Genomic DNA, 72089 nt, shown 5'->3' with positions numbered 1-72089 from the left:
GCTGGGTAAAGATGATTATGAATGAAGAAAGATCATTTAAAGAAAAATGAGTTAACAGTTGAATGGATTGATTAGTAGTGTAGCAGCATGGGCTGGTGAATAGTGTAGCTGAATTGTAGAGGCATGGTTGAAGAGCATGGCGTGTTGTACTTGGCTGTGGTGGCAAAGGAGGTTGGTTTGGGCTCTTAGGCTTTGGTATTTATAGAATATCATTTCAATTAAAATTAAGGCCCAAATAAATATTTGTCAAAGCCCAACACATTCAATTAATTAAAGGGTAATTCTATTCATAGCCCCCATTTTACTCTTTATAGCCCCTTATTTAATAAAAGGGTTAAGTACCAAATCCCCCCCCCAACGTTGGGGCCCCTATCGCGTATAGGACCCTATAGTCAGGGTAAGCGCTGTTTACTACCTCAACGTGGCTAAACCTAAGCAAATACCCCCCTCCCCCTCGTTTTAACGGCCCCAAACGCCGTTAGAATCAATCTATCCTCACTTTCTCTTTTTCCCCCTCGTTTCATCTCATCTGCCGTTCTCCCCCCTCCTTCTCTATCTCTCCAAATCTCCGGTGATTACTTGGCCATCGTCCTCCACCGCGCCTCATCCACCAACTGTTCAACCAGCACGACTACCTGGCTTCCCTCTTCTACCGCCGAAGAACCCACCTAACTTCTCACCAGCACCAGCACCACCTCTCCCTCTCTCGCTCCCGCCGCCATCCGCCTCAGCCTCCACCACGGCTATCACTGCTGTCGGATCTTCGTCTGCTGCAAAACCCCTATCTACCCCTCCTTGAAACCCACTCCACCGCCTCTCTCTCTCTTCTGCACCCACTCATCCGCAAGCTCCTCGTTGTAGCCACCACCGACAAGGAGATCTGAAGCTAATTTCGAAGGATCTGAAGCCCTTTTTCTTCGAATTAAATCTGAATTTTGTGTAGATCTGGAGCTAATTTTGGAGGATGAGTAGATTCTATAGTTAATTTGGCTGTGGATTTTCTGAATCTCGCTCAGATTTCGTGTTTTTCCAGTTGTCTAGCTCATTTATTTTTTGCTGAAAATGGTGAATTTTTAATTTTTTTAGCTTAGATCTTTTGTTTATTTTTGGCTGAAAATGGTGAAAACCTTCTCTGCAATTTCTGGAATTTCTAGAAAAATCTTCTCGTTCATTTCTGAATTTTTGGAAAATCTTCTCTGCAATTTATGAATTTATGCGGCGACCTTTAGGCTGGCGGTGGTCGCCTGTTGCCGGAGAAGAAAGGGAAAGACGAGGCGGATGGTGGTGACCCTCGCCTGACTATAGGGCTTAACAGACGGCGTTTGGCGCCGTTAAAACGCGGAAAGAGGGGGGATTTGCTTAGATTTAGCCACATTGAGGTAGTAAACAGCGCTTACCCTGACTATAGGGTCGTATACGCGATAGGGGCCCCAACGTTGGGGGGGTGGGGGGGGGAATTTGGTACTTAACCCTTAATACCAAATTCCCCCCCAACGTTGGGGCCCCTATCGCGTATAGGACCCTATAGTCAGGGTAAGCGCTGTTTACTACCTCAACGTGGCTAAACCTAAGCAAATCCCCCCGCGTTTTAACGGTGTTAAAACACCGTTAAAACGCCGTTAGAAAAATGATTTTTTTTTTTATTTTTAATTCAGATGGGTGCGGTCCAGCTCTCTCTCCCCTTCGTCCACTGTTTCTGCCGCCGCCTTCTCTGTACCACCGCCGGTGTGGCTTCCACCATCCCCAACTGCTTCTCTTCCCTCAGCCGACTTCTTCTCCGTCCGTCCGAACGGCCAAAGCTACGACTCGATCTCCACCTCTCGGCCTCTTGCTCGGAACAGGGCGGCCGAGGCTGTCCCCATCATCGCGTGCTTCTTCTCTGGCCCACGGCCTGTTGGAAATCCTTGACATCATCTAATGATACGCAGCGGAAATAACAGTCAAGGATTAGATCTAGATTTACAATTGATTCATGTGTAGAGATTACAAACACACAACAACAATTAGAATGACTTACTTGTTGTGTAGCAAACAATCCTGTAGCAATTCTTCTAGCAATCCTGCAGTTGAATCCACTACTATGGTATCCACGCATATTGCAGATTCGATGCAGGAACAATTCCCAATGCACAATTCAATCATCAAAAGCTAGGAAATCTCCGATTGAATTCTATAGTGCTCTAAGTGTTTTCTCCCTTGTGATTTTACGTATCTCACGTGTGTTCATCTCTTACAGACAAAAGAAATATATTCCTATTCTTATAGGAATAATACACGCCTGTAAACCCTAAGTTAAACAGGCCGGGCTTTTCTTTTGTCTCCAATTAATTAATCCAATAGTCAAATTATTTACTAATTAATTAAAGCTAATTAGAATATATCAAATATATCCTAATCTAGTCCATATATCTTTCAATCTCCCACTTGGACTAGCATTAGATTAAACACCAAGCACTATCTTTGCACCCTTGAGCGAATCAACAATACACATAAAGTGTGACCCAATAGGCCTCCATTATCGTCGATAATCAAATTAAAGTCTACACAAAACTCCTAGACTGCGTTGTGTAGCGAACTCGATATATGAAGAACGTTTACGTGGATTCTGTAAACAAAACCTTTATGCGAAGATATAGTAACATCCTTTCATTCACGAACCACTCGATAGAGCCTAGAATTTGCCATTGTGTCTTTCTAATAGCTCTATCAATTTATCTCATCTTTATTAAATGACCTCCATCGATCATGTTCAACTTTTAAAGTTCAAACATATCAATTGCACTGGCCAGTGACTTAACGGTCAAGTAATATAGAGAAACTGAGTGTTCTTCTCGAAATGTTAATCGAGGAATGAATCCTATCTTGGCACAACTACCACCTTCCCTTATATCCCGATATACCCAACACAAGCCGTATCTACCCCTTTGGTTGGAGTGCAAGCATTGTACTTGGTCAAAGTATACCATTCAATAAGTAAGATAAGTATTGCCCTCAAGTCAAAGGACTGTCACAATCTCCACACACCAATAATCATAGACACCAAAACAAATGATATATTGGTAGGGTATGCCAATACTCTCTAAAGTATCCATGCATCTATCACGAGTATCTAATATCTCATAGTCGTGAGAACAACTACATTCTCTAAGAATGTGATACAGATCGCATGCCAACTTATAACATATCATCAATATCCCAATCTTGATGATCCTTAGTTGGGGTGCTTTAAGAGTTATACTCTATTGCTAACCTCCCACTAAATTAGCAACAATATTAACTCATGAGAACATTTAATTGAATGAAAACAAATAATCAAAGTAATCAATCAAATAAATGCATAATGCCATTAGTGACATCAAATGTCATAAATGTGATCAAGTAATAAGTCTCAACACAGATTATTTCTAGACATATTACTTTTACTCCCACTGACTAAAGCCAGTCTCGAAGATATCCAATGCCCAAACACTCAAAGTGTTTGTTATGATTCACAATGCATAACAATTGGTCAAAATGATTAGCTATGTCCTCTTATGTGGGAACATGGTCTAACATAATCTCCTGTTTCTAATATCTCTTAAAAATCTGCCAACGATGCTAAGCACACAAACTACACCTTGTGTAGTGAAAATCATGACATTCATGACCATCCTATTGCCCTAGCGTTAGGATCATCCTTTGTGCATTAAATCTCATTGTCATTAGAGGGACAATCCTTCCTTGACAAAAGGATGCCATATTCCATTGCTAGATGTCCTTTCGGACTTCTTCATGGAGTATCGCCTTAACATCTTGTCTATGTAAGTGGATTTTGATAGCCTAACAGTCTATTAGCTCAAACTCAATAGATATGGATCCCAAGGATAGAATAGGCTTTACTCAAATCCTTCACCATGAAGGGAATTTACAACTAGTCTTTCATGGATTGCATCATGAGTACAATAATTTTCATTTTCAATATGTCATACATAAATGATGATGAAAATTGTGTTCTCATTCTTGTGTTTCCTATAAACACAATACTTTCTTTACTTTTGACCAAAATCAAACGATTTGATTTCTTTGTCAAAATATTTGTTCCATATTCTAGAAGCTTGTTTTAGTTCATAACAACAAGTAAAATCTCAATGGACTTGACTTTTGCAATTGGCGAAAAGATTTCATCATAATCAATGCTCTCGCACTGACTATAATCTTTTGCTACTAACCTAGCCTTGCAGGTTTGCACATTTTCATTAGCATCAATTAGGTGTTACCCCAAATGATATCTTATTTATGGTCTAACCGGTCCATTAAGATTTTATGGCTTCTTGCCACTTCTAAGAATCTATGACTATCATAGTTTCGCATAAATTCTAAGATCATTACCAGTTTCAAATTCTTTCTCGTATTGATCTTAGACCAATAGATTAATTCTTTGACTGGTTTACGTTCTCTAGAACTTATACGACGTTGCATTTGTGCAGGCTCTTCGTTATTCTGAACTTGAGGAAGTTGATCCGCTATATCATGATGAAGAATCTTCGACATCCAATGTCATATCTCCCCCCGTATTGAAGAATCTTGCATTTCTGCAAAATCTTCAATACTGGTCTTATTGGATGTAGATGATGCTCTAAGTAGTGCATCAATACCAATGAGATCATGAACAGCTCCCACTAAATCCTTGTTTAGACCATCTAACAAGTTTTCTTCCTCCATGTTGACTTTGTGGCTCTCAAATCTTATTAAGATCTAAGTCATAACGATCTTGTTCCCTATAGACCAAGTCTTTTCAAGAAACATCGCAATCCTAAAACTGAGAACTTATATTTTCCAAGAAAATAATAGTATTCTCGTGTTTTCTTCGGATGTCCCACAAAGTAACACTTCTCACTTTTGATTCCAACTAATCAGTGAGCATTTTCTATACATATGTAGTGTAACCCAAGGTTCACACATGTGTAAAACTATGCTTCTTTCAATACCACATTCATATGATATTTACTCAACTAATTCAAGTGGAACTTGGTTCAGAATATAAGCAATAATAAACAAGGCATGGTCCCAAAGATACACCAGAAGTTTTGAAAAGCTCATTATGGATCGAACTATATCTAATGAAGTTCGATTTCTCCTTTTGGATGTTAAACTCAAATGAGGTATCCCTAGAGGAGTCCATTGTGGATGGATTCCATATGACTTCAAGCAATCGGCGAACACATGGCTTAAGTATTTATTTCTCGATCTAATCGTAGAGATTAAATGCTTTTCCAAGTTGTTTCTTGACTTCTAACTTAAACTCCATAGATTTCTCAAAGTTTCTGATTTGTGTTTCATAAGATACACATTTCCACACCTTAAGAAATTGTCTGTGAAAGTTGTGAAGTACGAATATCCACTTTGTGCTTGATTTAGAAACGATCCACACACCACTATGTGAATCAACTCAAGTACTTCTTTAGCTTGTATTCTTTTCCTAGAAAGTGGCTCGCTGGTCATTTGAACCTTGAGATGTGATTTCACAAGCACTTTAAGACTTTACGTCAAAAGTGTGAGACAGTCTAACTTTCTCGATCTTGTTAATCATTTCTCATTAAGTGACCAAGCCTACATGCCAAAGTTAAGTCGGACTATTCGCATTGCTTGTGATGGTTTATTTTACACACTGAGGATATTTTGTTCGCATTGAGCAAATATAAAGTATTCTCAAGTGAAATATTTTCATCTCCATTAAGCAAAGTAGAATAAATTCTATAAGCAAAATGGATAGAAAAACTTCAATGTCTAACACGAGAATGGAAATTATATTCCTCGTAATTCCAAGAACAAAATAATAATCTAACATGTCCACAATCCCAAAGATAGATCAAATCTATAAGACCTTGTGCATTTAGCAGCAACTATTGCTCAAAACAAATGCGCAAGTCAGATTTCTTTGGTCTCACTCTCTTGTTTTTAGTTAGACAATACACATTTTAACAAATGTGTGAACTATAACTCGTATCTAATACCCAGGAGTATGAGTTGTTACATGTTCATCTCAATGAAAAATATACCAAATTCTGCTATCAAAACATCCAATGTTTTGAACATCAAGCAGTATCCCTTCCAGTGTCCTTTTCTTGACAAAAGGTATTTCATCTTTGGGTAACTTCTGCTTCTTTTGGTTTCCACCTTAGGATGCAAAATTTAGTTTTTTGATCCTTCTTCTACCTTTCTTTCTTTTTGGGTTAGAATTGGCAGAAGCATTAATCATAAGAACTTATTTGTCCTTAGTGGAAGACGATTCAAAATCGTTCTTAACATGTCATGAAACTCATGGCAGTGTCACTGTCCTATTGTTCATTTTGAATTCACTATGAAGTTCACAAATGAGACAGATCATTACTGCAAGATTAAGTTGATTGATACAAAAAACCGAATAGTCCCGTTCCAATCGTGTCCATCCTTTCAATTAACTCAATCTTTTTCAAGACATCCATAGAGACCTTGTCTACTCCATGTAGATTAATCCTGAAGAGATCCATGAGTATCTTATACTTTATGGTCTTAACTTTTAAAGCATTAACACTCTTCAGGTGTATCAACATCTCAATCGTAACATGTGATCATGTTGTTTATGTAGTTCTAAACTCATTGACACAAACATGACACATTTAGCAGAAGTTACATCATCCATATGTTTCTTATAACTTTCAATGTCAAACATTTTGAAAGTTTCTAAAGTCACATTCAAGATGATGTGGATTGATTTCTCTAAGACATAATCAATCCTATCTAGCCTTAGCACCAAACGCAACTTGCGCGGTCAATCCAGAAAGTTTGACCTAGTCAGTTTACCGTATCCAACAAACATAACAAAACAGTTGCAGATAAAACAGAGATAAAAGAAAGCAGTAAAAGAATCAAATCAAATAAGATCACATTTATTTTACTAATCAAACAAGGCATTCTGTTTTGATTAGCTCCCACTAATTTTAACATATCTTATGCCCCCAACATAAAATACGGATTTATAATCAATATAAATCTTAGTGGTCCAAGATCCAAGTTAATATTATGCAGCCTCTGCTTTGCTGATGACTACAATAATATCACTTAGTAGGCCTCTAAGCCAATTGCAACAACAATTTTGCAATTCTTGGTTGATTAATCCAATTAATCTGCGTCCTTAAATCATTCTTGGTCGCTTTGCGTTCCAAAATAATTTAAGTAAGTCAACCCCATCACACGGTGCCAACCTATGAATGAGCCTTGGCCTTGTAGATTAGAGCATACAATTTTATGTAAATACTCTTGATCGAAAAGGATGGGTTGCTCAGACAATTATGATGGACGACGCGTTTTGTGCTCACACAAAGACTTATATTTAATGGGGATTTAGCATGTGATACTAATTGCTTATATTTAATATCTAATATTAAATAGCAAAACAATTACTGGGTGCCGCCTACCAGGCATACAAAATGCGGACCACACGTATTGGGTGCCGCCTACCCATACATAGTAACGCGGACTACATATACAGGGTGCCGCCTACCCAAGCATTAAAGCGGTCTCTAACTACTATAGTTAAATAATAAGCATAAAATCAAATAGCATGCTTATCACAAAACAACATAGAATCTCTACGAATAAAATTCTTTAATCCAATTAAAATTTTATTCTCCAATTAAAATATGGGTTAATCAGTTTGTATTAATTCCAAATTAATACACAATTATTATTTCAAAAATAATAATTTCATATATTAATTCAAAATTAATATAAAATCTCATCAAATATTATTATTTCAAAAAATAATAATAATTCATGATTTAAATCCAATTAATGAATTAGTCAATTTATATCAATTCCAAATTAATATAAATATACATTCAATATTATTATTTCAAAATAATAATACTAAATAAAATTCATTAATCTAATTAATTTATATTAATTCCAAATTAATATAAACACACAATGATTATTATTATTTCTAAAATAATAGTAATCAAGATTTATTAATCTAATTAATAAACTTAATTTTGAAATTAGGATTAATATTATTAATTCTAAATTAATAACAGATTTTTATTTATTTTTAATAAAACTGTTACAACCCTTGATGGGCTGTAATTAAATAAATTTCGCAGACCCAGCTTAAGCCATTCAGTAGCAGCCCAACTAATAGAGGCTGACAAGCCTAGCCCAAGGCCCAAACATCTGCAGCCCAGCCCAAGACCCCAGTTAGGGTTTGCTGTCTTCCACAGATTGCAGCTGCCGCTGCTATCGCTTCTCTCGCCGGTGGCCGGAACCACGTCGGAGGAGGTTCGCGACGTCTCCAGACGTCACGCCGTGCGAAGTGGCCACGTCAAACGTGGCGTCGCACGCCCCTCACCGGTCGTTGCCGCGAATCGCGAAGGAGTATAAACTCCTCGCCGCCGCACCGAGGCGGTGTCGTCGCCGGCCCTCTGCAGATCCGACCGTGCGAGTTCTCCACCCTTTGCTGGCGGGGAGACATGGTTACGAAGGGACACAAGCGCCCAGGCTCGAAGCCTTGACGCGACGCTAAAGGCGGCAGACGGTCGGGCGCAGCACACCGGCGAGCCCCGAGCCGTCTGTCGTCGCCTCTCGCCGCCCCCAGCGGTGGTCAATAATCCGGCAAAGGGTTCCAATATTGCGCAGCAATGTTCATCCAAACTCAAAATCGAATTTTCAGTTTCCAATCCAGAACAAGTCTTTCGGCAAAAGATGAACATATTGCCCAACAATAGTTGTGAAATATAATCCCAATTCAATAATCGAATTCTAAATTCAATTTTCAATATCAGATTTCTAAAATCAAATTTAATTAACCCATAAAATAGTTAGAACATGAAAGCAATTATAAATCGAGCCCCGGGCTCTGATACCACTGTTGGAAATCCTTGACATCATCTAATGATACGCAGCGGAAATAACAGTCAAGGATTAGATCTAGATTTACAATTGATTCATGTGTAGAGATTACAAACACACAACAACAATTAGAATGACTTACTTGTTGTGTAGCAAACAATCCTGTAGCAATTCTTCTAGCAATCCTGCAGTTGAATCCACTACTATGGTATCCACGCATATTGCAGATTCGATGCAGGAACAATTCCCAATGCACAATTCAATCATCGAAAGCTAGGAAATCTCCGATTGAATTCTATAGTGCTCTAAGTGTTTTCTCCCTTGTGATTTTACGTATCTCACGTGTGTTCATCTCTTACAGACAAAAGAAATATATTCATATTCTTATAGGAATAATACACGCCTGTAAACCCTAAGTTAAACAGGCCGGGCTTTTCTTTTGTCTCCAATTAATTAATCCAATAGTCAAACTATTTACTAATTAATTAAAGCTAATTAGAATATATCAAATATATCCTAATCTAGTCCATATATCTTTCACGGCCGTCGTCTCCCTCTTCCTTGAGTTCTGACAAAGCAGCTACCGATCTCACCAAATTCCTCCATCACCATCTTCGTTCTTCTTCAAGTCATACAAATTCCTTCCCAAAAACCTCCAATTTCAGAAAAACTCCATCACCATTGCTGGTTTTTTTAATGCAACACATTGACGCCGCTCGACTCCGGCGAACGCGCCCTCGCACCGCTTGACCTCCCTCGGCCCCTGTCCTCTCAGATCTGGGAAGACGGCACCGCCACCGCTCTGCCTCACCTCCAAATACCACACTCGGTCAGAAAACTCATGGACGCCAGGTCCGCCGCCTCTCCTTCCCCAACGATGAACCGTTCTCGCTGGGATTTGGAGAAAGGCTGGCTGGAATTGGGGGTAAGGTAGCAAAGACGGCGCGTTCGCCGGAGTAGTGTCTGGGGGTTGGGGATTAGGGCGCTTAAGAGGGAGGTTGCAGCGCCTTTGCCGTCGCCAAGGGAGGAGGCGGCGATGCGGTTGCCGGAGTTTCAGAGGCGGTGATGCGGTTGGGGCTACCGCCATCATTAAAATAATAATAAAAAAATATTTTTCTAACGGAGTTTTAACACCGTTAAAACGCGGGGGGGATTTGCTTAGGTTTAGCCACGTTGAGGTAGTAAACAACGCTTACCCTGACTATAGGGTCCTATACGCGATAGGGGCCCCAACGTTGGGGGGGGGATTTGGTACTTAACCCTTAATAAAATAATAAAAATATTAACCAATATACTATTTTACCCTTAACATACCATCTAATCTAAATCAAATAATAAATTCATTATTAATCTCAAATATTTAAATACTAAGGAGGTGATTGGTATGGTGGAATGGAGGTGGGAATGGAATGGTGATTCCTACCTCCATTCCATTCCTATGCTTGGTATAGTTTTATTTTAGGAATCACCATTCTTAAGGGAATCACCATTCCTTTACATATAGGAATCATCATTCCTTCCCTCCAACATGGTATTACCCATTCCATTCCATTTTTAATTCCACCTAAATTTAAGTTTTGACAAAATTACTCTTATATATTTTGCACCCTCATCTCCAACCCCACCCCAACCCCCTCTCCCCCCCCCCCAAAAAAAAATATTTTTTTTATTTTTTTTTATTTTTCTCGCCACCCCACCCCCCACCCCCAATTTTTTTTTATTTTTTTATTTTTCTCGCCACCACCACACCCCACCCACCCCTCCCTCCCCTCCAATTTTTTTTTCTCCCCACCCCACCTGCCACCCCCCACCCCCAACATTTCATTTTTTTTTCTGGCCACCCCTCCCAACCCACCCAAAAAAAATTTTAACCTTTTTTTTAGTTTTTCTCGCCACACCCCACCCCCAAAAATTTTATTTTATTTTTTTAAAATTTTTCTCCCCCCCCCCCCCCCAATTTTTTATTTATTTATTTTACTCGCCACCCCCACCCCACCCATCCTTCATGATGCAGAAATGCGACAAAGATACATGCCCCATTGGTATTGCAACTCAAGAAGATCCAATTCTTAGGAAATTTGGTATAAAATCATAATAAATTTCTAAATTTTAGTTTTTCCCACAATCTTTCATTCTTGTTTCAAAATTCATGATAAATCATTTTTTTTTTTGGAATTTCCCACGATGACATATTTCGATAAAAAATTTAAATAACGTGGCAATACAATATAATTACATGAAAATTATGCGACATGACAATCGAATTGCCCCCTGCGTTTTAACGGTGATTGATCCCATTAGAGCAGCGCTTGGGGCGGCCTTTAAAACGTGGAGGCATTTTGTTTTAGTTTTGAAACGTTGAGGTAGGTAAACAACGTCAACCCTGACGTTAGGGTGTTAAAGGTGACAGGGGTGTCAACGTTGAGGGGGAAAGTGGTACTTAACCCTTAAATATGCCACATCATTCAAGTTCGGCGCCACGTCATTTAAAAAATTCGCCGAAAAATCACACTATGGAAAATTTCAAAAAAAGTGATTTATTATGTATTTTGAAACAAGAATGAAAGTTTGTGGGAAAAACCAAAATTTGAAAATTTATTAATGTTCTAAACCAAATTTACCCTAAAAAAATTGGGAGGTACGGGGGGAGGGGGAGGGGGGTTAGTGGGAGGTGGGTGGGGGTGGCGAGTTTTTTTTTAGAAAATAAAAAAATAAATTGAGGGGGGGGGGGAGGGGAGGGGAGGTGTGGGGGTGGTGAGTAAAATAAACAAAAAATTGGGGGACGGGGGTTGGGGGTGGGTGGGGGTGACGAGAAAAATTAAAAAAAAAAAAGATAGGGGGTGGGGTGGGGGGTGGGGTTGTGGGTGGCAAGAAAAATTTAATTTTTTTTTCGGGTGCATGTTTCTGTGTAGTAGTAATATGCATGGAAAATAAGTCAGTTTTAAAAAAAAAAATTTGATTAATATTCTTTATTTTTTCTTTTCGATTTTACCCCAGTGCATATTTTGGATTGTCCCTACAAATATAACACAAAATAGAGGTGGAAGAGAGATGCAAAATAATGCCAATTTGATAAATTATGATGTAAATGTTAATTTAGTAAAACAAAATAATTTCATTCCATTACTAAAATTTATTTTTAGATACCAATCATAGGAATGGAATCAAACAAGGAATTACAATTCCATTCCTTTTGTATTCCTTGTGCATACCAAGCAAAGGAATTGTCATTCCTTTCCTCCCTTCATTCCATTCCTACCTCCATTCCATTCCACCCTCATTCCATTCCATCATACCAATCACCTCCTAAAGAGTTATACGGTGTTTGGGGCTATAAGTTTTCATCGATCGTCTTCTTCGTTCCAAAAATACTCATCACCATTGCTATCTAAGATTGACACATCTCAAGGCCAACACAATTGTCAGATTAATCTAGCATTGAAATTTCGATTGCGGTAGATTAAAGGCGATGATACGTGAGCCAATTTGAGTCTTCTCTCATCCAGTTTCATAGACCATGCTATACTGAGGAGAAACGAATTTTTAAGATGCCAATGTTTTGAAGCTCTAATTATGCTTTGAAATATTTTGATCCTGCAATTTGATTTAGTCTGCAGTGGCTGATCCCTATTTTTCACAGCATTTTTTTTAATGCTGCTTTTGTCCAATCTAACTTCCATCATTTGTTGTAGAAGTTCAATCAGACCTCAACATCAGCTCAATGATTTGAAGAAATTGTCAAAGTAAATGATTCCCTAATATTTCCGCATGTCAATTGCTGAAGCAGTAAGGAAGCTCAATGTAGAGTTAACCCCCGCTTGAAGAAAAGGTGTAGGGAGTTAGGAAATCCAGAGATGGGCCACAAAGAAAGCTCAGCCTTCGAACCCAAAATAAGCATGTTTGGGCGAAGCCGCACTCATTTGTGGATGATAAATTTGAAGGGGCTATCTGGGGACCTAATGGTAAAAATAGGACCGTAACTTTCAGGATTTTTAGAAAAAGGACTATAAGTTACGGATTTTGAAAATAAGGACTATAATTTTTTTTTTTAACATTTACACTCCTGTTTCGAGCCCAAAATTAATTATTCGGACTTTTGATGCCACGTAGAGCCCGTTGCTGACGTGGACTGCCATGTCAACTTTTTTGCAAAAAATTTTTTTGTTTCTTTTTTGTGAAGATATCTAAAGATATTTAAAGATATTTTTTTGTGAAGAAGATATAATACATGTCTTTTAACATTATAATGAACGTATATATGTAGTTTTCTTTTAGGATATTAAATTAATTAAGATAAAACAAATATAATTGTTAATTTTCCTAAAAAAAATATAATTGTTAATTGTTAAAATGAGAATACAAAAAAGAAACAAATTCTTTTTTGCAAAAAAGTTGACATGGCAGTCCACGTCAGCAACGGGCTCTAGGTGGCATCAAAAGCCCAAACAATTAATTTTGAACCCGAAACAGGAGTGTAAATGTTAAAAAAAAAATTATAGTCCTTATTTTCAAAATCCGTAACTTATAGTCATTTTTCTAAAAATCCTAAAAGTTACGGTCCTATTTTTACCATTAGGTCGCTATCTGGGTCTCTTTCATTATTCAGAATTTTGAAAGATACGATAAAATTGTTAGCTATGGTGATGAGTTTTTTCTGGAATGAAGAAGACGATGAAAACGTGTAGCCCCCAAAAACCGTATAACTCTTTGGTGTTTAAATGTTTGAGATTAATAATGAATTTATTATTTAATTTAGATTAGATGCGATATTAAGGATAAAATAGTACATAAATTTAAGAGTGGATTTTGAAAATGGCCACTTTCATATTGTAAAATTAAAATCTAGCCTATGAAATAAAAACATAAAAAAATGGCCACTGTTACCAAAATACCCTTCCACATTAAAAATTAAAAAAATGGCCACTTTACACCACCCCTTTAAAAAATCCCGCAATTCACAACCAAAAATTTTTGGTTGTGAATTCACACTGGTTGTGAATTGAGAATTCACAACCAGTCGAATTCACAACCAGAATTTTTTGTTTGTGAATTCACAACTAGTCGAATTCACAGCCAAATTTTAATTCACAACCAGTCGAATTCACAACAAAAAATTAATTCACAACTAGAATTTTTTGGTTGTGAATTCACAACAAACGAATTCACAACCAAAATTTAATTCACAACCAGATTTATGTTGGTTGTGAATTCACAATCAGTCGAATTCACAACCTGAATTTAATTCACAACTATAATTTATTTTGATTGTTAATTAAAGTAGTTGTGAATTTGAGTTTTTAAAGTTTGAATTCACAATTAAAACTGTAATTTATTTTGATTGTGAATTTATAGATTTGGTTGTAAATTCAAGAATATTAAGTTGTGAATTCATCAAGCTAGTTGTGAATTCAAGAACATTAAGTTGTGAATTCATCGACCTGGTTGTGAATTCTTAAACCAAGTTATGAATTCATAAATGTGGTCGTGAATTCAAGAACATTAAATTGTGAATTCATAAATTTGGTTGTGAATTTAAGAACATTAAAAAAATTGTTGTACAACACCAAAATACAACAACTCAATCTACTATCAAAATACATCAATTTCTCTAAATCAACAATCAAAATACAACAAAATATTATCCGAATCAATTCAATCTACAATCAAAATACAACAATTCCCCAAAATTATTTAGATATGGAACTAGGATTGAATTGAAATTTTATCCGTTTACAGACAGGAGAATGTGAAGAAAGAGGAATAGACAACGCTGTATATGCCCTAATCTCAAGATATGCCTATGGCTTCTGACTTATGTAAATCGCAAACAGCAATCAACATATACGCCAACAAAATTACAACCAACAGCAGCAATGAGAGAGAGAGAGACACAGAATTATTAAACAATTTGGTGTTAAATCTAAGCGGCAGTGTTGCTACTACTGCTAGTCATCATCTTCCTGAACTCCTGAAAGTTGACGAAGCCGTCCCCATCGGAATCGACGGACTTGATCATCCCAGCGCAGTCGTGCTCGGAGGATCGGTCGCCGAGGCGCGAGAGGATCTGGTGGAGCTCCGCCACCGAGATCTCCGCCACCGAGAACCACCAGATACTCACCAGCCTCCGCGCCACCACGCAGCACCACGTCGCCGTCAAATCCGAGAACACCGCTTCAGATCTAGGGTTTCCGCAGCAAAACCCCTTAGCTTCGCCGCCGGAACCACCAGATCCTCACCAACCTCCGCGCCACCCACCGCCGTCCGACCCCATCCTCTGTTGCCAGCGCCAGATCTGCCGTTCAGTGGGCAGATCACGGCCGTGACCGTCTTGCGGCAGGCGATGAAGCATCAAAGCAGCTCCAGACTATCAATTTCTTCAGTTTGTGGAATGCGAATTTTCAGATCTAGCGCCACAGCCGAGCTTATTCCGGTGGAGCTCCTCGGCGGACCGCTCGCGGGGTCCTGGTTCTCTCTGCGGTGGCGTAGCCGGTGGAGATGCGGAGTGAGCTCTGGAGAGTGCGCGACGAAGATGAACCTTACGTGGCGGCGACAGTGAGTGACGACGATTTGCAACCGGAGGGGCGGCGCGATGGGACGATGACGAAGAAGATGGTGGAGAGAGAGAGAGAGAGTCGAAATCGAAATTGTGAGATTGTGAAGCTTGAGAGAGATAGAGGAAAGTGGCTATTTTTTAAAATTTTAATGTAAGGGGCAATTTTGTACTTTTACACAAAAATTGGCCAAATTTTAATGTTTTTATTTCATAGGCCAAATTTTAATTTTACTATATGAAAGTGGCTATATTTATATATTACCTCTAAATTTAATATTTTTATTATTTTATTAAATAAGGGGCTATAATGAGTAAAATGAGGGCTATGAATAGAATCACCCTTAATTAAAGCATATCATAAACTTTAATTTAAATCATATATAAATCAATGCTAACATATAAAATAATCCCATATTCATATAATTTGTTTTATGCAATGCACAAAATTCAAAAGACTAAATTTTATAAGAAGCTTTTGAAAAATAGATTTTGTTGGAATTAAAAATAAATCATTTTTCATTTTTCCGGCGTAAATCATCCTAATCTAAATTAAAAATAAATTATAAACTAAATAGAAATGAGCGGGGTATTACAATTATCCTAAGCTTGTGTCTCTCAAATGTTGTAAGGGGAAAAGGAAGCTCATAGGGCTCCATTTTCCTGTTCTCTATGTTTGCTTTTGGTTGCAATATTGTAATATGACACACCATTGTGTGTTGGTTCTTAATCCTGCTCCATATTGTTAAATTGCAGAGCATGAGTTTCAAAGAAAGGTGTTGGTCTGAATATTTTCTTAACTTTTGAATTGCTGAATTAAACATAGTGTGAGGTGGGAAATCTACCATCTTGGAAATCTACCATTCTCATGCAGACATAGAATTATTTGTGTTCTGCTTTTTTATTTTGATCCTTGTACTAATGAGCATATATAACTTTTCTCTGTACAAATGTTACAATTACTATGTATGCACCTCTTTCAGGATTTCTTTCTCATATTTAGATCGAGTCTGAAATCTTTATCTGCTTCTATGAGTCGTGGAAATCGGGTATTGCCAGCCATGGGGGACTGACTGCCAATGCAAACTGGAGAAAAGATGGTAATAAAGAAACATTTGTTTCCTTGAGCATATTAATGATCCAGATTCTTCACTTAATTAACAGAGGCTATTCTTCTTTGATCGACTCTACGCAAAAGGGGAAACTGGCACTTAAAAGAATTCATTGTAAATTGTGATCACATTGATTTTATTTTTTTATGTTTTGAATTTTATGTTTGTTGGAAGTAGTCATTCTATTAGACGAGACAACACCTTTTAATTGAATTTGAAATTCATATGAGTACATAAATTATAAATGAGTACAAATTTATAAATTTGTAAAAACTTTTATTTATAAAACTAAACAGGTTTGTGTAACTAATCAAATTAGGACTGGTATGAATATATATAATATTTTAGATGGGTAAGAAACATTTATCGACATGTCTTCATGGAACTATCTCTAATTTTAAGTGTTTTGTTATTTAAATTATTTCAGTATGAGTAACATAACATTTATAAATTTAAAATGTGAGATAGTTAATACATACTATATATTTTAGTGATAAACATGGGTAGTAAAATTATTACTATTTACATATTAAATTTAAATATATTGTTGCTATGGCATAAAATTATTTCATTTATATTCTTTAAAAAATTGATCATTTATTATAATTATATATATAAATAATATAGTTACCCGTCGAATTTCCACGAATTGATATAAATATGAGTAAATTAAATAATGAATGATTAATTAGTGAAAATTCTTTATAATTTATAATCATAGTATAGATTAATTTTTGCGCTTTTTTTTTATAAATTATAACATCAAATAATTCCCGTCGAATTTCGACGGGTTACACGCTAGGAATTCCAAATCAAACGAACATTGTAACGAGAATTTTCGGCAACATCAACATTGTCTCTTCCTTTACCGTTGATCCTATCTTACACTCGCTCAAATACTTTAATTAGTTACATATATAGGTATTTTACCGATGGGTGGTTGGTTGCAGGATGTCGACGCCGAAAAGTAGCAGCGCCCCTACCTCTCAAGCCTCGGCGAGTATCCGACGAGTAGCGGGTGGCGAATACCCGATGGGTGGTGGGTATCCGCTGGTCGGTGGTATGGGTGGCAAATAATTTTGTCGAATATATGTTTCGCTAAGTCATGTTAAGGATGAAAGTCCTCTTTAATTTATTTTTTCATTTTAGTTTGATGTCTAACGTAGGCCTATATCATATTTACAGTTTTTTTTTGTGAATAATCTCCATAATTTATAAATATATTAAGAAATTATTTCTACGTTTTTTTATATAAATTATAACACCAAATAATAACCGTCGAAATTTGACGGGTTATACACTAGTTTAGTAAAATCCGTTAAAGAAGTCTCAGAAACAGTTAAAAATTCAAGTCCCTACATAATTGCAGTATGAGCTACCTACATATTGGTAAGTTCCTTTGTAGATTATTTAATGAATCAAAAGATTCACAACCACTAGAGGATAAAAGCGACAATACTGATATGAACAGGTTGTCCATCTCAGAAAGCTGTTTAGGTTTTTTTGATCAAAAAAGATTGGACCTTTTTTTGGAATCGACTAAGATAGTATGCAGTGAACTACAAAAGCTATTGAATTTAGTAAAATCCATTAAAGAAGTCACAGAAACAGTTAGGAGTTCGGGCCCCTACGTAATTGCAATAGGAGCTATCTACATATTTGTAAGTTTCTTTTTAGATTATTTAATGAATCAAAAGTTTTTTAGTCTCTAATCGGCTGCATTTATTTGCTTGTTTTAAAGGTGCAAGTAGCCGAGTGGTTGAAGAGGAGATGGTCCTCGATTTTGGTTATTTCCATTACTATAAAAATGATTTCATCTAGTATTTTTACTTGCAAAATCATTTACGATATTGTTCAAATCTATGTTATCTAAAATCTCTTAATAAAGATAATAGAATTAAAATGAAGATAACACCATCTTATATATAATTGGAGGATATAAAATGAATGGCCAAGATCTTGACAAAACCTTTTTAACTAACGATTATTATTATCTATTTAAAAAAATTCCACCAAAATATCTAGATATTTTTCTTTCAAATTTTTAAGTAATTTTGAAAGGGTTTTGGAACTTTTAATTACTTTTTACTGATTTGCATTTCATAATATTTTTTTAGGCGTTAATTGACTGTAAATCCACAAACTATTAGTAAATTTTGCTATTTTTCAACTATATAAAGTTGCAATATAAATACATAAACTTTAGCTCATTCATGAATTTGCCCTTAATTTTAATTTCGTTCATACATGACAAAATTAAAGATGATATAATATATACACATTATATTAACATAACTTATACAAAATTTCTACTGAAATATACACAGTACTATATATATAATGAATATATAGTTTAATTTTAAAATTTGTATTTTGATAAAATTAACAAATACAACCTAGCAAAGATGAAATTTAAAATTTGTCATGATCAAGAATCATAACATTTTAAAATTTGTTTATTTTATTCTGTTTTTTTTATATATATATTTTTTACTATATGGTATTATTTTTATATTTATATTTTTTATTATAACAATTTAATGCAGTTACTAAGATTAAACTTATATTTTTTTTATTTTAGAACTCTTTAGCTTAAAATATAAATTTGTAGATAAATAAATATATATATAGAATTTCTAATATGATTTACATTTATTAAATTTTTAGTACGCTTTTGTATTATTATTATTATTATTATTATTATTATTATTATTATTATTATTATTATTATTATTATTATTATTATTATCTAGAGTAGATTGATAAAAAAAATTAGAAAGAAAAAATTATTTTCAAAAATAGTAAGGTGATTTTTGGCAGGAAAACATAACTTACTATTTTTTAAAGTGATTGAGCTTTTATATATGTATATAGATATTGTCAAATCATACAATCTCTTTAGAGACATTGACGATCTCAAATACGTTTCCAACAATTTTAAATTTGAGAAGCTCATTTTAGAACAGTGTCACGACCGGACTTAATTAAGGATAATTAAGCTCATTTTAGAACAGTGTCCACTCCGCCAAACGTTCAAAGAGTTTGAACGGTCGCTATACGAAAACTTCTAGCAAGCCTAGTATCTTAAAGAGGCCCCAAGGCCAAAAGGCAATGAAGAAAGACAAAAGAAAAGGCAAGAAAAAGGTAGAGTAGTCTAGCGAGTAGAAAGGAGCTCTCGAGGCCATGGAAAACATGGTGAAAGTCGTGTGAATTTTCTCCCAAACCCAATGGAACCTCGCAGACAGCATCATCCTAGGCAGGGATACCTTCCAAATGAATCCTTTTGAGTTGGCCTTTCACTTGAAGAAGGTTGAGGAAATCAAAAGACGCAATGAGCTTTAAATTAGGATTTTACTTTTATTATCTTTCTAATTTGAATTAATTTAGGATTTTATTTTTTTATTGTAGTGCATTTTAAGATGACACATTGTCATGAACAAGGCTTCCACCTATTGGATTGGTGAACCTTGCGAGATGGAAGGAGAAGGAATGGAAGAAATTGGTAGAGATGGAGTAGTTGGTGGAAACACTTAAAGTTATTTTCATTTTTAATATTATGTAATTTCTTTATGTTGTAGTGGTCCCCCTCTTTTAATGGGTTATAACCTAGTTGGGAATGGAGAGAAAAGGTATCAGCCGAAATTAACATTTGTTCTCTCTCAAACTTCTTCTCTGAATTTCTCTCATTTCTTATCCAAGCTTTATCTTGTATTACATAAACATTACAATCCATCAAAATACAAATATTGATTACAGACCACTACACACACACAATGATGGTTTAGTTTACCCGTGGTGAATGCTCATGTCGTGCAGTAGTGGGTAAAGGGACGAATGTATAAAGATATAATGAGTAGTGGCAACGAAATTTTTGGAATCTCAGGTGTATACATCAGCGTTGTAGAATCATACTGGTGTGAAAATTGAAGAATATTTACGCAACAATAGCTTCTGAAAAGTTGTTTGAAAATTTTATTTAAACTTACATAATATATATAAGAACGAACTCAAGATTGAGTGCTAAAAGGAATACAAACACAAATCAGATGACTACTGATAATTCTCGTACAAAAATCAATAAGCATGCCTTCAAACGATATAATTATGTATTGCAAGCACATAATATGAAACCAGAAATAAAAGCTATCATGAAAATTTATTGAAATCAGGAAAACGAAATGCCGAAAAAAGGAAATACATTACATTGAACATTATTGAGTAATGTGAAGCCCTCTGTTTCCACCATAGCCATGAAGCTACTCCATTCAGTATTAAGCACATCAACTTGGATTTGAAGGTCATCATTGTCCTCACACTCGAGCTGCTCGGCTTTTATTTTCAAAGCTGAAATCGCGGCAGACTTACTGCAACAATTCACACGAATAAGTTTGAGTGTTGATATCTCACCGATACCCCATGGGATCTCTTCCAACTTAAGACCACAAAGAACAAGCTTCTCCAGAATTGGGAAATGACAGCTGTCTGCATTCCAACATGTCAGATCACAGAACTCGATTTTCAAGAACTTGAGGCGTTGAAATTGCCCGTCAACGGGACTCCACGTGCTTCCCTTCCTGACATAGTTAACTTCTAGGTTGAGAACTTCGAGTAGGGGCAACGAGCCAATCACCGACAGATCATCCCAATGAAATGAGAAATGAGTCAAGGACAACTTGTTTAGCGAACTGGGAAATGTGAATATCTCATTCAGCTTATCATACATGTGCCCCCACCTAATGTCGCTACACAACTTGAGTGATTCAAGTTTATACAACCGACCAAGATTGTACAAACACTCAATCAAACTATCATCGTATCCTACCAACTCACGGTCATAAACCAGATGCAGTTTCTTGATGTTGGGAATGATCTTGCACACATCCTCACTCAACTTGAAATTCACTGCATTCCTAAGTGTCTGAAAATTTTCCAACACTAACAAGTCATCTTGTCTGTCGGGATGAGGAACATAAATTCGATGACACTCAATGTGCCTAAGTTGTCGCATCTCCCAAATTTCAATTGGTGCAACAACTCTCAAAAGATTCCACATAAATTTCCAAAGTATTAAAGCATGTAGATTCCATACCAAGGATATTGAACTAGGAAGCTTCAAAACGTCCTGGTTATCAAGGTTTCGCAAAGCAAGGTAGCGCAGGTTAACACACCTTAATGATTTTTTAACTGACCCGTGATTATTTATGTCCAAAACTCTCAACAGTCTATGTTTATAAGTCTCCTTGTGGAATTCACATTCCATGATAGTGCGTGCAAGTGGAAGTATGGCGGTTTCTCTACCCCGGGAAGTATTGTTATATACGAGGCGACGTTCTGTGCCTAGCACAGGGCCTCCAGTGATTACATGAAAAAGCCCTTGTTGCCCAGCTTCTTTTAAGCATAGGTCCCTTAAAAGATCATGAATATCACAACATTTCATCTTCCCATTTTTACTTCGTTTGCTAACTAATATCAGATTTCTATCAATAAGATCCTTGAAGTAATCCTCTGCAATCTCTTCTAAAACTTGGCCTCTATTTGATTTCAAAAATCCCTCTGAAACCCAAAGTTGGATGATTCTGAAGATACTGAGGTTTGCATAATTAATACTTTTGAGAACTCCAATATGAAGAAAGCAAGGCTTTAGATGAGGAGGCAAGTGGTTATAACTTGAAAACAATATATCTAAGCTTTCTTCCTTCTCTTTTGAATTGGGACTTGATTCTATATCTTCGGCAAAATTCTCCCAGTATCTTAGAGTCCTAGGAGACATTAGAAGACTCCCACCAATCACAACAATGGACAATGCTAGTCCTTTGCATAATTTAACAATCTTCCTTCCAACTTCCACAAGTTCAGTAGGGCAATCTTCATTTTGGAATGCCTTCTTACAGAATAATTCCCAACTTTCATTCTCATCTAGAAGATTCTTTCGAAAGCAAGAAGAGCCACAATTGTTAGCCACATCAGACAACCTAGTAGTTAGAACAATCCGGCTTCCATTTCCGTTATCGGGAAAGAAACGCCTCACTTCATCCCAAGCTTCAACACTCCATATGTCATCCAATGTGATCAAATATCTTCTACCAAATAAAGTTTTGTGTAATTGTTCTCCTAATTTATCTACATCTTTATCGGAGGAGTTGTCTTTGTTAGAAAGAAGTTGGTCAAGGATTTGTTGAGCATTGTATTGCTGAGATACGGTGGCCCAAGCGCGAATATCAAAGCGATCGATGATGAGTTTATTAGTATAAATATTTTTGGCAAGAGTAGTCTTACCCATGCCGCCCATACCCACGATTGAGATGATATGCAGATTGGATCGATGACCGGTGAGCTCGTCGAGAAGCTGAAACAACTCATCACGAAATCCCACCATAGCAGTTTCTTCCCTGGTCTGAGTAAGAGTAAGAGGAGGTGTTGAATGCTCCTCTGTGAATCTGTGTTTCTCCTTCAACTCATTGGCCTTTTCGATGATAGCATCCATGTCTTCAATTATCTGCCACAGATAGTCCAAGTATCCATCTCCAGCCACATGAGGTGCAAGTTCTTCAATTGATTGGTTGGATCCACCATGAAATTGACCCACATCTCCAACTGCAGCTTCATTTTTCTCTTCAATTGCCCCTTCGTTCTGTTGATACAAAGAAAAACTCAAAGCTGCTTCGCGATCATGAGCTGAAAGAGGAAGGAGTTGATTGACGATGTGAGATTCAATCATATCCTCAGCCGTATGAGCTGCAGATGCGATTAGGCTTTCAATATCTTGTGCTTCTTGTCTAACTCCACCAACATAGTTATAGGTCTCTATGAAATCAAGCAACAAAGAAGCCTTTTCCTCAAGAGATCGGATCTGATTGTTGTGGAAAGAAGTGGAAAGACGAGGATCGCTCATCATCTGCTGAATATTGTTCAAGAGAGAAGCCAGAGCTGCATAAGCTGCCATCTCAAGCTTTGGATTAAACTGCAGATTGTTTGGTTGAAAGAGTAAATTAAAGTACTATGTTTTAATCTTTTTGGTTGACTTTAGTGTTTAGATTCTTTGGAAGAGAAGCGAAGAGAAGAAGATGATAATCTGATTATGTTTAAATATTTTACTTTACCTTTTCAATTATTTAGCATGTTATAGGCCCAAAATAATTTATTTGGACTGGATCATGTGAAAGAATCATAAGACTTCATTTTAGTCCATTTCATGCATTCGCACCCAACATTTTACTTAATATAGCCCTTTATATAAAATAATAATATAAAATAGTTATAAATTTACTATTTACTCCATAATTCATAGCCCTCAAATTAAATATAATTTTTTATAGTTAAATTAAATTCCTCTTTTTTATAGCCCCAATCACACACATATGCAATTCACGCAGAAAAACTCAATTTATTCCATAGCCAAATTAAATCTCAAACTATAGGCTCCATTCCAGAATGAAGAAATAGTCAAACTTGTTATTGAAAGTCGTAGACACATGCTATTCATCAATTTATTCAATTGATTTTTTTCCTCCGCCGTCTCTTTCTCTCTGTGTTGCAAAGATTGGCCGTCGATTTTTGTTATTATTTTTTGGGATAAATACACTACATTGTTCCAGCGTTTAATCATTCTTTATGAATGCCAATTACTAGGCTGTAAAATTATATAATGAGATTTATAAAACAATGCACATTTCCATATTTATAATAGAACTAGGGTAGAATTATTCTTCTACGCTCCATTACACCTCCAGGTAGCATATTATATGCGAGGCGATGTTCTGTGTCTAATACATGGCCTTGAGAGATCACATGAAAAAGCCCTTGTTGCTCACCTATTTTTATATGAACATACAGCGTTTCATCTTTCCATTTCTACTTTGCTATTCATGTAATCTTCTGCAATCTCTTCCAAAACTCGGCCTCCATTTGATTTCAAAATCCCTCAGCAACCCACAGTTGGATGATACTCGTGATAATTAATATGTTTAAGAACTCCATTATAAAGAAAGCAAAGTTGTAGATGAGGATGCATGCAAATGATAATAACTTGAAAACAATACATTTAAACAATACATCTTTTTGTCACCTTCAATTCTTGATTGTATGAATGAGAAAAGATGCACAGTAATAAGATTTGGTAACCCTTTGTGGTCGTAACCGTTTTTTGGTCGAACCACGTAAATCTGTTTTTATGATTGTTGCATTATTTTTTTGTTTCAAATCTTTCACATTTGTGATTAACTGCTGGGTTCGTCAAAACTTGATTTGATGCTATTCATATGTCGAATTTCCTAAAAGGTTGAATATATGGTGGGTCTGTAATGACAATATTAGTAATGAATTAATAATATTGAGGTTTGTAATTAACTAGTTTATGTGGGTGAAATAAATGTCTTACTTTTATTGTAACTAACAGTAAGAATGTGACGTTGAACACATGTGATTTTATAGCATGTAGATAAAATATATAGATATTACTCCTTCCGTCCCACGAATCTTGTGTGTAGGTAATAAAGTGATAAAGTAGGCAATTAAATAGTTTTAAATAATTGTATTAATTAATTTTTTTATTAAACAGACTTATTCATTTGACTATAATTGTAACTTTTAAATAATACGTAATATCGAATTTTGTAATATGAATTATTTAAATTATAGTAAGTGTTTAAATAAGAAATCTTATTTTACCTCTTTGATTGAAGAAAGATATTCATCTACATAGCACCCTACATATACCTCTGCCGCTTGATCAAACAGTGTAATGCATGCATTGCAATCGTCTTGTATAACATTTATTGTTATTCTGTATCTAGAATTATATTAGTCCAGGAGTTGGAGATGAAGTAGACAACTGCCATGTATATTTACATGTACAAATAGCTTGGAATTTGCGTGAGTCAAAAAATATATCATAATTATATATTTATGGATAGTTGTAATCGAATAATTAAGATATTATTTCTGATTTTTATATTTTTAAATATTGTAAGATCATATTAGAATTTCAATGAGACAAAATAATTAAGAGTAATATATTTAATTTATTATTTCTTAGACAATTTGATCAATAATTTTATCACAGATTTATTATTGGTTAATCTATTAATTTTATGTGATATATATATCTATAGTTATTGATAAGACTTATAAATAAATATATCTATCCAATAAATTATATTTAGTAGAAGTAAGGACTAATAGATTTTCTAGAAAAATTGTTGTAAGAGATAATCTGTACTAATAGACCAAATTGTTGATTGGAAAATTTTTAACCCATAATGATACCTATCATGGATATGATTATAAAAGGCAAATCATTATCATTCCCCTTATGCTTTTTCATTTATTGGATCCATCTTTTTTTTTTCTTTTACCCTTGAGCTTATATGAAAAAATTTCAATTATTTTCCAACCCTTTTCGTCAAAGCAACCACCAACAATCCAAGTTCTACCCATTTTATATCATTAGTTAATTAAAAAGAAAAAGGTTAAAAGGTACAAAGTAGGCAAACTATAGAATCATATTGAATTTGGACACAATCAAGGTCAAGTGGCTAACAAGGATGACCTTAAGTCACTTCAATATTCATAACAAGGATGACCTTAAGTCACTTCAATATTCATCTACTTACATTTTCAAGAGAGAATTCATGGCAAGTTATAGAGATCAAAACACAGTGCTAAATTGATTTACATTCAAGAATAAAATGAGATCGTGATAATATGACAATCCATGACTAAAATCTTACAGGCTCATTTTTTTTTTTTTAAATTCTTGAAAGTGCAACATTTAGCACAAGTTCAAACTCTACATGCCAAATCCACATGTGATACACAACAATTCATCCCAAAATAACAATTTCATATCATCAACAACCATTCATCATCGATCACAACTTTTGTCACTACAATTAATCTCAATCAAAATAAAATGCACGATGAAGAAAAACAACAAAAACAACCTCAATCATTCAACTAAAATAAAACAACAAAAACCAAAACAATACAAACCAACATAAAAACAAGGGTTAAGGTGCAGATAAGCCCCTGAAGTGTGAACCCTTAGAGCGATTTTCTCCCTTTACTAACTGTGTGTGCAACTTACCCCCTAAACTACCAAAAATCGCACATTTAACCCCTTCTTGACTAACACCGTTAGTCAACGTTAGTTAGTGATTTTTTCTTTTGTTTTTTAATTCTAATTGTGGGGCCCACCTTCCTTTCTTCTTCTTCTTCTTCTTCTTCTACGCTTCTTCCTCCTCCTCACACTGCATCTCTCTGCATCTCTCTTTCTCACTCTCACCAAACCGTCAGCGGCGGCGCCTCCCTCCCGGCGGCAAGTAAATCAAATACCCATAACAAGGAAATCTCCAGGGCAAGAAAAACAGAAAATCTCAATTCCTGAAACTCGGACAAGTAACGCTCGGCAGAAGGCAAAATCACCACAAAATAAATAACGATGGGAAACTCGGATTCAAAAAGCTTAGATCTACAGGAGCTAAAAACAGGATCTTACACACCAACATTAGTTCATGCTGACAAGAAAGCTAATGAAACCAAACTCCAATGAAAATGAAATCAAACTCCAATAAAAGAAACAATAACAAAGGATATGATTTGCGGACGGTGGCCATGAGTGAGGGATAGATTTGTTAAATAACATTGGCCCAAACGTGGCCCAATCTCCTTCGACCTCCGGCGAACAGCGGCTCTCTCTCTCGTCTTGATTTAGCAATTGACGACAGTAGCAGAAAAAGTCGGTCACCGCCGCCTCATCTCTCATCTCCATCTCGGCTCGCTTCTTAGACCGGATACCCAGGCCTCTTCCTTGGCAACGACAGCCGCCGTGGCCTCCGTTGCTTTCCTCGATCTCCCCCTTGGCGACGACGAAGCGCTGCCGCCTCCCTCGGTCTCTCTCTCGCCTCTCACATCACAGACCCCCCTTTCTCCGAACGGTGACTACAGCAGCGACAAGCCGCCGCTCCGCCTTCCTCGGACTCCAATGGACAATGACTGCCAGGCCGCCGTCGTTCTCTCCCGTCACACCCTTAGCAAAGCCCATATCATCCTAGGCCAGTCCATTTCTCTCTTTGACCATGGTCGGGCAGTAGCAGTAGAGGGGGATACGAATTGTAATAAAAAAAATTGAAGAAAACTACAAGTGGGCCCCACAATTTGAATAAAAGAAAAAATTACTAACGTTGACTAACGGTGTTAGTCAAGAAGGGGTTAAATGTGCGATTTTTGGTAGTTTAGGGGGTAATTTGCACACACAGTTAGTAAAGGGAGCAAATCGCTCTAAGGGCTCACACTTCAGGGGCCTATCTGCACCTTAACCCTAAAAACAAAAACAAAAGATAAATGAGACAATTAATCCATCTTCTTACTCCTCTCCAAACTTATTCCACGTGTAGAAGCCATTGTATGGATGTTGCTAACTCATATAATGTGCTCTTGATTTTAGATCGATCAAATTATAGAAATGATCAAGATTTGATGTTAATTTTGTTGTACATAAATATTTTTTCTTTAACTATTGGTAATAATACATGTCAGTTCATTCTGGCTGATATTACGGGAGATCACAATGATGATCAATCTGATGATGATTCACAATAGGTTCATATCTTAACAATTATTAATTATAATATTAACAAAACATATATATTTATAAAAGGAATCTCTAAAAAATCGTTATTTTATTAAAATTTATGATTATTTAAACTGACCTAAGTCAGGACCAAAGAAAATCATTAGTTTACAGAGTTTATTATTTTCTGAGTATTATTTTAAAGAGGTTTTACTGTAGTTATTGAATTAAATAGACCAAATTGCTAATTAAAAATTTAAATATAATAAATATTTGGGTAAATATCATCAAAACCTCCGAACTATACCTGTTTTATCAAAAATACCCTGAAAGTTTCGAAATGTTCTCTAAACCCTCAAACTATCAGGTTTTATCAAATATATCCCGCATCTATTTTTCGGTCACCAAAAACGTGATGTGGCTCGCCGGATGCCATAGTGTAATTTTTATTTTATTTTTTTAAGTGACATGGCAAAAACGACGTCGTTTCGTACCATATCATTTTAAAAATAAAAGGGTTAATAGTGTTTTATGTCCTGAACTTTTATTTTCTCCTAAAAAATCCTGAACTTTTAGTTTTTTCCACAAAATGTCCCGCTATACAAAATTCGATGATGGAAAGATGATAAAAAGCACAAACTTTCAGCGTTTTCCAACAATAATGGTTCCTAATAAAGTTTTCCAACAATGACGGTCCCCAAAATATTTCTTTCGGCGAGATAATTCATCTTTTTGTCGCTGAATTTTGTATAGCGTGACATTTTATGGAAAAATCTGAAAGTTCGGGGTCTTTTAGGAGAAAATTAAAATTCGGGATATTTTGTGGAAAACGCTAAAAATTCGAGACATAAAACACTATTAACCCAAAATAAAAATCCACCGTGGAAATTAAAATTCACACTGACACGTATTTAGATACTTGGGCAGTGATATCGGGGGCACCTAGTTTAGGAATTTTGATGATATTTACCCTAAATATTTTATATTTATATTTTTTTGTTTTGATTAAATAAATTAACATTGATTATGCTGTATAACGCCTTCTGCTAGTATAAAATAAAGGTTCCAATTTCCAAAAACCACGATACTATGGCGTCGTAGTAAGGGGGTCCATCTTATCTTAATCATCAATTCTGCTAAAGGAAAAAAATTCAATATGCTCATACTGTTTCATTTAATTTGAGTGGGGAACTCATACTGTTTCATTTAATTTGGTAGTTGAAAAACATTAAAAGCAAAGTTGATTTTGAAGCAACTCTCATAATTTTCAACTGGTTGATTGCTCAATCTTCATAATTAGAATCTTCGGTTGCTTTGTTTCTCGCTACTATTCTTACACACAATTGCCATAAAAATCATCAATAGATCGATTTTACCATTGCATTATATACACATCTTTTCAAATCATTTACTAAATTCTTGAATGTGGTTTTGAATGTTTCTGAAATTGTATCACAACCAGCTGCCGCCGCCGTCGACTTGCGCCAACTCCTCCACGAGAGGTGTGAGGTTGGCCCATTTCTCATTCCCTTCTCCCTTTCTTTTTCTTTTTGGGTCTGGGCCAACTTCAGGGCCCAGAACCGAGCCCAATCTCTCATCCGAGCCCAACCCCAAACCCTAGCCCACTCACCACCCTGATATATCCCTCCGCGTCCCCACTCTCTCTCTCTCATTTCTCACCTGCGCCGCTCCATCTCTAACCCTAAAATCCTCTCTCTCTCTGACTCCTCGTTTCCTCCCCTCTTCCACCGCCCTCCTACCTTGATTTCTCCAGCGCCTTCAATGGTGTCTCATCCCACCGTTGTCATTCCTTCCTTTATATCTCTGATGCTTTCTCATGCCGGGAATACGGATTATTAAGGACTGAAAGGCTCTGCTATTCCTTTGTGAGTAACTCCTTGATAATACGGGATTCCCTGACGTGGGTGGAGGTATCACCGGGTTTTCCTGACCATCGGAGCCCTGTTTGGTGGTTACCTGAGAAGATCTGAGCTGCCGGAGTTCTGACCTTGGCTCCTGCTGTTGGTAGCTCTGTTGAGATCTGTGAAGCTGCTCCATCGTCCTTACTTCGCCGTTGATCATTCAGCTGCCGGAAGGGTTGCTGAGTTTAAAGGGGGAAAATCTGAGCCCCTATGTCCCGAGGACACCTTTTCCCTCGACTGAAACCCTTCTCTGATTTCTTATCTCTTTTCTCTTTCATTTGTTCCTTTTACTCCTTTTTCTCTTTATTTGTGCAGATCTGAAGTACAGGTAATCGGAGGCAGAGTTGGAGCTGGAGATTGCATATCTGGAACGGAAGAGTGAAGACCTAAAGAAGAAGAAGAAGACGAAGTGCCTGAGCACGAAGTGAGACGGACCGGAGGTTCGGGAAACAAGAGGAGTAACACCGGCAAGGCGAAGATACCCAACAGTGGTATCAGAGCCACGGGGACCTTGCCGGGGCTCCCCCCGAACACATCCCTCTCACCCCGCCGCCCTTTGGCTGCGCCGACTCGCTCCCGACGAGCAAGGGTTGAGGTAGGTCCGGCTCTTCCTCCTGAAGAGTCCGGCTCTGGTAAAGCGGCTGTAACCCTAGCTCCTAGTTTTAGGCTTGGTCAAGGTGCTGCTTTTAATTTTGTGGTATCTTGCGATCCTGCTCTCTTGTTTGCTTCCGCTTGTTGTTTTTCTCTGCCTGTGTTCTTGTGTTATCTCCTGTAACCTCAAGAGCATTCAAAAGCTCACCGTTGGTCTAAGCTTACGGTCCAGTCCGTCTGAATTCACTTTAAAGTGTCTTCTCGTGCGTGGTAGCCTGGATAGCTTGACTGATACGAGGCTTACAGTAGTACACTTGTAACTTTTGTTGTGTTTTGTGATCTGTGTTTTTTGTTTTGTCCTCTGAAAAGTTGAATACCTTGAAAACTCTCTAAGATTGAGAGTTTCTGGACTTTGTTAAGTCCTGTTGGAACGTTTGGAGGGACCAGTGTGAATCCTTGCTCCACAGATCAATCTGTGCTGAGATCTGGGCTCTTCCCTGCTCCTGAACTCCATTTGTTTCCTCTTTAAGGTCTTGGTGACCTTTGCTGTGGTGTCTCTTGCTCTGTGCTGTTGTGATCTTTTTTGCTTTCATCTGCATCAACATGAATAACATGCATGTAGTTCCTTTTAATGGCAGAGATGACTTTCAAGATTGGAAAATCAAGATTGAGTGCATACTAGTTAAAGAAAAAGTTAAAAGGGCTATAACCACCAGGGTTAATGCAGCTATTACTGATGCTGCTTTACATGATATGAATGATAGTGCTAGGGCCACCATTTTGTTAAATTTGTGTAGCTCTGTGGTCAGAAAGGTGTCACATCATACTTGTGCTAAAGATTTGTGGGATGATTTAAATGCTATATATGCTGCTCCTTCTGAAGTGTCAACATGGTCTTTGCAAAACCAATTCATGTCTTTTCAAATGGATCCTTCTAAGGATGTAGATACCAACATGGAAAATTTTAATAAACTTTTGCATGACCTGAAACTTGCTGGAGATGATTCTATAGAGAAGTATGCCCCCCAAATTCTTTTAAACTATATTTCTGAGCCTTTCTCTGAAGTGAAGTCAGCCCTGAAATATGGTGGTTCAAAAGTCACCTGTGATATGATCACCAATGGCCTTAAGTCTAAGGAGAGTGAACTGAAATTGACTAAGTCAAACCCCTTACATGGTGAAATCTTGTATGTTAACAAAAACCAAACTCAGAACCACAATAGAAGTCAGAACCAGGATAGGCCTAAGGATATGAGACCTTATAATCAGAATTCTGAGTATAGAGGTCAAAACCAGAACCAAAACTCTGATCAAAAGCCTAGGAAGGTCTGCTGGAACTGTGGAAAACCAGGTCATTTCATAAACAGATGTAAACTTCCTAAGCAGAAAAAGCAACCCACCCCTGAAGAGCCTAGTCAGAATGCCAATAATGTGTTTGAGGATGATTGTGTTTACATGATGCATGACCTTGATTTTCAGTTTATCAGTTACTCAAATGCTATTTCAAAAACTATGAGTTCTAGAGAATGGCTCATTGATTCTGGCTGTACTTTTCATGTTACTCCTCATGAGCACATGTTTCTTAACCTACAACCTGTCAAGTCTGGTCATGTAGCTCTAGCTGATGGTCAAAATTGTGAAATTATTGGAAAGGGTGATGTTTGTTTAAGATTTGAAAATGGAAAATATCTCACTTTGACTGATGTCAGATATGTTCCCAACTTGAAGTTCAGTTTGTTATCTGTGTCTCAAATTGCTGATAATAGGGTAACTGGATCTGTTGATCATCTGAGTTTTCAATTCAAGCAAGATTCTGAGCATGTCTTTTCTGCACTTAGGAAGGGAAATTTGTATGCTGTGCATGCTGAATCTGTGCCTTTACAAGTTGCTAATGTGGTTCATGATGATAAGTCTGCACTTTGGCATGCTAGACTAGGTCATATTAGCAATAAGGGCATGAATATCCTGAAAAAGACTGGATTTTTTGGAAATGACAAGATTTCAGATATCCCATTTTGTGAACCTTGCATTCTAGGAAAACACCACAAGTCTGCATTCCCCACATCTGTTCCCTATCCAAGAAAGCATGTTAGCACTGAAATCCTTGAATATTTGCATGCTGATGTCTGGGGCCCTGCAAAGGTACCCACTCATGGTGGCAATGTGTATTTCTTGTCTGTGATAGATGACTTTTCTAGGAAAACTTGGGTGTTTCTCATGAAGCATAAATCTGAGGTGTTTGATAAGTTGTCTAAATGGGCTGTGCAGATTCAAAACCAAACTAGGAAGAAGATTAAATGCATAAGAACTGACAATGGTCTTGAGTTTTGTAATCATTCCATGGATAGATGGTGTTCTGAGTTAGGCATCATTAGGCACAAGTCAGTCCCTTATACTCCACAGCAAAATGGAGTTGTTGAGAGAATGAATAGAACTCTTCTTGAGAGAGTTAGGAGTCTCCTTGTTGCTTCTGGTCTTTCAAAACATTTCTGGGGTGAAGCCCTTATGACTGCAGTCTATTTGATAAATAGATCTCCTTCTGTGCCTTTGCTTGGTAAGCTTCCTGAGTCTGTGTTTTGGGATAAACCTGTTTGCATGAATAACTTGAGAGTCTTTGGTTGTGCTGCTTATGTGCATCAAAGTGTTGATAAACTGGAACCTAGGGCAAAGAAGTGTATCTTCTTAGGTTATCCTGAAGGTGTTAAGGGGTACAGGTTGTGGGATAGGTCTGTACCAGGTTTCAAAACTTGTATTAGCAGAGATGTCTCCTTTAATGAGCTGAGTTTTCCTTGTTTATTGAATTCCTCACAATCTGCTGCTCCAAGTGAGGTGGAGAACATAAATGCTTATGATGCTGCTAGGTATGAGTTCATGTTTACTCCTGTAATTCCTTTTGAGGTGGAACCTGAGCCCAATCCTGAACCTACTCCTCCCCTTGACCCAGTAATTCCTGAAACTATTGTGAATAACCATGATGTGCAAGAGCCTGCTCTAAATGATGTGCCTGTGAATGATGACTTAAATGATTATCAACTTACTAGAGATAGAGAGAGAAGGCATGTTAGATAGCCTGCTAGGTATGATGATTACAACATGTCCATGTATGCTTTCAATGTGTTTAACAATGTGGATCAAACTGAACCTTGTTCTTATTCTGAGGCTGTTAACTCTGATGAATCTGCTAAGTGGATTACTGCTATGGAATCTGAAATAAACTCTCTGCATAACAACAACACTTGGATTTTGGTTCCTAAACCTGCTGACTGCTCTATTGTTGAATGCAAATGGTTGTTTAAGATTAAAAATGAGGTGGAAAGTGTCAGGTATAAGGCTAGGCTTGTTGCCAAAGGTTTTACACAGAAAGAGGGCATTGATTACAATGAAATATTTGCTCCTGTTGTTAAATTTACTACTGTGCGCATCATGCTTGCTCTCTGTGCTCATTTTAATTGGGAACTGAAACAAATGGATGTTACAACTGCCTTCTTGCATGGTGAGCTGGAAAATGATATTTATATGAAGCAGCCTGAGGGTTTTGTTGATAAAAACTTTCCTGATCATGTTTGCCTACTCAAAAAGTCTCTATATGGTCTAAAGCAGTCACCTAGACAATGGAACTTGAAATTTGATAAATGTATGAAAAGCATGAATTTTGTTAGGAGCAGTTTTGATCATTGTTTGTATCACTTGGGTGGTAAGTCTCCGGTATTCTTGCTTTTGTATGTTGATGACATGCTTATTCTTGGTCCTTGCTTGAAAACTATTCAGCATGTTCAAAAATGCCTTTGTGAAATGTTTGACATGAAAGATCTAGGTGATGCCAAGAAGATTCTAGGCATGAGCATAGAAAGAGATAGGGAAAACTGCACCCTTTTGCTGCATCAATCTGAATATGTGAATCAAGTCTTGCATAAGTTCAACATGTTTGATTGTAATCCTGTCAATGTGCCTCTTGGATCCCATTTTGAGCTGAGTAAGAAGCAATGTCCTACCTCTGATTCTGATCTTGAAGAAATGAGAAACATACCTTATGCAAATGCTATAGGCTCTGTTATGTACTTGATGATAAGCACTAGACCTGATATTGCTTATGCTGTCTCATGCTTGAGTAGATACATGTCAAATCCTGGTCTCCCTCACTGGGAAGCTGTGAAATGGCTTTTCAGATACCTCAAGTCTACTATGAAACATGGTCTGCTTTTCTCTAAGTCTAAAAATGGTGTGAAATGTGTGGGTTATGTGGATTCTAATTTTGCTAATGATAGAGATAGTAGGAAGTCTTCCACCTCATATGTGTTCACTTTGTGTGATGCTTGTATTAGTTGGAAATCCCAGTTACAAGGCATTGTGGCCATCTCTACTACTGAATCTGAATATATAGCTGCTACTGAAGCTGTGAAAGAAGCAATATGGTTGAATGGTGTGCTTTCTGATATTAACTTTATTGATGACAAACCTGTGCTCTTCTCTGATAGTCAGTCTGCTATACAACTGTGCAAAAACCCTGTTTTTCATGATAGAACTAAACATATTGATGTCAAGTATCATTTCATCAGAGATGTTGTTGAAAGAGGTGATGTCATACTAAACAAGATCCCTTCTCAGTTCAATCCTGCAGATATGGGCACTAAGTGCCTACCAGTTGCAAAGCTGGAATCTTGCAAAAGGACTTTGAACATTGGGCCTGGATGAAATCTCTGTGCTTTTGTGACAAGTTCAGCCTTTGTGGCTGCTTGTTTTCTGCTCTTGTCTGTTGTTGTTTGCTGCATATGTTGAGTCTGTTCCTCTGCTTTGTCCTGTGTTTGCCTGCTCTGCATGTTCTCTCTTACTCTGTGTGTCTGGTTTGTTGAGAGTCCTGTTTTGTTCTCTTGTGTCTGTGTCTTGTTCTTTTCTTTTGTGTTCCTTGAGTGGATCTTTTGTGTGTGCATGCTGTGTATTCAATGATAACCCTTTGGGTTTGAGAAATTGGTGATTACCCTGGGTTGGTCTCTGTGGTTTGAGATTGAGTTAAATATGCTTAATATTTCTCTCACCCTCTCTTGTCTTGACTTTGTGGCAGATAAGAGTAAAAATTAGGGCTGTGATGATAACTCCAACTCAATTGATGACCCTTCCCTGGTGACAGAATGATCAATGTGCCAAAGGTGGATATGTGAGGTTGGCCCATTTCTCATTCCCTTCTCCCTTTCTTTTTCTTTTTGGGTCTGGGCCAACTTCAGGGCCCAGAACCGAGCCCAATCTCTCATCCGAGCCCAACCCCAAACCCTAGCCCACTCACCACCCTGATATATCCCTCCGCGTCCCCACTCTCTCTCTCTCATTTCTCACCTGCGCCGCTCCATCTCTAACCCTAAAATCCTCTCTCTCTCCGACTCCTCGTTTCCTCTCCTCTTCCACCGCCCTCCTACCTTGATTTCTCCAGCGCCTTCAATGGTGTCTCATCCCACCGTTGTCATTCCTTCCTTTATATCTCTGATGCTTTCTCATGCCGGGAATACGGATTATTAAGGACTGAAAGGCTCTGCTATTCCTTTGTGAGTAACTCCTTGATAATACGGGATTCCCTGACGTGGGTGGAGGTATCACCGGGTTTTCCTGACCATCGGAGCCCTGTTTGGTGGTTACCTGAGAAGATCTGAGCTGCCGGAGTTCTGACCTTGGCTCCTGCTGTTGGTAGCTCTGTTGAGATCTGTGAAGCTGCTCCATCGTCCTTACTTCGCCGTTGATCATTCAGCTGCCGGAAGGGTTGCTGAGTTTAAAGGGGGAAAATCTGAGCCCCTGTGTCCCGAGGACACCTTTTCCCTCGACTGAAACCCTTCTCTGATTTCTTATCTCTTTTCTCTTTCATTTGTTCCTTTTACTCCTTTTTCTCTTTATTTGTGCAGATCTGAAGTACAGGTAATCGGAGGCAGAGTTGGAGCTGGAGATTGCATATCTGGAACGGAAGAGTGAAGACCTAAAGAAGAAGAAGAAGAAGAAGTGCCTGAGCACGAAGTGAGACGGACCGGAGGTTCGGGAAACAAGAGGAGTAACACCGGCAAGGCGAAGATACCCAACAAGAGGTACAGCAGCGAGCTGAGATCTATCATTTGTTTCATCTCAATTTGCTTATTATAATTCCTTCTTCTGCTTCTCCGATTCTTTGTTAGGCGACTGAATTTTATTCTGGGCTAATTGCAGTTTAGTTTAAGCTTCATTTTGGAGGAAAATTGCAGAGCTAAGCACTTTCATTTCAACAATCGTATTCTGAGCTGATAATTTGGGTATGGCGGCATATGGTGCGGCGATTTCTCTCAAGAATACGATTCAGCGTATTCTACAATCGTCTCGCATTTCTCTCATTTCCCACTCTCCACAAATCTTACAGCTTGTGTACGACCAGATGGATTACTTGCAGAGAGTTCTGCGGTTATTGGACAAGACCAGCTGCAGCAAGATCAGGGCGGAGGTGAATGCTTTGGATGAACTCATAAAAGAGGCAGTTTGGGAATTCGAAGATTTACTCGAATCCCATCTCTTACATCAGATTCTTCCACAACTCGAAAGCGAGAGATACAACTTGTCTTTCTCTGTAGATCTACAGAGTCTGCAACACCATGTTGCTTGCTTCATCGAGATGGTGAAGATGATGGAGGTGGAGTACTTCATTGAAATGGAGAATATGCCTGAAGAAGAAGGCGAGCCTATTTCCTCAAGAATTGATTCTGGTGGAATGATCAAGTCTAAGATGGTAATGACTATTCGATTATCTGATGAATTTCAAAAACTCATAGATTATCTTCTTGAAGGTAATAACTACTATTCGATTGTTGGGATGGCTGGCGTTGGAAAGACAACTCTTGCTAAACATATTTTTGAAGATCCATCAATTCGGAGCCATTTTGAGTTTCGAGCATGGGTCAAAGTGGGCAGAAAATGCGAACCCAATGAACTATTACGCTGCGTTCTTGCTCAAGTGGATCCCAATGCTTACCAAATGCTTGCCCAAGGAGATGATGGTGAGGAGGAGGAATTAGTTGGACTATTGAAAGAAAAATTATTGCAGGATAAGAAATGTCTCATCGTGTTGGATGATGTTTGGGAGGTACAAGCCATAAGACACATGATAAACTGCTTGCAAGAAAATAATATAGTTGGAAGGATTGGATACATACTTACAAGTAGACAAGCTATAAAATTCACGCAGCATAGGGGCATAAGAATGAGCTTGTTGAATGAAGAAGATAGTACGAAATTACTTGGTGAGAAGGTGTTTGGTGAGAAGGTGTTTAGTGAAGAAGGTTTCCCTCTCCAACTTGAGGAACTGGGAGAGAAGATTGCCAAGAAATGTGAAGGTCTTCCTCTCATGATAGTCAAGGTTGCAGAGCTCCTATCAAAAGCCGACAAGACCCCAGAATATTGGACTGAGGTACTCAAACAACATAGTTCACTCTTTGTGGAAGCATATAATCAAATATCAGAGGTACTTTTCCCAAGCTATGACTACTTACCCCAACATTTTAAAATGCCTTTTCTCTATATGGGAGCTTTCCCTCCTTATGCTGATCAAAGACCATTCGATATCATTCATCTGTTGAGTGCTGAGGGCTTTCTTGAACTGAATTTTGAAAAAAGTTTTGAAGGTTTCTGGGAAAAGCTTTCTGAGTCGTATCATCTTCTTCTCGACACAAAAATTTCGTGGTTTTCAGAGAGAAAGTATCGCGTGCATTCTTGTTGGCAGCACTTATGTAAGGTAGAAGCTAGTAGGATCAAGTTTCTACATGTCTTACGAGGTTGTGATGATGTTATTAAAGACCAGCGTCGCATGTGTGCCCATTACAACAACTTATTCTGCTTCAAACAAGTGTGTGATTTAATAAAAAGTGATTGTGCATCCACTGCCCGTTCTCTCCTTTGTCATGGTCCCGATCACCCTTATCCAATCCCAATACATGCCATGGGTTTTAAGTTGCTCAGGGTGCTAGCTGCTTTTGGAGTTCGATTTTATGATATCCCAATTGAAATTTTGAAACTTGTTTGTCTGCGTTACCTTTCCCTAAAATGCAACGGGGAACTCCCTCCTTCCATATCCAACCTTTTTCACCTTCAATTCTTGATTATCAATCCATATATATACATTAAAAAGCGTGGAGTTCAGCCTTATATGCCTGTGCAAATTTGGGACATGCAAGAACTAGAACATCTTGAGATTTGGGGAAGGGACATACCAACCCCTAATACTGATGATGCTGCCTTGAACAAACTCATGACACTTAATTGTGTGAGTGCAAACAGTTTTACAAGGGAAGTTCTCAAAAAATTCCTAATTTAAAGAGATTAATGGTTGAAGTGGAGTTGAAGCCTTATGATGATGATGATGATGAAAGAAACCCCTTGAGCTGCTTGGGTTATATCTCCCAACTCCAGAATCTAGAGAAACTCTCATATTGGGTTAATAATCCCGAGATAAAGTATGAGTGTAATACGATTCCTCTTTCAATGTTTCCATCAAGTCTCACAGTGTTATTGTTGTCTGGGTTAGGGGGGTATCCATGGAATTACATGAATGATATTGGTTCGCTGCTGCCAAATCTCGAGATTCTCATGTTATACCAATATGCATTTCGAGGCCCAGAGTGGGACATAACACCGGGGAGTTTTTTGAAACTTATTGAACTTCAAATTGAAGACACCGATATGGTGCGATGGAGACCTCAACGTGGAAGCTTCCCGGAGCTTCGTAGACTAAGCATGCAACATTGCTACAAATTACAACAGCTCGATTGGCCGTATGACCACTCTTCGATAGAGATCATTCATTTACGCGAGTGCAATCCTTTAGCTGTCGCTTGTGCCAATGAATTAAAAGACAAGTTTTCCTTTGACCTTTTCGTCGAATCTTCTTTTTGAGGTCAAGTGAGTGTGCAACTTGCCTAACAGGTTAGTCTTAGTACTTTGCAATATTACGCCTTAATGTTTCTGTTATAGTCACAGTGTTTGATATTGTCCATCTATCGATTTTCAGGCAAATCAAAGAGCCGATCGAAGGATTTTGTCGATGATTATGAAATCTGAGTGCTGAATTGTGTTTGTAACCAAAATTGTTTGAAAGTTGGATTAGTGTGAAAACATGTTTTACAAGTGAAGGGTACGTCGTCGTTTTGCAGTTCAGGCTAGCTTATGTTGCTTCTGAATGGAGAGTTGCTTCCCCTGCCGTAGGTGAGTCTCTAACTGCTCTCTGCGTTGGATTTTTTAGTTCAAGAATTACTGCTTCACAAAATATTCGAATCAAAATACTATAAAAATATTTTTTGATATATAGCTTAAAATTTTAAGATTATGGCAATATACTAATTAATTTCTGGCTTCATATTTCAAATTTATGAGATTCCTTAGTATAAACTCATCAATGTGAACATCTCTGTTGAGATAAAATCCCAGTTGAGTATTTGGATGAGCTTTTTCCAATAGTCTTATTGTCATCTTAATTTTGAGAACCCCATGTTGTTGTTGTCTTCTTTTTTTTCCTTTTTTTTTCTTTGAGGTTTAGTTTACATTTTCATTGAAATTTAATAGTACTAGTTTATATTTATAATAGAACTAGGGATAAGCAATTATAACAACTATATAATATTTATAATATAAGGAGCATATTCATAACAATTATAAGGAGCACAATTATGTAACAATTATACATACTCATATTTTTAATATAAGGACGAACAAATTCAAAAAATTAATAACAATTGCTACTAAGCCCATGTTTGTTTGGGTATTTTTGGTGGTTGAGAAAGGATTCAATTAATTGAATCAACTACTTGTTTGGTTTAGGTAATGAGTTAACAATTACCCTTACTTGAGGGTAATTCAATCACTCAATTTGTTACCCTTCAAAATAGAGGAAAAATAAAAGAAAGAGAATCTCTTACTAGTGATTTCTTTCCATTGTTAAACCAAACACTCAATAAAATAATGGCATTTTGTTATTTGATTTTATTCCACCCTTTTATTTGATTTCATTTCCCTATTAATCTAACTCATAAAATAATGGCATTTTGACATTTTTAAATAATTTAAAATTTTAAAAATATACTACTATGTATTACAAGTGCAAAACAATACAAGCACAAAATATGAAACGAAAAATAAAAATTTTCGTGGAAATTTATTGAAACCAAGAAAACGAAATGCCTAGAATGTATGGAGTTGAACATTATTAAGTGTGAGGCCCTCAGTTTCCACCATTGCCGTGAAGCTCTTCATTTGACCATCATCCACAATAACTTGGATTTGAAGGTCATCATTGTCCTCATACTCGAGCTGCTCGTCTTTGATTTTGATAGCTGAAATCGTGGCAGAGTTACTGCAACAATCCAGATGAATAAGTTTGAGTGTTGGTATCTCACCAATGCCCCATGGAATCTCTTCCAACTCAGTTAACCAACAAAGAAGAAGCTTTTCCAGAATTGGGAAATGACAACTATCTGCATTCCAACAAATCAGACTACATTGATCAATTTTCAAGAACTTGAGGCGTTGAAATTGCCCATTAACAGGACTCCACGTGCCGTCCCTCCCGAGATTGTTATATTGTACCTCGAGAACTTCGAGTAGGGGTAACGAACCAATCATTGTCAGATCATCCCAATCAAAATCGATCATACTCAAGCTCAACTTTTTTAGCAATCTGGGAAATGTGAGTATCTCATTCAGTTGAGAATACATGTGCCACCACCTAATCTCGCCTCTCAGTTTGAGTGATTCAAGTTTATGCAAGCGATCAAGATTACACAAACACTCAATCAAGCTAGCATCCCATCCTTGCAATTCACGATTATATTCAAGATTCAATTTCTTGATATTGGGAATGATCTTGCACACATCCTCACTCAACCTCAAATTCACTGCATACCCAAGCGTCTGAAGATTTTCCAAGATTATCAAGTCATCTAGTCCATCGGGTTGAGGAAGATAAATTCGACCACACTTGATATGCCTAAGTTATCGCATCTTCCAAATTTCAATTGCTGCAACAACTCTCGAAGAGAGCGATAGTCTCCATGAAGAATTAATGATTAAAGCATGCAGATTCCATACCAAGGACACAGAACTAGGAAGATCCTCGCCATCATGTTCCGACAAAGCAAGGTAGCGCAAGTTAACACACCCAAATGATTCTTCAATTGCTATGTGACTTTGTGCATCCAAAACTCTCAACAATCCATGTTTATAAGCATCCTTGTGGAGTTCACATTCCATGATACTGCGTGCAAGTGGAAGTTTGGCAGTTTCCCTCCCCCGCGAAGCATTGTTATATACTAGGCGACGTTCTGTGCCTAGTACGGGGCCTTGAGTGATCACATGAAAAAACCCTTGTTGCTCTGCTACTTTTAAGCATAGGTCTCTTAAAAGATCATGAATATCAAAACGTTTTATCTTCCCAGATTTACTTTGTTTGCTGACTAATATCAGATTTCTATCAATAAGTTCTTTCAAGTAGTCCTCTGCAATCTCTTCCAAAACTCGGCCTCCATTTGATTTCAAAAATCCCTCAGCAATCCAAAGTTGGATGATTCTCGAGATATGGAGGTTCTCATAATTAGTAAGTTTAAGAACTCCAATATGAAGAAAGCAAGGCTTTAAACGAGGAGGCAAGTGGTTATAACTTGAAAACAATACATCTAAACTTTCGTCTTTCTGTTTTGAGTTGGGACTTGATTCTATATCTTTGGCAACATTCTTCCAATATCCTACGGTTCTAGGAGAATTTAGAAGACTCCCACCAATCACAACAATGGACAATGCTAGTCCTTTGCATAATTTAACAATCTCCCTTCCAACTTTCTCAAGTTCACTAGGACAATCTTCATTTTGGAATGCCTTCTTACAGAATAATTCCCAACTTTCAACCTCATCTAGAAGATTCTTTTGAAAGCAAGAAGAGCCACAATCGTTAGCCACATCTGACAACCTAGTAGTTAGAAGAATCCGGCTTCCACTTCCATTATCAGGAAAGAAACACCTCACTTCATTCCAAGCTTCGAAACTCCAAATGTCGTCTAAAATGATTAAATATCTCCTACCAGATAAAGTTTTATACAATTGTTCTCCTAATTCATCTACAGTTTTATTGGAGGATTTTCCTTGGCTAGAAAGTAGTTGTTGAAGAATTTGTTTAGCATTGTATTGCTGAGATACGGTAGCCCAAGCACGAATATCAAAGTGTTCGATAATGAGTTGATTAGCATAAATATGTTTGGCAAGAGTAGTCTTACCCATGCCGCCCATACCGACGATTGAGATGATTTGTCGATTGGATCGATGACCGGTGAGCTCATCGAGAAGTTGAATCAACTCATCATGAAATCCCACCATACAACTTTCTTCTCTGGTCTCGGTATACAGAGGTGTTGAATGCGTGGGTGGTTGGTCCTCTCTCAATCTCTGTTTCTCCTTCAACTCATTCGCCTTTTCGATGATAGCATCCATGTCTTCAATTATCTGTCGCAGATAGTCAAAATAGCTGAGGTTTGATTCACCATGAAATTGATCAACATCTCCAACTGCAGCTTCATTTTTCTCTTGAATTGCCCTTTTTCTCTTAATGAGCTGCATGAAATTGATCCAGCATCCACCTCCAGCCACATGAGGTGCAGGCTCTTCAATTGCTTGGTTGGATCCACCATGAAATTGATCCACATCTCCAACTGCAGGAGCATTTTTCTTTTCAATTGACGACTTTTTCTGTAGATACAACGAGAAACTCAAAGCTGCTTCGCGATCATCAGCAGAAAGAGGAAGAAGTACTTGATTGACGATGTGTGATTCAATCATGTCTTCAGCCGTATGAGCTGCTGATGCCATTAGGCTTTCCAGATCTTGTGCTTCTTCACTACCTCCACCACCATAGTTATAGGTCTCTATGAAATCAAGCAACAAAGCAGCCTTTTCCTCAAGAGATTGAATCTGATTGTTGTGGAAAGAAGTGGAAAGGTTAGGATGATTCATCATCTGCTGAATATTGTTCAAGAGAGAAATAAGAGCTGCATAAGCTGCCATCTCAAATTAAACTGCAGATTGTTTGGTTGAAAGAGCAGAATATGTTCTAATCTTTTTGGTTGACTTTAGTGTTTGGAAGAGAAACAGCGCAGAGAAGAAGATGAAAACCTGATTATGATTAATTACTGGTAGTGTTTTAAATATATTATTTTACTAAAGGTTATGCGCAAATTGTGTTGGATTAATATTGTATATATTATTTCCATCGTCGTTTTCAATATTACAGTCGTTAATATAGTATATGAGTTTAGCAGAAGGACTGATATGATATCTGTGAATGCAGTGAATAGATGAAGTGAAATTCTGTTCATTTATTTGCTCTGCTTAGAGGCACATGTCATCTTTCTGATCTTCCCCTAGATTCTAAGCTCCATTTCAAGACACTAGCAGACAGAACGTGCGTTGCACGTTTAACTAATGTCATTTTATATGTTGAAAGTTAAATATATAGATATTATTTTATAGTTTGAATTATTTGTAACTGTATCAAATCCAATGAGATAACCCTCAATAACTAATTTTTATTACTATTATTTTAATTTAGGGACGAACATCTAGACGTGTGTAATTTTAATCTATAATATATGTGATGCGTGGCGACTTCATAGCTATGCATATGCGTGTGCAGATTCTAATCCAACTTCGAATCAGGCGTATACTTCTTATAAATAAAAGTATTAGTATTTATTATGAATTAAATTATGGAGTAATTTTTAGCAAAAGTTTGAAGTTCAAATGGATTGTCACGCGATGTTTTCAAATGTAATAATGAATTAACAATCATACTAAAAAATGTATATTAAAATCAACAAATATTTTAAAAATTAAAAATGCATATTGCTATCTCCAAAAACAACAATAAAAAAAAATTAAATTTTGAAATTCCAGCTGCATGTCGAGTATCTTCAACACAATGCGAATCAATTGCATCTTTCTGATTCTTCATGATTTTGTTGTCGTGTTAAACTTGTAAATATACTTTTATCGATGCATAATAACAATATATAAAATATTTTTAAAATTAAAAAATTACCTGCGATCAAAACTTGAGTGTAGACAACATTTTTTGTCTTGTATCTGTTGTGGTCGGCTTAATCAACACTTTAGTAGTAGACATTGAAGTTCCTCGTGATAGAGCAACATATAATTGTCCATGAGAAAGCTTCTTGTGCAGATACTCATCGTGCGTCTTGAAATTGTTTGATTTCATCAACTTGATGCAGCTCATCATCTTGGGTTATATGAACTGCCACCTTATCATGTCCCTTATAGATATATTTATACAAATACTTAACAGTTGTGATACCAGAGCATACCTCGACATTAATATGGCAATTGTATCTGGACAATAGATGTGCATTATATGGTACAACCCATTGGTTGTCTAAGTCAGCATTCCGAACACGTACAGTTGATCCATTTTTTCTTCTTCTGTAAATTGGATATCCATCTTTACCTTGTTGTGTGCTTTCACAATATGGTCGTGGATAATGGCATTTAATTTGCATTTTTCTTTCACCATACAAGGATTCTAAAGCACACAATATGGTCGTGGATAATGGCATTTGCATTTTTCTTTCACCATACAAGGATTATTTAGATTTTGCTCTCTACAAGGTCCATGCATCATATGTTTTTTCACCAATTTAAACAATTCAGAATTGTTTTCTTCATCGGGAAGTTCGGCACTTACAAACTTATCTATTTCACTTATCGTATTCAACTTATAGTCGGACTTGAAAATTATCAACATGTGGATATGTGGTAACCCTCTCTTTTGAAATTCAACTACATCAACATGTGCAGCTACATGTCCAAAAATTTTCCTCTTGAATAATTGATCTTTCAAGTCTTGCAGTTTTGCTCGAAATACTCGTGTAGTTAAATCTGGACGATCTTGAACTGTTTGACCATCATATAATGCTTCTTGTATTTGATAAAAAGTGATTGTGCATCCACTGCCCGTTCTCTCCTTTGTCATGGTCCCGATCACCCTTATCCAATCCCAATACATGCCATGGGTTTTAAGTTGCTCAGGGTGCTAGCTGCTTTTGGAGTTCGATTTTACGATATCCCAATTGAAATTTTGAAACTTGTTTGTCTGCATTACCTTTCCCTTAAATGCAACAGGGAACTCCCTCCTTCCATATCCAACCTTTTTCACCTTCAATTCTTGATTATCAATCCACATATATACATTAAAAAGAGTGGAGTTCAGCCTTATATGCCTGTGCAAATTTGGGACATGCAAGAACTAGAACATCTTGAGATTTGGGGAAGGGACATACCAACCCCTAATACTGATGATGATGCCTTGAACAAACTCATGACACTTAATTGTGTGAGTGCAAACAGTTTTACTAGGGAAGTTCTCAAAAGAATTCCTAATTTAAAGAGATTAATGATTGAAGTGGAGTTGAAGCCTTATGATGATGATGATGATGATGATGATGATGATGAAAGAAACCCATTGAGCTGCTTGGGTTATATCTCCCAACTCCTGAATCTAGAGAAACTCTCATATTGGGTTAATAATCCTGAGATAAAGTATGAGTGTAATACGATTCCTCTTTCAATGTTTCCATCAAGTCTCACAGTGTTATTGTTGTCTGGGTTAGGGGGGTATCCTTGGAATTATATGAATGATATTGGTTCGCTGCTGCCAAATCTCGAGATTCTCATGTTATATCAATATGCATTTCGAGGCCCAGAGTGGGACATAACACCGGGGAGTTTTTTGAAACTTATTGAACTTTAAATTGAAGACACCGATATGGTGCGATGGAGACCTCAACGTGGAAGCTTCCCGGAGCTTCGTAGACTAAGCATGCAACATTGCTACAAATTACAACAGCTCGATTGGCCGTATGACCACTCTTCGATAGAGATCATTCATTTACGCAAGTGCAATCCATTAGCTGTCGCTTGTGCCAATGAATTAAAAGACAAGTTTTCCTTTGACCTTTTCATCGAATCTTCTTTTTGAGGTCAAGTGAGTGTGCAACTTGCCTAACAGGTTAGTCTTAGTACTTTGCAATATTACGCCTTAATGTTTCTGTTATAGTCACAGTGTTTGATATTGTCCATCTATCGATTTTCAGGTAAATAAAAGAGCCGATCGAAGGATTTTGTCGATGATTATGAAACCTGAGTGCTGAATTGTGTTTGTAACCAAAATTGTTTGAAAGTTGGATTAGTGTGAAAACATGTTTTACAAGTGAAGGGTACGTCGTCGTTTTGCAGTTCAGCCTAGCTTATGTTGCTTCTGAATGGAGAGTTGCTTCCCCTGCCGTAGGTGAGTCTCTAACTGCTCTCTGCGTTGGATTTTTTAGTTTAAGAATTTCTTCTTCACAAAATATTCGAATCAAAATACTATAAAAATATTTTTTGATATATAGCTTAAATTTTTAAGATTGTGGCAATATGCTAATTAATTTCTGGCTTCATATTTCAAATTTATGAGATCCCTTAGTAGAAACTCATCAATGTGAACATCTCTGTTGAGATAAAATCCCTGTTGAGTATTTGGATGAGCTTTTTCCAATAGTCTTATTGTCATCTTAATTTTGAGAACCCCATGTTGTTGTTGTCTTCTTTTTTTTTCTTTTTTTTTTCTTTGAGGTTTAGTTTACATTTTCATTGAAATTTAATAGTACTAGTTTATATTTATAATAGAACTAGGGATAAGCAATTATAACAACTATATAATATTTATAATATAAGGAGCATATTCATAACAATTATAAGGAGCACAATTATGTAACAATCATATATACTCATATTTTTAATATAAGGACGAACACATTCAAAAAATTAATAACAATTGCTACTAAGCCCATGTTTGTTTGGGTATTTTTGGTGGTTGAGAAGGGATTCAATTAATTGAATCAACTACTTGTTTGGTTTAGGTAATGAGTTAACAATTATCCTTTAGAGGGTAATTCAATCACTCAATTTGTTACCCTTCAAAATAGAGGAAAAACAAAAGAAAGAGAATATCTTACTAGTAATTTCTTTCCATTGTTAAATCAAACACTCAATAAAATAATGACATTTTGTTATTTGATTTCATTCCACCCTTTTATATAATTTCATTCACTATTAATCTAACTCATAAAATAATGGCATGGTGCATGGTGCTGTCTCCAAGAATTATTTCGATTACTAACTACGGGATTATCTTTTGTTGCGCCTCACAGCATAGTGTCGAATGCGTACAGTATCCGTTTTTTAATTCCTACTTATATATGTTCAATCAATGACACTCGAGCTCAAGCTTGAACTCGGGTGTCATTTGCAGCTTACTCTACACATTTCGTTGATTATTTGCTCCATGATTCCTTAACTCGTACTTCTAGAATTTTCAGAACAGTTCAAAACAGGCCAGCAGGCCGATGCTCATGAATTCCTTTCTGCGACACGGAGTGTACTAATGGGGTGTCATGGCCATGGGGATACACTCATCAGAGAAGTGTTTGGTGGCAGTATTTTAAACAAGGTATGATTTCTTATCCTGTTTTGTTTGTAACTTGCAATGTTTTCCATTATAGTTTTCCATTATAGTTTCTTTATTATTTGCAGTACAAATGTCGTGGATGTGGTAATTTTAAGGAACATTCAGAGAACATGTTAGACCTGCAATTACCTATTACGAACGGTGCTGTCTGTTTCTGCGATTTTTTGAAAGATTACACAGAAGCGGAAATACTTGACTATCGCTGTGAAAAGTGCGGGACGAATGGTAAAAAAACCACGCACAGCATTCAGCTGGATCAGCTGCCCCGTATTTTGACCTTTCATCTTAAGAGAGTTCATGGTCAGCAGAAAATCACAGGAAAACTGACACTTCCATTGGAATTGAACTTAGCTGAATTCACAGTTACACAAAATGTGAGTTTTCTTTTAGCTTTATTGTAGTTAAATTTTGTTGTTGTTGTGTCCCAATGACTCTTTCTGCTTGTTTTGCAGGTGAAGTGTGTTTATAATCTTTATGCTTTTGTAGTACACAAGGGGACAGTGGAATCAGGTCACTACTATAGTTATATACGTGTATCTGCCACTGATTGGTATAAATTTAATGATGAGAGGGTAATACACTGAAAACTCTTTTATGTTACTCTGTTTTGTAAATTCATCTATATTTGATAGCTGACCAGTGACCACTTGTATTTGTGCAGATTAAACGGGTAGATGTAGATCGTGTTCGCGTCCAGGAGCCGTATATTATTTTCTATGCCAAGGAGGGAACTCCCTGGTTTTCAGAGGCCACGCAAGGTCACAAGGCATCTACTTCATCACAACCAGCAGGGGAGACTTCAAAAAGGATGAACTCATCATCTACTTCATCATCTACTTCATCACAACCACCGGGGCCGGCCCTGAGGGCGGGCGGGCATGGGCGACGGCCCAGGGCCCCAAAAAATTGAGGGCCCAATTTTTTTAATATATCTCATTAATTATAGGCTTTATGTATACTAAAAAATATTAGATAACATAATTTATTGTCAAAAATTCAAAGTTCAATTTAAAATCAATTTCTAATTAATTTGATGATAATTTTGTAACATAATTTTGAGGGCCCAAAATTTTAAATATATCTCATTAATTATAGACTTTATATATACTAAAAAAATATTAGGCAATATAACTTATTGTCAAATTTATGGAGTATTAAAACTTCAAAGTTCAAATCGAAATATAAAATTATGCTGACAATGCCAGTTACTGACTTACTGTTCTAAAATGAGCTTCTTAAATTTAAAATTGTTGAAAACGTATTTGAGATCGTCAATGTCCCTAGAGAGATTGAATGATTTAACAATATCTATATACATATATAAAAGCTCAATCACTTTCAAAAATAATAAGTTAGTTTTCCTACCAAAAATCACCTTACTATTTTTTTTTAAAAAAAATTCTTTCTATTTTTTGTATCAATCTAATAATAATAATAATAATAATATAATATTCATACAAAAACGTACTAAAACTTTAATAAATGTAAATCATATTAGAAATTCTACAAAAATGTAATATTCATATATATATATATATATATATAATTATTTATCTACAAATTTATATTTTAAGCTAAAGAGTTCTAAAATGAAAAAATATAAGTTTAATCTTAGTAACTGCATTAAATTGTTATAATAAAAAATTTAAATATAAAAATAATACTATATAGTAAAAATATAAAAAAAAATAGAATAAAATAAACAAATTTTAAAATGTTATGATTCTTGATCATGACAAATTTTAAATTTCATCTTTGCTAGGTTGTATTTGTTAATTTTATCAAAATACAAATTTTAAAATTAAACTATATATTCATTAAATAATATATATATATATATATATATATATATATATATATATATATAATATATGCTATTAGTACTGTGTATATTTCAGTAGAAATTTTGTATAAGTTATTTTAATATAATGTGTATATATTATATCATCTTTAATTTTGTCATGTATGAACGAAATTAAAATTCAGGGCAAATTTCAGAATGAGCTAAAGTTTATGTATTTATATTATAACTTTATATAGTTGAAAAAAATAGCAAAATTAACTAATAGTTTGTGAATTTACAGTCAATTAACGCCTCAAAAAAATATATATTATGAAATGCAAATAAGTAAAAAGTAATTAAAAGTTCCAAAAATCCTTTCAAAACTAATAGAAAATTTGAAAGAAAAATATCTAGATATTTGGGTGGAAATTTTTTAAATAGATAATAATAATCGTTAGTTAAAAAGGTTTTGTCAAGATCTTGATCATTCATTTTATATCCTCCAATTATAAGATGGTTTTATCTTCATTTTAATGCTATTATCTTTATTAGAGCTATTTTATATAATAATATAAGTAACTTATAGAATTTTATTTTCTAAATATAATATTCTAAAAAATATAAATTTTTTTACCGTGCATCGCACGGGAGTAATACTAGTTATGTATAGAAAAAGAGATTAAGAGATTTTAGATAACATGCAACTAAAAATGCTAGATAAAGTCATTTTTTATAAGTAATGGAAAATTTTATTTTTCAATATATTGAGGGCCCATTTTTATAATTTCGCTCATGCCCTGATTTTTCTCAGAACCGGCCCTGACAACCACCCATGAACAGGTCCCTCTCTGAAAGCTGCTTAGCCATTTTTGAACTCGAAAGAATGAACTTATATTTGGAATCAACTCATATCGCATGTGGTGAACTTCAAAAAATGTCAAACTTAGTGAAATCTATCAAAGAGGTCTCTGGAACGTTGAGGAAATCAGGACCCTATGCAATTGCAATTGCAGCCATCTATGTTTGTGTAAGAGTTAGGGAGTTGTTGAAGAGGGGATGAAAAAGGAGCAAGTAGCTGTTAAGAATCACTCCTCCTTCCCTTCCCTCTTTTCCTAATGTTGCAGAGGGATTTGATATGAGTTGTACTTTGGTTAATACTATATTGGATTTGAACAAATTTTATCATCCCAAATCTCTCTGTCTCTCTCTCGATAATACACATTTTTGTGAGTTATTGAACTGGATCAATTCCAGTTGCAGATTTTATAATAAAAAAAACGCGTTCATAATTTTTATTTCATCTATATAATTAAAGAAAAAAATTATTAAGTCAAATACAAATAATCAATTTAATCTACACTGATTCTATTTCAATTTGCATGTGCATGCTGTAACCTAACCACTGTGGAACTCACAAATTTCATGAAGGGTAATTTTATGAGTGGATTTTGAAAATAGCCACTTTTATATAGTAAAAATAAATTTTACCCACTAATATAAAAACTTAAAAAAATACCCACAGTTACCATTTTACCCTTACATATAAAATTTTTACAAATACCCACGAATTCACAACTAAAATAAATTTTGGTTGTGAATTCAAGCTTTAAAACTCGAATTCACAACTGAATAACAAGTATTGGTTGTGAATTCAAGTTTTAAAGTTTGAATTCACAACTATAAATAGTGTTAGTTGTGAATTCGCGTGAATTCACAACCCACACTATTTCAAGTTGTGAATTCACAACCGATAAAAACTTGAATTCACAATCAACATTTTTTCAAGTTGTGAATTCACAACCAATTAAACTTGAATTCACAATCAACACTATTTCAATTGTGAATTCACAACCAACGCCGATAATTCAGTTGTGAATTCATAAACTTGGTTGTGAATTCAAGAACATTTGTACAAAATTGCGCGATTTTCATCAATTTCTTCAATCTGTGATCCAATATACTTAATATTCAATCAAAGCAAAGCTTATGCAGAAAATTTATTACATTTCATTTCTTGAAACGAAATACATTGCTCGTAAACATCGAAAATCCCCAAAATAAGAAAAATTTGAAAAAGCCCCAAGTTCATCTCAAATTAGGGCACGATTTCCCCAAATCAATTTATTATTAAGCAATTATTAAACACCAATCCATCAATTCAAGCAAAAGCTTGAATTGTCGCCGGCCGGATTGAGTAGAAGAGAGAGAGAGAGAGAGAGAGATTCGTCAGATCTGGAGGAGAAGAGAGTGAGGGCAGCGGCAGTGGCTTGCTGCGGTCGCCGGAGATACAGAGAGGTTGGCGGCGGTTTTCGCTGCTACCGTCGACTATTGAATCGTGAAGAAATGAGGCGAGGGAGATGTCGAGCGGTGGCCGTTGTCGCCGGAGAAGAGGGAGGCGCGGTGAGATCCTGCTGGAAGAGAAGAGGGCGGCGCTGCTACCGTCGACTTGCTGGAAGAGATCGATTTGTACCACGGTGAGATCCTCCGCCCACCAATTGGCGGCCGCGGCGGCTCTGGCAGCCGGATCGGGTGAGGCGAATCGGGAGTCCCTACAGGCGACGAGCATGGTGGTGTCGATGCAACGGCCGACCAATTTGACCTTTACCGCCGTGGGGAAGAGGTTCTCGGAGGAATGCAGGACGGAGACCACGCCGGCGCCAGCTCGTTGCGGCAGATAATTCTACCATTAACGCCGGCGAGGGATGGCGGCGGCTATCAGCCCAGAGAGAGAGAGAGAATAGAGTGAGAGAGTGAGAGAAAGAGTAGAGCGAGAGAGACGAGAGCAGAGAGTGAGAGAAAGAGTAGAAGTGAGGATTTTTTTTGGAAAATTGCAAGTATTTAAGGAGGGGTATTTTAGTCTTTTCACACAAAAAGTGGGTAAAATTTTAAGTTTTATTTTGAGTGGGTAAAATTTATTTTTGTTATAAGAAAGTGGGTACTTTGATATATTAACACTAATTTTATTCCTTTATATAAAATAATAATATTAGTAGTTTTAAATTTACTTTTTACTTCATAATTCATAGCCCTCAAATTAAATATAATTTTTTATAGTTAAATTAAATTGCTCTTTTTTTGTAGCCCCAATCACACACATATGCAATTCACGCAGAAAAACTCTTAACTTATTCCACAGCCAAATTAAATCTCAAACTATATGCTCCATTCCAGAATGAAGAAATAGTCAAACTTGTTATTGAAAGTCGTAGATGCTATTCATCAATTTATTCAATTGATTTTTTTCCTCCGCCATCTCTTTCTCTCTGTGTTGCAAAGATTGCCCGTCGATTTTTGTTATTATTTTTTGGGATAAATACACTACATTGTTCCAGCGTTTAATCATTCTTTATGGATGCCAATTACTAGGCTGTAAAATTATATAATGAGATTTATAAAACAATGCACATTTCCATATTTATAATAGAACTAGGGTTAAACTAAATTATTTAAGGAGCACATTCAAAAAATTAATAACAATTGCTACTAACATGGATTCAAATCCACGTCCATGGTAGAATTATTCTTCTACGCTCCATTACACCTCCAGGTAGCATATTATATGCGAGGCGATGTTCTGTGTCTAATACATGGCCTTGAGAGATCACATGAAAGAGCCCTTGTTGCTCACCTATTTTTATATGAACATACTGTATTTCATCTTTCCATTTCTACTTTGCTATTCATGTAATCTTCTGCAATCTCTTCCAAAACTCGGCCTCCATTTGATTTCAAAATCCCTCAGCAACCCAGAGTTGGATAATACTCGTGATAATTAATATGTTTAAGAACTCCATTATAAAGAAAGCAAAGCTGTAGATGAGGATGCAAATGATAATAACTTGAAAACAATACATCTTTTTGCCACCTTCAATTCTTGATTGTATGAATGAGAAAAGATACACAGTAATAAGATTTGGTAACCCTTTGTGGTCGTAGACCGTTTCTTGGTCGAACCACGTAAATCTGTTTTTATGATTGTTGCATTATTTTTTTGTTTCAAATCTTTCACATTTGTGATTAACTGCTGGGTTCGACAAAACTTGATTTGATGCTATTCATATGTCGAATTTCCTAAAAGGTTGAATATATGGTGGGTCTGTAATGACAATATTAGTAATATTAGTAATAATAATAATATTGAGGTTTGTAATTAACTAGTTTATGTGGGTGAAATAAATGTCTTACTTTTATTGTAACTAACAGTAAGAACGTGACGTTGAACACATGTGATTTTATAGCATGTAAATAAAATATATAGATATTACTCCTTCCGTCCCACGAATCTTGTGTGTAGGTAATAAAGTGATAAAGTATGCAATTAAATAGTTTTAAATAATTGTATTAATTAATTTTTTTTATTAAACGGACTTATTCATTTTACTATAATTGTAACTTTTAAATAATACGTAATATCGAATTTTGTAATATGAATTATTTAAATTATAGTAAGTGTTTAAATAAGAAATCTTATTTTACCTCTTTGATTGAAGAAAGATATTCATCTACATAGCACCCTACATATACCTCTGCCGCTTGATCAAACAGTGTAATGCATGCATTGCAATCGTCTTGTATAACATTTATTGTTATTCTGTATCTAGAATTATATTAGTCCAGGAGTTGGAGATGAAGTAGACAACTGCCATGTATATTTACATGTACAAATAGCTTGGAATTTGCGTGAGTCAAAAAATATATCATAATTATATATTTATGGATAGTTGTAATCGAATAATTAAGATATTATTTCTGATTTTTATATTTTTAAATATTGTAAGATCATATTAGAATTTCAATGAGACAAAATTATTAAGAGTAATATATTTAATTTATTATTTCTTAGACAATTTGATCAATAATTTTATCACAGATTTATTATTGGTTAATCTATTAATTTTATGTGATATATATCTATAGTTATTGATAAGACTTATAAATAAATATATCTATCCAATAAATTATATTTAGTAGAAGTAAGGACTAATAGATTTTCTAGAAAAATTGTTGTAAGAGATAATCTGTACTAATAGACCAAATTGTTGATTGGAAAATTTTTAACCCATAATGATACCTATCATGGATATGATTATAAAAGGCAAATCATTATCATTCCCCTTATGCTTTTTCATTTATTGGATCCATCTTTTTTTTTCTTTTACCCTTGAGCTTATATGAAAAAATTTCAATTATTTTCCAACCCTTTTCGTCAAAGCAACCACCAACAATCCAAATTCTACCCATTTTATATCATTAGTTAATTAAAAAGAAAAAGGTTAAAAGGTACAAAGTAGGCAAACTATAGAATCATATTGAATTTGGACACAATCAAGGTCAAGTGGCTAACAAGGATGACCTTAAGTCACTTCAATATTCATCTACTTACATTTTCAAGAGAGAATTCATGGCAAGTTATAGAGATCAAAACACAATGCTAAATTGATTTACATTCAAGAATAAAATGAGATCGTGATAATATGACAATCCATGACTAAAATCTTACAGGCTCGTTTTTCTTTTTTAAATTCTTGAAAGTGCAACATTTAGCACAAGTTCAAACTCTACATGCCAAATCCACATGTGATACACAACAATTCATCCCAAAATAACAATTTCATATCATCAACAACCATTCATCATCGATCACAACTTTTGTCACTACAATTAATCTCAATCAAAATAAAATGCACGATGAAGCAAAACAACAAAAACAACCTCAATCATTCAACTAAAATAAAACAACAAAAACCAAAACAATACAAACCAACATAAAAACAAAAACAAAAGATAAATGAGACAATTAATCCATCTTCTTACTCCTCTTCAAACTATTCCACGTGTAGAAGCCATTGTATGGATGTTGCTAACTCATATAATGTGCTCTTGATTTTAGATCGATCAAATTATAGAAATGATCAAGATTTGATGTTAATTTTGTTGTACATAAATATTTTTTCTTTAACTATTGGTAATAATACATGTCAGTTCATTCTGGCTGATATTACGGGAGATCACAATGATGATCAAACTGATGATGATTCACAATAGGTTCATATCTTAACAATTATTAATTTATAATATTAACAAAACATATATATTTATAAAAGGAATCTCTAAAAAATCGTTATTTTATTAAAATTTATGATTATTTAAACTGACCTAAATCAGGACCAAAGAAAATCATTAGTTTACAGAGTTTATTATTTTCTGAGTATTATTTTAAAGAGGTTTTACTGTAGTTATTGAATTAAATAGACCAAATTGCTAATTAAAAATTTAAATATAATAAATATTTGGGTAAATATCATCAAAACCTCCGAACTATACCTGTTTTATCAAAAATACCCTGAAAGTTTCGAAATGTTCTCTAAACCCTCAAACTATCAGGTTTTATCAAATATATCCCGCATCTATTTTTCGGTCACCAGAAACGTGATGTGGCTCGCCGGATGCCATAGTGTAATTTTTATTTTATTTTTTTAAGTGACATAGCAAAAACGACGTCGTTTCGTACCATATCATTTTAAAAATAAAAGGGTTAATAGTGTTTTATGTCTGAACTTTTATTTTCTCCTAAAAAATCCTGAACTTTTAGTTTTTTCCACAAAATGTCCCGCTATACAAAATTCGATGATGGAAAGATGATAAAAAGCACAAACTTTTAGCGTTTTCCAACAATAGTGGTTCCTAATAAAGTTTTCCAACAATGACGGTCCCCAAAATATTTCTTTCGGCAAGATAATTCATCTTTTTGTCGCTGAATTTTGTATAGCTTGATATTTTATGGAAAAATTTGAAAGTTCGGGGTCTTTTAGGAGAAAATTAAAATTCGGGATATTTTGTGGAAAACGCTAAAAATTCGAGACATAAAACACTATTAACCCAAAATAAAAATCCACCGTGGAAATTAAAATTCACACTGACACGTATTTAGATACCTGGGCAGTGATATCGGGGGCACGTAGTTTAGGAATTTTGATGATATTTACCCTAAATATTTTATATTTATATTTTTTTGTTTTGATTAAATAAATTAACATTGACTATGCTGTATAACGCCTTCTGCTAGTATAAAATAAAGGTTCCAATTTCCAAAAACCACGATACTATGGCGTCGTAGTAAGGGGGTCCATCTTATCTTAATCATCAATTCTGCTAAAGGAAAAAAATTCAATATGCTCATACTGTTTCATTTAATTTGAGTGGGGAACTCATACTGTTTCATTTAATTTGGTAGTTGAAAAACATTAAAAGCAAAGTTGATTTTGAAGCAACCCTCATAATTTTCAACTGGTTGATTGCTCAATCTTCATAATTAGAATCTTCGGTTGCTTAGTTTCTCGCTACTATTCTTACACACAATTGCCATAAAAATCATCAATAGATCGATTTTACCATTGCATTATACACATCTTTTCAAATCATTTACTAAATTCTTGAATGTGGTTTTGAATGTTTCTGAAATTGTATCAAAACCAGCTGCCGCCGCCGTCGACTTGCGCCAACTCCTCCACGAGAGGTACAGCAGCGAGCTGAGATCTATCATTTATTTCATCTCAATTTGCTTATTATAATTCCTTCTTCTGCTTCTCCGTTTCTTTGTTAGGCGACTGAATTTTATTCTGGGCTGATTGCAGTTTAGTTTAAGCTTCATTTTGGAGGAAAATTGCAGAGCTAAGCAATTTCATTTCAACAATCGTATTCTGAGCTGATAATTTGGGTATGGCGGCTTATGGTGCGGCGATTTCTCTCAAGAATACGATTCAGCGTATTCTACAATCGTCTCGCATTTCTCTCATTTCCCACTCTCCACAAATCTTACAGCTTGTCTACGACCAGATGGATTACTTGCAGAGAGTTCTGCGGTTATTGGACAAGACCAGCTGCAGCAAGATCAGGACGGAGGTGAATGCTTTGGATGAACTCATAAAAGAGGCTGTTTGGGAATTCGAAGATTTACTCGAATCCCATCTCTTACATCAGATTCTTCCACAACTCGAAAGCGAGAGAGACAACTTGTCTTTCTCTGTAGATCTACAGAGTCTGCAACACCATGTTGATTGCTTCATCGAGATGGTGAAGATGATGGAGGTGGAGTACTTCATTGAAATGGAGAATATGCCTGAAGAAGAAGGCGAGCCTATTTCCTCAAGAATTGATTCTGGTGGAATGATCAAGTCTAAGATGGTAATGACTATTCGATTATCTGATGAATTTCAAAAACTCATAGATTATCTTCTTGAAGGTAATAACTACTATTCGATTGTTGGGATGGCTGGCGTTGGAAAGACAACTCTTGCTAAACATATTTTTGAAGATCCATCAATTCGGAGCCATTTTGAGTTCCGAGCATGGGTCAAAGTGGGCAGAAAATGCGAACCCAATGAACTATTACGCTGCGTTCTTGCTCAAGTGGATCCCAACGCTTACCAAATGCTTGCCCAAGGAGATGATGGTGAGGAGGAGGAATTAGTTGGACTATTGAAAGAAAAATTATTGCAGGATAAGAAATGTCTCATCGTGTTGGATGATGTTTGGGAGGTACAAGCCATAAGACACATGATAAATTGCTTGCAAGAAAATAATATAGTTGGAAGGATTGGATACATACTTACAAGTAGACAAGCTATAAAATTCACGCAGCATAGGGGCATAAGAATGAGCTTGTTGAATGAAGAAGATAGTAAGAAATTACTTGGTGAGAAGGTGTTTGGTGAGAAGGTGTTTAGTGAAGAAGGTTTCCCTCTCCAACTTGAGGAACTGGGAGAGAAGATTGCCAAGAAATGTGAAGGTCTTCCTCTTATGATAGTCAAGGTTGCAGAGCTCCTATCAAAAGCCGACAAGACCCCAGAATATTGGACTGAGGTACTCAAACAACATAGTTCACTCTTTGTGGAAGCATATAATCAAATATCAGAGGTACTTTTCCCAAGCTATGACTACTTACCCCAACATTTTAAAATGCCTTTTCTCTATATGGGAGCTTTCCCTCCTTATGCTGATCAAAGACCATTCGATATCATTCATCTGTTGAGTGCTGAGGGCTTTCTTGAACTGAATTTTGAAAAAAGTTTTGAAGGTTTCTGGGAAAAGCTTTCTGAGTCGTATCATCTTCTTCTCGACACAAAAATTTCGTGGTTTTCAGAGAGAAAGTATCGCGTGCATTCTTGTTGGCAGCACTTATGTAAGGTAGAAGCTAGTAGGATCAAGTTTCTACATGTCTTACGAGGTTGTGATGATGTTATTAAAGACCAGCGTCGCATGTGTGCCCATTACAACAACTTATTCTGCTTCAAACAAGTGTGTGATTTAATAAAAAGTGATTGTGCATCCACTGCCCGTTCTCTCCTTTGTCATGGTCTCGATCACCCTTATCCAATCCCAATACATGCCATGGGTTTTAAGTTGCTCAGGGTGCTAGCTGCTTTTGGAGTTCGATTTTATGATATCCCAATTGAAATTTTGAAACTTGTTTGTCTGCGTTACCTTTCCCTAAAATGCAACGGGGAGCTCCCTCCTTCCATATCCAACCTTTTTCACCTTCAATTCTTGATTATCAATCCATATATATACATTAAAAAGCGTGGAGTTCAGCCTTATATGCCTGTGCAAATTTGGGACATGCAAGAACTAGAACATCTTGAGATTTGGGGAAGGGACATACCAACCCCTAATACTGATGATGCTGCCTTGAACAAACTCATGACACTTAATTGTGTGAGTGCAAACAGTTTTACAAGGGAAGTTCTCAAAAGAATTCCTAATTTAAAGAGATTAATGATTGAAGTGGAGTTGAAGCCTTATGATGATGATGATGATGATGATGAAAGAAACCCATTGAGTTGCTTGGGTTATATCTCCCAACTCCAGAATCTAGAGAAACTCTCATATTGGGTTAATAATCCCGAGATAAAGTATGAGTGTAATACGATTCCTCTTTCAATGTTTCCATCAAGTCTCACAGTGTTATTGTTGTCTGGGTTAGGGGGGTATCCTTGGAATTACATGAATGATATTGGTTCGCTGCTGCCAAATCTCGAGATTCTCATGTTATATCAATATGCATTCCGAGGCCCAGAATGGGACATAACACCGGGGAGTTTTTTGAAACTTATTGAACTTCAAATTGAAGACACCGATATGGTGCGATGGAGACCTCAACATGGAAGCTTCCCGGAGCTTCGTAGACTAAGCATGCAACATTGCTACAAATTACAACAGCTCGATTGGCCGTATGACCACTCTTCCATAGAGATCATTCACTTACGCGAGTGCAATCCTTTAGCTGTCGCTTGTGCCAATGAATTAAAAGACAAGTTTTCCTTTGACCTTTTCGTCGAATCTTCTTTTTGAGGTCAAGTGAGTGTGCAACTTGCCTAACAGGTTAGTCTTAGTACTTTGCAATATTACGCCTTAATGTTTCTGTTATAGTCACAGCGTTTGATATTGTCCATCTATCGATTTTCAGGCAAATCAAAGAGCCGATCGAAGGATTTTGTCGATGATTATGAAACCTGAGTGCTGAATTGTGTTTGTAACCATAATTGTTTGAAAGTTGGATTAGTGTGAAAACATGTTTTACAAGTGAAGGGTACGTCGTCGTTTTGCAGTTCAGCCTAGCTTATGTTGCTTCTGAATGGAGAGTTGCTTCCCCTGCCGTAGGTGAGTCTCTAACTGCTCTCTGCGTTGGATTTTTTAGTTTAAGAATTACTGCTTCACAAAATATTCGAATCAAAATACTATAGAAATATTTTTTGATATATAGCTTAAAATTTTAAGATTATGGCAATATACTAATTAATTTTTGGCTTCATATTTCAAATTTATGAGATCCCGTAGTAGGAACTCATCAATGTGAACATCTCTGTTGAGATAAAATCCCTGTTGAGTATTTGGATGAGCTTTTTCCAATAGTCTTATTGTCATCCTAATTTTGAGAACCCCATGTTGTTGTCTTTTTTTTTTTTTTTTTGAGGTTTAGTTTACATTTTCATTGAAATTTAATAGTACTAGTTTATATTTATAATAGAACTAGGGATAAGCAATTATAACAGCTATATAATATTTATAATATAAGGAGCACAATTATGTAACAATTATATATACTCATATTTTTAATATAAGGACGAACACATTCAAAAAATTAATAACAATTGCTACTAAGCCCATGTTTGTTTGGGTATTTTTGGTGGTTGAGAAGGGATTCAATTAATTGAATCAACTACTTGTTTGGTTTAGGTAATGAGTTAACAATTAATACCCTTACTTGAGGGTAATTCAATCACTCAATTTGTTACCCTTCAAAATAGAGGAAAAACAAAAGAAAGAGAATCTCTTACTATTTCTTTCCATTGTTAAACCAAACACTCAATAAAATAATGGCATTTTGTTATTTGATTTCATTCCACCCTTTTATTTGATTTCATTCCCTATTAATCTAACTCATAAAATAATGGCATTTTGACATTTTTAAATAATTTAAAATTTTAAAAATATACTACTATGTATTACAAGTGCATAACAATACAAGCACAAAATATGAAACGAAAAATAAAAATTATCGTGTAAATTTATTGAAACCAAGAAAACGAAATGCCTAGAATGTATGGAGTTGAACATTATTAAGTGTGAGGCCCTCAGTTTCCACCATTGCCATGAAGCTCTTCATTTGACCATCATCCACAATAACTTGGATTTGAAGGTCATCATTGTCCTGATACTCGAGCTGCTCGTCTTTGATTTTGATAGCTGAAATCGTGGCAGAGTTACTACAACAATCCAGATGAATAAGTTTGAGTGTTGGTATCTCACCAATACCCCATGGAATCTCTTCCAACATAGTTAACCAACAAAGAAGAAGCTTTTCCAGAATTGGGAAATGACAACTATCTGCATTCCAACAAAACAGACTACATTGATCAATTTTCAAGAACTTGAGGCGTTGAAATTGCCCATTAACAGGACTCCACGTGCCGTCCCTCCCGAGATTGTTATATTGTACCTCGAGAACTTCGAGTAGGGGCAACGAACCAATCATTGTCAGATCATCCCAATCAAAATCGATCATACTCAAGCTCAACTTGTTTAGCAATCTGGGAAATGTGAGTATCTCATTCAGTTGAGAATACATGTGACACCACCTAATCTCGCCTCTCAGTTTGAGTGATTCAAGTTTATGCAAGCGATCAAGATTACACAAACACTCAATCAAGCTAGCATCCCATCCTTGCAATTCACGATTATATTCAAGATTCAATTTCTTGATATTGGGAATGATCTTGCACACATCCTCACTCAACCTCAAATTCACTGCATACCCAAGCGTCTGAAGATTTTCCAAGATTATCAAGTCATCTAGTCCATCGGGTTGAGGAAGATAAATTCGACCACACTTGATATGCCTAAGTTGTCGCATCTTCCAAATTTCAATTGCTGCAACAGCTCTCGAAGAGAGCGATAGTCTCCATGCAGATTCCATACCAAGGACACAGAACTAGGAAGATCCTCATGTTCCGACAAAGCAAGGTAGCGCAAGTTAACACACCCAAATGATTCTTCAATTGCTATGTGACTTTGTGCATCCAAAACTCTCAACAATCCATATTTATAAGCATCCTTGCGGAGTTCACATTCCATGATACTGCGTGCAAGTGGAAGTTTGGCAGTTTCCCTCCCCCGCGAAGCATTGTTATATACTAGGCGACGTTCTGTGCCTAGTACGGGGCCTTGAGTGATCACATGAAAAAACCCTTGTTGCTCTGCTACTTTTAAGCATAGGTCTCTTAAAAGATCATGAATATCAAAACGTTTCATCTTCCCAGTTTTACTTCGTTTGCTGACTAATATCAGATTTCTATCAATAAGTTCTTTCAAGTAGTCCTCTGCAATCTCTTCCAAAACTCGGCCTCCATTTGATTTCAAAAATCCCTCAGCAATCCAAAGTTGGATGATTCTCGAGATATGGAGGTTCTCATAATTAGTAAGTTTAAGAACTCCAATATGAAGAAAGCAAGGCTTTAAACGAGGAGGCAAGTGGTTATAACTTGAAAACAATACATCTAAGCTTTCGTCTTTCTGTTTTGAGTTGGGACTTGATTCTATATCTTCGGCAACATTCTTCCAATATCCTACGGTTCTAGGAGAATTTAGAAGACTCCCACCAATCACAACAATGGTCAATGCTAGTCCTTTGCATAATTTAACAATCTCCCTTCCAACTTTCTCAAGTTCACTAGGACAATCTTCATTTTGGAATGCCTTCTTACAGAATAATTGCCAACTTTCAACCTCATCTAGAAGATTCTTCTGAAAGCAAGAAGAGCCACAATCGTTAGCCACATCTGACAACCTAGTAGTTAGAAGAATCCGGCTTCCACTTCCATTATCAGGAAAGAAACACCTCACTTCATTCCAAGCTTCGAAACTCCATATGTCGTCTAAAATGATTAAATATCTCCTACCAGATAAAGTTTTATACAATTGTTCTCCTAATTCATCTACAGTTTTATCGGAGGATTTTCCTTGGCTAGAAAGTAGTTGTTGAAGAATTTGTTTAGCATTGTATTGCTGAGATACGGTAGCCCAAGCACGAATATCAAAGTGTTCGATAATGAGTTGATTAGCATAAATATGTTTGGCAAGAGTAGTCTTACCCATGCCGCCCATACCGACGATTGAGATGATTTGTAGATTGGATCGATGACCGGTGAGCTCATCTAGAAGTTGAATCAACTCATCATGAAATCCCACCATACCACTTTCTTCTCTGGTCTCGGTATACAGAGGTGTTGAATGCGTGGGTGGTTGGTCCTCTCTCAATCTCTGTTTCTCCTTCAACTCATTCGCCTTTTCGATGATAGCATCCATGTCTTCAATTATCTGTCGCAGATAGTCAAAATAACTGAGGTTTGATTCACCATGAAATTGATCAACATCTCCAACTGCAGCTTCATTTTTCTCTTGAATTGCCCTTTTTCTCTTAATAAGCTGCATGAAATTGATCCAGCATCCACCTCCAGCCACATGAGGTGCAGGCTCTTCAATTTCTTGGTTGGATCCACCATGAAATTGATCCACATCTCCAACTGCAGGAGCATTTTTCTTTTCAATTGACGACTTTTTCTGTAGATACAACGAGAAACTCAAAGCTGCTTCGCGATCATCAGCAGAAAGAGGAAGAAGTACTTGATTGACGATGTGTGATTCAATCATATCTTCAGCCGTATGAGCTGCAGATGCCATTAGGCTTTCCAGATCTTGTGCTTCTTCACTACCTCCACCAACATAGTTATAGGTCTCTATGAAATCAAGCAACAAAGCAGCCTTTTCCTCAAGAGATTGAATCTGATTGTTGTGGAAAGAAGTGGAAAGGTTAGGATGATTCATCATCTGCTGAATATTGTTCAAGAGAGAAATAAGAGCTGCATAAGCTGCCATCTCAAGTGTTTGGATTAAACTGCAGATTGTTTGGTTGAAAGAGCAAAATATGTTCTAATCTTTTTGGTTGACTTTAGTGTTTGGAAGAGAAACAGCGCAGAGAATAAGATATGATTAATTACTGGTAGGGTTTTAAATATATTATTTTACTAAAGCTTATGCGCAAATTGTGTTGGATTAATATTGTATAATAATCGGGTACCCCAATTATTAAATTGAATATGTTTTATCTACTTTTTTTAGAGAATTGGAGGAAGTAAATTGAAACTAACCAAACCTACATTTTCATATAAAAAAAAGGGTCGTTAAAGGTCCTAACGACTGAATTAACGACCGTTTGTAGGCGTCGCTATTTCCATCGTCGTTTTCAATATTACGGTCGTTAATATTTTGCTCTGCTTAGAGGCACATGTCATCTTTCTGATCTTCCCCTAGATTCTAAGCTCCATTTCAAGACATAAAGCAGACTACTTCATGGAGCAAATACCCTAGCTATTTTGAATTGGCTATATAATATTTGAAGTTGTCAAGATTTAAGCGTTGATTTGGTTATACTTTGTCCACGGCTTTCTCAGTCACACCTAAACTGATCAAAGTTTGATTAGAAAAAATTCTGTTGAAATTAGACATCATTACCACCTTTGAAACCGAATAATTAAGAAGCAATGATACTGAGCTATAGCCTTTCATCTTCTTCCTTCCATTGACCAAATGCTTCCTTTTATAGGGAAAGTAGGCAACTTAATACTTTGTTAAATCTTCTTTCTTTTATTTAGTTTATATGAAAGTAAATATGAGAAGCCATACATGGGATTTTCATATTGTGATTGTCATTCATTCTTAATTACTTTGTCTTGCAGGTGTAGCGCTGACGAGCCTCATACACCGTTGAGGCGGTCGGAACTGAGGAGGAACACATCGAAGAAGGTAACGACGGAGGTGGACATGAATATTAAGCAGAGATGTTTTGGGGACGGACCAAAATGGGAAGAGAGGAAAATGTTTGAGGGAGGAACGAAGTATTATTTTTTGGGATAAATCAGTCAGACGAGCAAAGATGCTCGCACGTGGAACCGTAGCTTTTCTACTTTATTGGATAAGGATAATTCTCATACAAAAATGAAGATGCGTTCAATCCATAGAAATATGTATTGCAAGTGCACAACAATACAAGCACCAAATATATGAAACCAAAAATAAAAGTTATCATGGAAATTCATTCAGACCAAGAAAACGAAATGCCTAGATTGTATTAAATTGAACATTATTAAGTGTGAGGCCCTCGGTTTCCACCATTGCCATGAAGCTCTCCAATTTATCTTCGTCGACACGAATTTGGATTTCAAGGTCATCATTGCCCTGACACTCGAGCTGCTCGTCTTTTATTTTGATTGCTGAAATCGCGAGAGAGTTACTACAACGATCCACCTGAATAAGTTTGAGTGTTGGTATCTCACCTATACCCCATGGGATCTCTTCCAGCTTATGTAGATAACAAATAAGAAGCTTCTCCAGAATTGGGAAATGACAACTATCTGCATTCCAACATGTCAGCTCACAGCCATACAATTTCAAGAACTTGAGGCGTTGAAATTGCTCATTAACAGGACTCCACATGCTATTTTCCTCCTTGACATAGTTTAAACGTACCTCGAGAACTTCCAGCAAGGGCAACGAACCAATCATTGTCAGATCATCCCATTCAAATTGGAAACTACTCAAGGTCAACTTATTTAGCGAACTGGGAAATGTGAGTACCTCATTCAACTTATAATTCTGGAGCCAGCACCCATCCAGTTTGAGTGATTCAAGTTTATGCAAGCGATCAAGATTACACAAACACTCAATCAAACTATCATCGTAACCTCGCACCCAATCATTATATTGTAGATGCAAAATCTTGATGTTGGGAATGATCTTGCACACATCCTCACTCAACCTCAAATTCACTGCATCCCGAAATGTCTGAAGATTTTCCAAGACTAACAAGTCATCTTGTCCATCGGGTTGAGGAACACAAATTCGATAACACTGGATATGCCTGAGTTGTCGCATCTTCCATATTTCCATTGGTGCAATAACTTTCAATGAATGACCATGAAAGATTAAAGTATGTAGATTCCATATGAAGGATAGTGAACTAGGAAGCTTCAACACACCTTTGTAAACAGAATCCCACAAAGCAAGGTGGCGCAAGTTAACACACCCATTTAATGATTCTTCAACTGGCATGTGACGGTGTAGATGCCAAATTCTCAGCAATCTATGTTTATAAGAAAACTCTTTCTGAAATTTACATTTCATGATAGAGCGTGCAAGTACGGGTCTGGAAGTTTCTCTCCGCCAGGTAGCTTTGTTATATAAGAGGCGTCGTTCTGTGCCTAGTACAGGGCCTTGAGTCACATGAAAAAATCCTTGTTGCTCGCCTACATTTAAGCATAGGTCTCTCATAAGATCATGAATATCACAACGTTTCATCTTCCCATTTTTACTTCGTCTGACGACCAATATCAGATTTCTATCGACAAGTTCCTTCAAGTAATCCTCTGCAATTTCTTCCAATACTCGGCCTCCATTTGATTTCAAAAATCCCTCAGCAACCCAAAGTTGGATGATACTCAAGATATTGAGGTTCGCATAATTTATATGCTTAAGAACTCCAATATGAAGAAAGCAAGGCTTTAGATGAGGAGGCAAGTGGTTATAACTCGAAAACAATACATCTAAGCTTTCTTCTTTCTCTTTTGAATTGGGACTTGATTCTATATCTTTGGCAACACTCTTCCAATATCCTACATTCCTGGGAGAGTTTAGAAGACTCCCACCAATCACAACAATGGACAATGCTAGTCCTTTGCATAATTTAACAATCTCCCTTCCAACTTCCTCTACTTCACTAGGGCAATCTTCATTTTCGAATGCCTTCATACAGAATAATTCCCAACTTTCATTCTCATCTAGAAGATTCTTCCGAAAGCAAGAAGAGCCACAATTGCTAGCCACATCTGACAACCTAGTAGTTAGAACAATGCGACTTCCATTTCCGTTATCGGGAAAGAAACGCCTCACTTGACTTTAGTGTTTGGATCATTTGGAAGAGAAACAGCGCAGAGAAGAAGATGAATATCTGATTATGTTTAATTAGTGTTTTAAATACTCTCTCGTCACTCAAACATCTTCCTAACGGAGAGTTGCACATGTTTTAATAAAAGTTAGTTTTGTATTAGATGAGTGGAGAAGAGATTCTATAAAAAATAAAGATTGTAAGAGTCATAATGAGCGAAATTATTTTCAAAATAGATTAAGAAGATGTTTTGGGCACAGACTAAAATGAAAAGAGAGAAAGATATTTGAGGGATGGAGAGAGCATAGTAAAATGTTTATGAGTAATAAGTTCCAGCGTATACTTTTATAATATGCTATGTGCTACCATCCAAAATAAACAGCAGAGCCCAGTTGATAAGATACAATATATTTGAAAGTGAAGACTTTTCCTAGGTTGTTAACAAAGAAAAAGTGTGCGGAGATGCCTATATTTCTTTGCACTAGCAGAAAGGACGCGTATTCACATGTAAAAATGAATTTTTTTGATAAATAATTTCTTATGAATGTAAATTTATGTATTTTATTTTTATTTTATAGTAAAATTTACTATATTATAAAAATCATAAACTTGGATAAAGTCATCTAAATTTAATAAATAATAGGGATATTGGCCTCAAAATACATGAACTTTGAGCATTTTTTGGTTTTTCCCGTCAACTTTTAAAGTTGTCAAAAAATACACCAACTTTAAGATTTGTTGGAAATTGACACTTTCCAAGTTTTGAGTATTTAAAATTTACCCCCTTCAAAAGATTTATTGTGAAATTACCCCACTTGTTCTTGAATTTGATAATACCTTGGTTAAAATTTTGTTAAAATTTGTTCACCCACGCTCACGCCTAAAATGGTATCAGAGCGGGTTTTAATTGAGGAATTATATTATATTTAATTTATTTTATGATTAACCTATGTGGAGGAGGCTCCATTAAATTGGTATGGATCCGGACGAGTATCCGAGATGTCTTGTATACAGGATTTCTCTCCAATATTTGGAAAGAGACAACAGTCGCCTATTAGGCGAATTACGATGGTATTGGCGATCCCTAATGATCAACATTACCGAGGACGAGGAGACTGTTCGTGAGATTATCACGAATATCCAGGGATATCTTGATGCCCTATTGGAGAATGCCGAGGCCATATCGGCAAACCGACGAGCTAGAGACAATCTCCATCAACAATGTCATATTTGATGGAATCAAAGGACAAGGCGGGAGTAGCTTATCCAAGCTACCAAAAGATCGAGCCCAATTCTTCCGACAACGCCAACTTGCGGGAGATCCAAAGAACGGTGGAATATTATGGCGTCAAGCTGTATGAACTACCGATGGAAATGAGCAAAATATCACTCAAACAGGAGGAAATTCTAAACCTCTTGCGTGATATCTTGAAAAGGTGGAGGACATCGAATGGCGAAAACCATGTTCCGGAAGAATTCGGAATAAATTGTCCAAAGACCCGACGTATCCACTACCACTCAATGCAGCACCCAAGGAGTTGCAGCCGGAGGATATAATTCGATTCGTGAAAGGAAAACAACATGAATAACCTTGATCGAATCGGATTAGAAGATCTACAGGAGTTAGCAGAATCCTTTGCTAACCTCAATATGGTTGATCTAAAGATGAACCAAGGAGGAGATATGCCCAAAGTTGAGCATCAACAAGCAGGGTTGTCAAAGAAAGGAGGGGCTCAAGAAGATTCGAGCTATTATCAACGGACCAGACGACGCAGGCCTCAGATGCGGGATACTCCTGTAGGAAAGGCCACACTAGAACCAATCCATCCATACGGATTGATTCTCGACCTCGATGAAGCCAGTTTCAAAGATTGGGAAGGACTCATCGACGAATGGGCTTCAGCAATGAAGATCGTGATTGCCACGATAGACTATGACAAAGAAGAATTTGTCAAAATCTTCGAGGCAAGTTTTGCAGGCATGGCAAAACAATTCTAGGATAATGCGGCAACCGAGGGGAAGAATGAGCTGTTTAACAAAACATCAGTTTCAGAAATCCTTGAGGGAGCTACCCAGCAGATTAAAGTCCATTTTCTTGGAATGGGATTTTTCGAAGGCTCAGCCGAGGAAAAGCGCAAAAAATATCGACAGGCACTTTACAATCTAAGATTGGTGGTGCTAGAGCCAAAAGCTCTCAATGAATTTTTGCGTCTGTACACCCTATATGCCCATATGGGGGTAATTGATGATCAAACCGCCATGGACCTGTTCTTCACAAAGTTTCCGAGTCCATGGAGAGAAATGCTCATCAACGAGTACGTATCACCAGGAGATTATCCACTTGACAGTGCGTCAAGAAGGATGTCATATGTGCACAGGAAGCTGTCAGAATGGTGTCAAAAGGCAGCAGACCAGAGAAATCTCAAGAAATTGAGAAGACTCAACAAAAGATCTCCATTGATGTGCGACAACATTGATCTTCCAACCGAGATTGGTGCCGAGTTGTTGTATCAACGGAAAAACAAAAAGAAACATAGGTATCAACCCTATGTGAAAAGAGCAAGGAAAAGTTCTTGGAAGCCAAGAACTATGTGGACAAGACAGAAGGCACGCTCCTACAAATTAGGCCAACGGAGCGGACCATCAAGGAGCCGGTTTTCATCCCAAAAGTGAATCCCGGCAAGAAAAACTTTCAGGCGATCCCAAGCCAAAACAAATGAAAGTTTTAAAGATTGCAACTGCTGGATGTCCGGTGCAAAAGGGCATATTTCAACCAATTGCCCAGACAACCAGATGAGAAGATTCGAATCCACACCGGATATCGAAGACGCTATCTATCACCAGGAATTGATACCCGTGTATCAGTTCGAAGATATATCCTCTGACGAGAGTATATACGAACAAGAAGAAGCCTTTAGTTCTGAAGATTTAGGTTCAGATTGGACCAATGGATCAACCGGGAACGAGTCAGACTAAAGAAGATAACGAGGTTTACCATACTCAGAAGGAGGATCAGAATCGATTTACCAGCCATTTTGTGATCCCAAAAGAAGAGGTGGTGAAGAAGCTCGTGAAAAAACTCAAGAAGGAAACCGAGGAAGTACAAACATACCAAGGGTTTTCTAGTGGAAGACTGAATCAAGTTTTTCACAGCTTGAGTCCATTCAAAAGGAGGCATCATGTTTATTTCGGCGTTACCAGTCGAGAATTGGCGCTTCCAATAGAAATAACGAGCAACCAGGTGGAGATCCAACTTGTTCCAGCCGAAGATATCCGGCGGGATCTCAAAAGAATGAAGCTAGAAGTCGCGAGTACTATGAAATGGATTCATATCGGAGCAATTCAGATCAACCAATTGATGTTGCACTCTGCGACAGAAGAATTAGAGAAGCCAAAGATTCAGTTCTTAGAGCTTTTTCAGGCAATCTCTATGCCAAGAAGATTATAACCGAGTTTTACCCACAGATCGCTTATAATCTACAAGATTCATCCTTCAGCCGAGCCCTGACACTTTATCAGGATTACAAGAAGAAGGATCTTATGACAGGAGAAAATAGGCCATACTTGCTGACTTATCAAGTATCGTATGCCCTATCAAATTCCCATCACACCGAATTATTTTTGGGAAAGGAATTCATTGAAGTACCAGAAATATTCAAAGAAGTAGCCAAGGCAGTCAATCCGAATTGAGTAGAAATTCCCCAGATCAGGGAAATTGATATCAAAGTCGGAGACAAGCAGGTGCTGAGCCATGATCAGAGTCTCAGATTGGGAGCACCAAGGTTATCATTCCAGGGAAATAGGCTAACTTCAGGGCCTATAACAAGAAGTTTCTCTCTATCTTATGAGAGAAGGGCGATTCAGGAAACACCAATTCCAGACATGAGGGTTAAGCTCAAATGTCCCGAAGGATGGAAAAGGGTTTCCACAAGATTTAATACAACCGAAAAGGAAAATCAGTTTCCTTGCAACATGTTGTATTATTTGGCAAATCCAGAGAGCAACCGATATATCAGAATTCTGGAGGTCGGAGGCTTTGAAATCCAAGTCGAAGGCCAAGCCGGACAAGAAACTGACGTTCTGATTTTAGGACGCAATTTCCTCGACAAATATCAACCATGGTCGTGGAAAGCAAGTGGAATGGAGATTATGATCGGCCGACAGAGGTTGCTGATCTGATGACAAGTTCATTCTCGATATACATCTCTATTGGGATGTTATATGAGAAATTCAAAGCAGAATATTTTGCTGCTTATGTGGATTCATGAGCAGGAATCTGTACAGCAAAACGAGGAGTCTTTCCAGCAGAAGTTGAAGAAGAACTACCTCGAATTGCGGGAAGGGATTTCTCCAAAAAGGTTTTGTTCTTATCAAAGGGAGTAAAACAGACAGAAATATTGATCGGAGGCGCAGGTCAAACACCTTGGTACAAGGTCAAGACACCACCGATATATTTCCATGATACCGAAGCAGATATATTATTTGGAAATAATTTTTTGCAAACCTTCAAGCGGTATACACAGGACAATGAAGCCAGGAGGCTGGTGTTCACAACAAATTGTGACCACAAGAGCTTTTAATCGCTCGATGCCGTTAAAATTCCGCAGCAAGCGTGGTGATGATGGCAGACTCCGAAGACCACAAAT

General features: G+C 36.6%; 7 protein-coding genes across 10 annotated transcripts; 3 read left to right on the top strand and 4 right to left on the bottom strand.

The window, feature by feature from the left end:
• Positions 1 to 20692: 20692 nt before the first annotated feature.
• On the bottom strand, positions 20693 to 23470 carry LOC130994381 (putative late blight resistance protein homolog R1B-17). Its single transcript, XM_057919425.1, has one exon. The coding sequence runs from the start codon at positions 23468 to 23470 to the stop codon at positions 20693 to 20695; it is 2778 nt and encodes a 925-aa protein (XP_057775408.1).
• Positions 23471 to 29300: 5830 nt separating this feature from the next.
• On the top strand, positions 29301 to 39862 carry LOC130994759 (putative late blight resistance protein homolog R1B-17). Its single transcript, XM_057919818.1, has 3 exons — positions 29301 to 29598; positions 36790 to 39528; positions 39614 to 39862. The coding sequence occupies exon 2, from the start codon at positions 36875 to 36877 to the stop codon at positions 38918 to 38920; it is 2046 nt and encodes a 681-aa protein (XP_057775801.1). The 5' UTR covers positions 29301 to 29598; positions 36790 to 36874; the 3' UTR covers positions 38921 to 39528; positions 39614 to 39862.
• A 1545-nt stretch (positions 39863 to 41407) lies between these two features.
• On the bottom strand, positions 41408 to 43918 carry LOC130994758 (putative late blight resistance protein homolog R1A-4). Its single transcript, XM_057919817.1, has one exon. It carries the CDS (start codon positions 43645 to 43647, stop codon positions 41590 to 41592), a length of 2058 nt encoding a protein of 685 aa, XP_057775800.1. The 5' UTR covers positions 43648 to 43918; the 3' UTR covers positions 41408 to 41589.
• Positions 43919 to 45584: 1666 nt separating this feature from the next.
• On the top strand, positions 45585 to 49213 carry LOC130994762 (ubiquitin carboxyl-terminal hydrolase 20-like). 4 transcript variants are annotated; one of them, XM_057919823.1, is made up of 6 exons: positions 45585 to 46663; positions 46749 to 46942; positions 48015 to 48145; positions 48229 to 48537; positions 48616 to 48735; positions 48825 to 49213. In XM_057919823.1, exons 3-6 carry the CDS (start codon positions 48080 to 48082, stop codon positions 49071 to 49073), a joined length of 744 nt encoding a protein of 247 aa, XP_057775806.1. In that variant the 5' UTR covers positions 45585 to 46663; positions 46749 to 46942; positions 48015 to 48079; the 3' UTR covers positions 49074 to 49213. The 4 variants fall into 4 exon arrangements, with proteins under 4 accessions (XP_057775806.1, XP_057775808.1, XP_057775807.1 ...); XM_057919825.1 differs by having other exon boundaries at positions 48006 to 48145; positions 48259 to 48537; XM_057919824.1 differs by having other exon boundaries at positions 48006 to 48145.
• Positions 49214 to 57170: 7957 nt separating this feature from the next.
• On the top strand, positions 57171 to 60756 carry LOC130994757 (putative late blight resistance protein homolog R1A-10). Its single transcript, XM_057919816.1, has 3 exons — positions 57171 to 57462; positions 57581 to 60326; positions 60412 to 60756. Exon 2 carries the CDS (start codon positions 57666 to 57668, stop codon positions 60294 to 60296), a length of 2631 nt encoding a protein of 876 aa, XP_057775799.1. The 5' UTR covers positions 57171 to 57462; positions 57581 to 57665; the 3' UTR covers positions 60297 to 60326; positions 60412 to 60756.
• A 783-nt stretch (positions 60757 to 61539) lies between these two features.
• Positions 61540 to 64379, bottom strand: LOC130994379 (putative late blight resistance protein homolog R1B-16). Its single transcript, XM_057919424.1, has 2 exons — positions 62424 to 64379; positions 61540 to 62268 (listed from the first exon to the last, which is right to left on the bottom strand). Exons 1-2 carry the CDS (start codon positions 64377 to 64379, stop codon positions 61540 to 61542), a joined length of 2685 nt encoding a protein of 894 aa, XP_057775407.1.
• A 1242-nt stretch (positions 64380 to 65621) lies between these two features.
• On the bottom strand, positions 65622 to 67307 carry LOC130994378 (putative late blight resistance protein homolog R1B-17). The gene has a single exon (XM_057919423.1). The coding sequence runs from the start codon at positions 67305 to 67307 to the stop codon at positions 65622 to 65624; it is 1686 nt and encodes a 561-aa protein (XP_057775406.1).
• Between the last annotated feature and the right edge of the window lie 4782 nt (positions 67308 to 72089).

The sequence above is a fragment of the Salvia miltiorrhiza genome, chromosome 7 (assembly GCF_028751815.1).
Source record: "Salvia miltiorrhiza cultivar Shanhuang (shh) chromosome 7, IMPLAD_Smil_shh, whole genome shotgun sequence".
NCBI lineage: Eukaryota > Viridiplantae > Streptophyta > Magnoliopsida > Lamiales > Lamiaceae > Salvia > Salvia miltiorrhiza.
This window is presented reverse-complemented; position numbering and strand designations above follow the sequence as displayed.

Coding starts and splice junctions, on each gene's coding strand:
- LOC130994379 (XM_057919424.1), bottom strand. CDS start 64,379: ATGGCAGCTTATGCAGCTCTTATTTCTCTCTTGAACAATATTCAGCAG. Junction 62,269..62,423: donor TTCCTAGTTCTGTGTCCTTG/GTATGGAATCTG, acceptor GAAAATCTTCAG/ACGCTTGGGTATGCAGTGAA.
- LOC130994757 (XM_057919816.1), top strand. CDS start 57,666: ATGGCGGCTTATGGTGCGGCGATTTCTCTCAAGAATACGATTCAGCGT.
- LOC130994758 (XM_057919817.1), bottom strand. CDS start 43,647: ATGGCAGCTTATGCAGCTCTTATTTCTCTCTTGAACAATATTCAGCAG.
- LOC130994381 (XM_057919425.1), bottom strand. CDS start 23,470: ATGGCAGCTTATGCAGCTCTGGCTTCTCTCTTGAACAATATTCAGCAG.
- LOC130994378 (XM_057919423.1), bottom strand. CDS start 67,307: ATGAAGGCATTCGAAAATGAAGATTGCCCTAGTGAAGTAGAGGAAGTT.
- LOC130994759 (XM_057919818.1), top strand. CDS start 36,875: ATGGCGGCATATGGTGCGGCGATTTCTCTCAAGAATACGATTCAGCGT.
- LOC130994762 (XM_057919823.1), top strand. CDS start 48,080: ATGGGGTGTCATGGCCATGGGGATACACTCATCAGAGAAGTGTTTGGT. Junction 48,538..48,615: donor AATTCACAGTTACACAAAAT/GTGAGTTTTCTT, acceptor CTTGTTTTGCAG/GTGAAGTGTGTTTATAATCT. Junction 48,736..48,824: donor ATAAATTTAATGATGAGAGG/GTAATACACTGA, acceptor GTATTTGTGCAG/ATTAAACGGGTAGATGTAGA.